Source organism: Elgaria multicarinata, chromosome 3 (assembly GCF_023053635.1).
Source record: "Elgaria multicarinata webbii isolate HBS135686 ecotype San Diego chromosome 3, rElgMul1.1.pri, whole genome shotgun sequence".
Classification (NCBI taxonomy): Eukaryota; Metazoa; Chordata; class Lepidosauria; order Squamata; family Anguidae; genus Elgaria; species Elgaria multicarinata.
Genome location: NC_086173.1, coordinates 40,705,663 through 40,777,751, shown reverse-complemented (window position 1 = coordinate 40,777,751; position 72,089 = coordinate 40,705,663). Strand labels below are relative to the sequence as shown.

The following is a 72,089-nucleotide window of genomic DNA, read 5'->3' as shown; positions in this document are numbered from 1 at the left end:
TCCACATTCCCCACACCATGCATAATTTTGTACACCTCTATCATGTCTCCCCTTAGCCTCCTTTTTTTCCAAGCTAAACAATCCCAGCTGTGGTAACCTTCCCTCATAGGGGAGATGCTCCAGTTACCGTTTTCTGCACTTTTTCAGCTCTACAATATCTTTTTTTGGGGTGTGGTGACCAGAACTATACACAATATTCTAAGTGTGGTTGCACTGTAGATTTGTATAACGGTAATATACTGGCAGTTTTATTCTCAGTTCCTTTTCTAATAATGCCTAGCACGAAGTTTGCCTTCTTTACAGCAGCTGCACGCTGGGTTGACACTGGGCCGGAGTGAGAAATGGGAGAACAAGCAGGTTCCAATAGTGAAGCGGGGGAGCAGTTGAGGAGATTCTCAGTGGGGCCCCAGTGACATGTGGGCACTCTGCATGTGTCTGACCATGTCAAGCCTCGACCCTGCCTCAGCCACAGATAAGCATAACATGTATTTTGGCTTTGAGAAACACCTCGTGCAAGTTTTAGGACAGACATATTAATAAGCAGAGTTTCTGCTGCTCCATGCTCAGAGGAGTGAAATTGCCATTATCAACGCCATCTGGTTGATTCTGTAAATATTTGGCATGACATACTGTGAACTGTGTGGCATCGGTTCACAGAGATAGAAGAGCTCACCCCAATATAAAGTGCTTCAAGGGGTACTTGTACTTTCTTTAAGATGAAGCCAGGAAGGAAGACACACACACCCCTTTAATCCTCATTAACCAAACTGTCTACAAAAACATGCAAAATGTGATCTGCCCTTACAGGGACAAATGTATTTTATTGCTGTTGTTTTTTAAGTGACTAACCATACCCTGCAATTCATTTTTTCTTGTAACCTAACCATGATAGTAATCAACTAGCACATAGACTGGTAAGTAACTACGGTTTTAGTTGGTTTTTTTCTGAATTGGGCTTGGTCACAATTGAGCGTTTCCACAGGGAAAGTCTCAGAAGTATGCTTGCTCCAGGCATCTGGTTTTATTATCCAAAGGGACCCTGTTGACATTGTCTTGAGGTCATGACAAGGTGGCACTGCATGTCCCCGTCTCACCCCAACCCTCCTCCACATTTCCCTGCATAGATCACCCAGAGGGTTTGGGAGCTGAGTTTGAAGGGGAAGTCTTTACATTCTTATTATTAAGCAGATCCAGTGTAGAATCCATTTCCAAAATCCTTATTTAAGCTGTCTACACAGAAATCAGCCTCCCAAACCAGAGAACATACCATCTCTCTAACTGAAAGAACAAAAGTTAGATATATATATATTTAAAAGAAGTAATTTGGACTGTGCACTGCTTCTATAAATCTTTCGATAATTTCAGATGTCTGTTAATTCATATGACAAAAAAACACAAGGGAGATATTTGCAAAGTATTTACAGCGGTTGATCCAGAAAATAGACAAATTTGACTTTAAAAAGTCCCGGTTGTGGACTGAACCAAACAGCATTGCTAAAGTTCCAAAAATAGATCCTACTATGAATGACAAGAGTTAGTTGAACAGGTTTGTCCCATGAACTCCGCAAAATTTGCTGTTTTCCCAGATATTGCCAGGAATATTGCTACTGATACAAACGAAGAGGATGGTTCTAATCCATATAAAATTGGTCAGGATTTACAACCAATCCTAATAATATTTGCTGAGAATCTACCGAGGGCCCAATAAACAACCCGTAACATGCATGAATGCATTTCATATATCTGATTTTCAAAATTTAAATAGCAACTACAGGCCCCCAATCCAGATTAGGACCACACTGCATGGGTTGGGAGGTTGTAAATCCCTTCCCCTGTGCCATGAGATGCTTCCAGATGGAGGATAACTAGCACTAACATTGTGGAACTATTCTGTCTTTTTTTTTTCCCTTAACCAGTGGGGGGAGGGGGGTGGGAGAGAGAGAAAAGCAGTGGGGAAAACATGAGAGGGTTACAAATGGAAGAGTGTGTTCCATAAAATCCCATGAATGAGGCATGTGATTGCACAGTAAAAGCCTCCTCTCAAAGCACCACCATCTCAGTGAAAATCCTACCCATTCTCACAAATGCTATGGGGCTCAATAGGGAAAAATCCATTAATTTTATTATGTTTCGATAGCTTTGTTAATTGTTGGTTTTAAACTGCAAAGACACTGTGATGTCTTTGAGGAAAAGCAGCAAATAACCATTTTTTTAAAAAAAAAAACTTCAACATGTATTTAGAATTTAAAATACATTTTAAAATGCCACCATCACTGCTGCTGGAAACTGATATATCCCTGTTGTGGCTCACTGTTGTTCTATCGGTCTGAACAATTCGTATTAATTCTAGGTAGATCCATTTTGAAGTCACTCTTGGTTTTTTGTTTTTGTTTTTAAAAATCGTCGTTTCTTCGCATTCACTCAAGTAGAGCTGGGCCCACTCCATCAAGCCTGGTGCTCTCGCCAAATTGAAATGTCTACCGCAAAAGTTATCACATTGGCCAGACCTCAGCTTTCCCGAAACAAGCTGCAAACACTTTCGAATGAAACTAACCTTCAAAGGGAAAGCAAAATGTAGCAGCACATCAGAACGGCTATTTATATGGAAAATAAGACTCCCTGTCCCTTTCCCAAGACACCTCCACTGGCCTGCCCGTGCCCGCTGCAAGCTTAATCAACCTGACTGCTACTTAATCAAAAAGTGGATTCTTGGTGGTACCTCTTGCAAAGAGCGAGGGCCTGCTGCCGAAAGAGTATTGATCCCGGTAGCGGCTGCCAGTCATCTTTTACTACCGAAATGATTATTGACTCAGAACCTTGCTAATTCACATCCACACCAGGCTGCGTAGTCATAATTGCTGCGAAATTGGTCTCCAGCTGCCAGCAGAGATTTGAAAAGAGATGTCGGACTTGGTTGCGGCATACGACAACAGGGTGCTTGTTTTCACAAAACATGCTGCTGCAATTGGAATGAAAGTGATCGGTTAAAACTGGTGGATACAGCCTCTGCTGCTCAGCTCGGCTCAAATCAGATCCAGAACGTGCCATACAAGGAGTATGGAATCAGAGTCGTTGTACTTTTAAAAGTTGGCACAGCACATTGGGATGGATCCAGGATCTTCCTTCCGAGGATGGAAGGGCTCCATTTGTAGAAGGTGCCTCTGCCCGATTTTGGTGATCTCCCCTTCCCCCTTTGCACCACAGCTCACTCCATTCAGCAGGGTCTTCTGGCCCTCTGTATAGCATTTCCAGGAGGTTGAAGGCACTGCTGTAGGAAGTAGAAGGCAGGGGACTCTGCTATCACTAGCCTAGCCTTGCTTAGTTTCAGAAGTGGAAAGGCATGCACTCACATTTACACAAGCAAACACACATTTCTTGTTCAAAAGGCACTGCTTACACTTTGGCTCAGCATGGAAGTGGAGAGGCCTCAGATAGTACTGGATCTTGCTCCACAGTTTTAAACAGCTCTCAGGGTCGCCCTTCTAGAACAGGGGAGGGGTAATTTCTGGAAGAATAGGAGAATTCCTACTTCTGAATACTGTCGTAAAAGCAGACTAGAAGCACCTGGCACATAATCCAAAGGAGCGGGCAACACATCTGTGCTAAATCTGATTCCTTCTTCAGTTGCCAAGCACCTTGGTTGGGTGCAGTTGTTTTCGCTTACTAACGTCACATCTGGAGCCTGAGCCAGAGGTTTTGTTTCCTGAATTCTAATTACAGACTCTTAAAAGGTCACCCAGAAGGAAGGATGGCAGAGGAGTGTGCCTGTCATGCCAGGGATGAATTAAGAGTGCCATGAAACCTGAAAGATCATCTCTCTGAGCCGAAAGAGGCGAGTTCTTCAAGGGTACAGGTTTTCATTTCAGCCAAACCCTGAAGGCATCTTGGTAATATGAAGGGAACATTAGGAAATATTAGGACGGTGTATCAAACCTTGGCTGCAAACTCATCTGAATGAGAAAAGCCATGAAAGGAGCAGCCAAAAACTCTGGATCCCAGACTCAAAAAAACAATTTAGTGATTTAAAACATTCAGCTGCATCTCAGGAATGCCTGTGAATACGTCTGCTGTTTCACAGTCAAACTTAACATGAGGGTTGCCACAAAACTGTCTGGAGAATTTCAATATGGTTTCCACTTCTTTGCAGAAGTAGGAGGAAATTACTATCAAAATATCAGTCTCATTAGTTCCACATACCAGGACATACAAAGCCACCATATTGCCTTTTGCACTGCCTCCTTGGGCAGCTGCCATGGCCTCAGTATTTATTTATTTATTACGTTTTTATTCCACTCAATAACTGAAACTCTCTGGGTGGTTCTCAACAATTAGTGATAGTAGTATCCATCACTAATGTCCTAGGGCTTCATTTTTAAAAAAATTCCCACAGTTCCCTGGAGCAACACTACCTTGGCACTGGGGGAAGATTAAAATGGCAGCTAGACCCAACTGCCCAGTGCAAATTTAAGTACTGTGGCTAAGTAAGCCAGCTAGGACTCCCTGACAACAACTCCCCAGACTGCTCTTCACTTGAATATGAGTCAGCCCAGCGTCCTGCACAGTGTCTGATTCCTGAGCAACATGCTTTAACCACCTGTGTGCACAAACATTAGGTACTTCAATACAGCAGGCTCTTTTCTCTTTCCCCATTAGAACATAAGAAGAGCCATACTGGATCAGACCATCTAGTCCAGCACTCTGTTTACACAGTGGCCAATGAGCTGTTGACCAGCAACCCACAAGCAGGGCATGAGGGCAACAGTACACCCTCACTCATGTTCCCCAGCAACTGGTGCACATGTGCATATTGCCTCTGATACTGCAGGTAGCATTTAGCCCTCAGGGCTAGCAGCCACCTTAAGAATGGGTGCCACGTTGTTACAAAATTATCTTCCTTTATTTCTCCTCTAGCCATACGGAAACCACTGGTTAATTTGTCCACTAGCATGACCAGCCATATTCTATCGTATCTCCAGAATGAAAGTCCTTGGGCATTTTTCCAAATTCTAGAAATCCCAGTTCTCGCAGCCCCTACAATCATCCCCAACAATTCTTTATAACAAGTCCCTCATTCCTTACAATAAACAATGAGGAGAATAAAGTTTCATTTAGATTACCCTTTGCCTGGCTACATTATTCAGCCACTCTATTACTTCTCAAGGTTTTTCTTGGGGGGGGGGGGACACTGAATACTGAAGATGGACCTCCAATTAATCGACTGCATTTTTTGGCCTAGTAAAAAAAGACCAATTAACAGCAATTAACAATAGATACAATATTTTAATTGTATTATTTACAGGTGTACTGATAATGTGTGTGTTTGACTATATTTGGCATATGTTATAATTACTTGCTGGTTTTTGGGATTGGGAGGGAGAGATTGATGTACTGCTGGAAAATGCCTTATCTATATAAATAATAATGTAAATGTTCATTTGAAACAGACGTTATATCTCTGAAAGTTCTTCACCGATTGCTTTCAAATTTTGACACAACGTTGCATTCGAATACGTGAGCGTTGTTATGTAACTATGTTCTATATGGGGACAAAAGTTTGTCTTAAAATCGAAGAAATAGGCCTCCTAAAAACCAGTCCTGCTGATCATTGTGACATCGCCAACCAGTAGGCCAATCCACTGCCTCTGCCTCCTCTCCTATTTGCATGTTCTCTCCTATTTGCTCTTATAGGTCATTGTGACATCGCCAACCAGTAGGCCAATCCACTGCCTCTGCCTTCTCTCCTATTTGCATGTTCTCTCCTATTTGCTCTTATAGGTCATTGTGACATCGCCAACCAGTAGGCCAATCCACTGCCTCTTCCTCCTCTCCTATTTGCATGTTCTCTCACAATTGGCTGAGTGAATATAGATGTCACACCTGTGACAGTTACATGTTCTGAAGAAAGGTAACTGCCAGGAGTTTCCACTAACCTCCTCACCGTAAAAACATCCTTTTTTTAAAACCAAAACAGTAGGCCAATCCACTGCCTCTGCCTCCTCTCCTTTTTGCATGTTCTCTCACAAAACTTTGCAACGGCACGCGGCTTGCAGTAAAAAAATACTGAGCAACATCATAGAAGGAACAATCTTGACAGGACCTTTCAAAGGTGAAGATGTCCTCATTCCTTGCATTCCTATGATTCCAACAGATATGCCATTTCAATTTAAGAGATTGCAATTCCCAATTCGATTGGCGTTTGCAATCACCATCAACAAAGCTCAGGGCCAATCTTTAGAATTGTGCGGTTTAGATCTAGACACAGATTGCTTCTCACATGGACAATTATATGTTGCGTGTTCTAGAGTCGGCAAACCAGACAACCTCTAAATCTACACAGACAATGGAACAACTAAAAATATTGTATATCCACAAGCATTGTGAAATTAAACATATTAGAAACATCCGCTTTGTCTTTTCTTTCTTTTCAATTTAACCAGACTGAGCCACAGCAACGCGTGGCAGGGTACAACTAGTAAACAATAAAAATAAAAAGTTCTAGTAGCCACTGATAGCCTTCTCCTCCAGGAATTTGTCTAGCTCCCTTTTAAAGCCATTGAAATTGGTGGCCATCACTATGTCTTGTGGTAGCATTAAATGCACAGACATAGCAGTCCCACTCCAGGTTTCTAGGAAAAAATAGAAATGTGCAGAGATCCCAAACTCTGGTGTCTGTGTCTTTATTCCATGCTTCCTTCTCCACTCACAAATACAAGACACCATAATGGAGAAGACTGATTAGTAACTGGTGTGCTTGCTCAGTCTCCTGCCCAGGTGCTAGGCTTTGATGGGTCACTTCAAGGTCCCTGCTCTCTCTCTCTCTCTCTTTACGGTTCTTTGACTTTAAACCAGACTTGGGGCTTCATCAGATGGGGTGAAAATCATGGTTCTCTACTGTCACTTCTCTCCCCACCACCCCCGCTTCTGTCACGCAATACTTCCTCTTTCTCACAAAGAAGAAAGAGGAAGTAAACAACTTGCACATGGCCCATTTAGCAGGTGGTTTTATCACGCTGCTTCTCCTGCACACAGCAGGAGTTTGCGGCAAGTTTTGTTTCTAAAACTCAGTCAGACATAACGAGGTCTTATTTTGCAACTGGAAAAAGGCTTGGCACCTACATTATATGCTTTTAGACGCCAGGTGAAGACCTTTTTATTCTCCCAGCATTTTAACAGTCTATAAAAAAATTTAACTTGGTGTTTTAAATTTGTAATTTTTCATTGCTGCTGTTTTTATCTGGTTGGGCTTTTATATTGTATTTTATATTATGGTTTTATACTGTTGTTTTATACTTTGAATGTTTTTAAATTTTGTGAACCGCCCAGAGAGCTCCAGCTATTGGGTGGTATAGAAATGTAATTAATAAAATAAATAAATAAATAAATAAATAAAAGAAGTGGGAGACTCATGAGATGTGGATGGCAGCATCAAAAGGACCCACAAAAAACCATGAGTAAGCAGTAATAAGTATGCGATAAAACGCTCATCTGATGACACTCTTAGACAGTTCATCAAATAGACAATACCTTTAATTAGAGGACTTCCCTCTGACAAATGTCCAAAAGAGTATAGTCTTCTATAAAGTAGGCCATCCTAGAAACCTACTAGCCATATATTCTTGTATGGCCTGCCAGTTGCTGTTTTTTAAAGCCCAGGGCAAGAAGCAAAAACAGGCAGCAGTTTATCCAGATTTCAGCATATTTGGAGTAGACCCATTTAAATCAATAGGATTTATGTAAGTCATGTCTAACACAAGTCCCATTGATTTCAGTGGTTCTGCTCCAAGCACGACAACATCTGGATTGAACCCAAGTTTAATAGAGTGCTTGGTTAGCCACTGTGTTTGGCTTGCTGGTTGCAAATTGTACAGATCAGATGCAGTGAATTGATTCCAATATGGTACTTGCAAGCTGAGAATGAAACAGCCCAGGCTCCCATTCATTGCTTGTGATTACTGAGCACTGAGACTGTATGAAAGAGTGTTTGTTTCCCTGTACTTTATTGATCATGAAATCCAAGCATTTCTCTCATAGATGCTTATAGTGAAGAAGCACAGCAGAGTTTTGCTCCTTGCATTCATTTAGCCTTTTCTCTTTTCTTCATAATGTCAGGAACAGCTAGAAGGCTGCTTGACAGCAAAAAGAAAATCCACAAAAAAACCTCCTGCCATTCCTCTCAATCTCACTAGTGCTGCTGCCATCCTCTTTCATCCTTTGTCAGTGCCCTCTGCCCCGTGCTCCCAAAAATCAAGAAGAGTGTCCCAAATGCATTTGAAACCTGTTTTGTTTGTTTTTTAGTTTTTCGGTCTTGCACAAGTACACACATTCAAAAGTCCACAGTTATGAAATGTACTTAATTTCCCCTCCACTTTACTGATCTGCATTGAAATTTGCATATCATTACCAATCCCCTTCACTCCCTGCTTTGCCTTGAAGTTTGCGTATCTTTACTGATCCCCATCACTAATGTAACCAAGGCATATTTCTGACAGCTAACAATGGAGGAAAACAAGAAGCATGAAATGCGGGGTGGTGGGGGGGGAAAACAGCTGGCGCCTTCAAGAGAAGGACCTTTTCAGGTGGGTGTAATTACTTCAGTAGTATGTGATGCAGGTGTTCACCTACCAGCGCCAAAGTAGAGAACGAAATTGACAAGGACATTGGCAAGAGGGGGGATATCCCTATGTTGACTAGTCTTGTGCTCCTGCACACTTACTTATTAAACATGTATGGGATTGCACTGTTAGAATGTGATGTGATTGCACTGTTAGAATGGAAGTAAAGCTTCCATTCATGTTAGATGTTGCAGATGTGCTTACAAAGATCCCTATGCAATAGTACAAAGAATAATATTTCACATTCCTGTTTTATTCAGGAAGGATCTAAGAGAAAAGGCAATGAGTACAATGCAGTTCTATCATTAAAATAAATGGAAAGGCTCTCAAACAGTGTCCCTTAATTTCAATCAGTCGTGCACAGGATAATTTCCCAGTGGACTGTGGGTAATGATTTTAAGAAAAATTATGGTGACTGTTTACAACAATTTATATCTGAAGATTTAAGCTAGATCCTCCCCAATTAACTTATCCAAACTAATCTCTAGTACTGAGGAATTATGAATAATATAAGAACTAGGGGTGTGCACAGACCCCCCGCTCCGCTTCACTTGCAGATCCGCCATTTTCTGGATCGGGCCGCTCCGCCCTGCCCCCGTTCCGCCCACTTCCGCTCCGCTCCGCCCGGAGCTCCGGATCCGGATCCGGAGCTCCGTTTCCCCCCCCCCATAGGCTTGCATTGAAAGCTAAAAAATTATACAACTTTTTTTCTGTTCAAGTTAGAAACCTCATGTTTGGCACCATGACACCTCATGGGGATATACACACGCATGCCAAGTTTCAAAGCAATCCCATCATCCCCTGATTTTTGGCGAATTTTTGAAAATCGGGCACCCCACACACAACATCCCTGCGAGGTGGGCAGGGGAGGAGGGAGGGAAGGCAGGCAGGCATGCAGCTGGCATTTCTGGGGGCATAAGGAAGTGAGCCAAGGATAAGCCAGTAATGCATATAAAATGGAATAAATCAATCAATAAACAAAGGAGGGGTGGAATTAAAAGCAGCAGTGTTGCTCAATAAACAACAAGAACTTTTTTTAAAAGGCTATATCTGTCTTTTACCAGCAATAGGGCGACGTGCCCGGGGGAGGGGGAAGTAGCTGCCAGTTCAAGACACTGACAGCCACAGCTCTGAGAAGAAGTAAAACACTCACTTCGACTCAGAACAGGCATTGCTCCACCACTGAAAAGTGACCATTCACTTCAACTCATGATAGGCATTGCTCCACCGTTTTACTCTCTTTGGAAGGCTCTAATGGCCTTCCAGTGCAGGAGAGAGTGGGGGCACGTCCACGATGAGATGCCCTAGGGGAGCTCATCCCCTTGCACCACATCGATTCAGTTGTTCCCCAAGGTTAGGGTGGGGAGCAGTGCTGTGTTTCTATCTCTTATTCTTGGCTTAGTATATGATTTCAGGTTGTGTTTGTGCATTTGGTGGGGCTACTGTGTTAAAAAACACGGGGAAAAGCCCGTTCAGATGAAGAAAGAGAAGTTTCCCAGAATCCCAAGTTACCTGTTTTGCCTATGCCCTCCTCCAACTTTGGGATCATCATGACCGGGAGCTGACTCTGCCCCTCAGCCCTTTGAAAAAGGTATTTTTCCCGCCGATTTTTTAAAAACGTCTAGCCCGCGACCCGTACGATGCAGAAAGTTGAGAGTGGTCTCAAAATGACCCCCATCCACGACTCTCTGTGCACAAGAATTTTCAGAACGATAGCTTAAACCCCCCCCCCAGTTATCCCCGATTCTTTCCCTCAATGCAATCCTATGGGCGAAAAGCCGAAAACGCAGTTTGAGCCGCGCGGTTGACCCGATTTTCACAAAAATATAGCCCGCGACCCAGACAACGCAGAAAGTTGAGAGTGGTCTCAAAATGACCCCCATCCACGACTCTCTGTGCACAAGAATTTTCAGAATGATAGCTTCAAAAACAACGTAGTTATGCGCGATTATTTGCCGCAATGCAATCCTATGGCGAAATGTTTTCAAGATGGCGACCGGAGCGCTCCGCCTGAACTCGGAGCTCCGAAAAATGGCCGCTTCTCTTCGCCTTGCTTCTAGGGGGTCCGCGGTCCGCTCCTACTTCGCCTCTGGGTAAGGCGGAGCAGGCCAATCCGCTACTGCTTCTACGCTCCTAATCGGAGCAGAGCACATCCCTAATAAGAACAGTCCTACATAAGAACATAGGAAGTGCCATGCTGGATCAGACCAAGGGTCCATCTAGTCAAGCACTCTGTATTGCCCCTTATGGGTGTGTGGGTGTGGGTGTGTTAAGGTTGGTGCTGTGCAAAGAAATGACTGAACAAGGACACAAGAGTATCGGACAGAATGATCATTTAATCCGGTGCTAACTTCACCTTTGGGTGGAAGACATTTCAAAAAAGCCCCTCGTTTGCTTCCAATGAAATAACAGATGCCTTAAATCCCAATGCTGTGGTTTACAGGTTTTGACTCATTTTACTTGGTTTCCATGATATCTTGCTAAATCCTGAGGGCTAATCCTTCTTTTGAAAAACATCACATTGTGTGAGTGCCTGTCTCTGAGGAAACCTGCAGCCAATTTTCCATTGCGAAATCTGTTTAAATATAACTGGATGGAGTCCAGTTTGGGTGACACCAAAAGGGCAAGTTCCAATGAAATGATTATGATGCTTGCACAGAAAACCCCGGATTAACCATTAAGCTGAGGAGAAAAGCTCCAGAGACTGAGTTATTTGCTGTTGTCTTACCAAAACATCCCCTGTGAAGAAACACAGTGATGCAGACTCCTTTAAAATTCCTTGCAGCTCACAATAAAGTAGATTTGGGGCAGTGGGCTCACATTTGCAGTATCTGGATGAATCTTGTAAATAAGTCCACAAAAGTTACTAGGGGGGAAAGATGGCGTTTTCCATGATGGTGTTCCATGAAGCCTGCGTTTTCCATGATGGTCACAGAGGGAAAGGCTTTCCTTTCTCCACAACTGGCATAGAAACTATGTTGGCTTACAGAGGAGGGATAGGGCAATCCATTCCTCCTCCATCAGCCTGCTCACTTGCCTGCATGGAATTTCTGGTCACCTATGGTGATCAGACAAGTAGTTACAAACAAGACTGGTATATAAGTGAAGCAGCATGGCCAGCATTAAAGCTGAAACCTGTGATAAGCAGCATTGAATGACACATCTGCAGGGCCAGGGCCAGACTATTTTGCACCCTAGGCAGGTGCGCGGCTTCCAGCCGGCGCGCCGTTCCGAACCCACCCCCCGCCCCAGCGTCCTGGCTTTGAAGCCAGTGCTAGGCCAGAAGCCACTCCTGGCTTCGAAGCCAGGATGCTGGGGTGGGGGGCAGCTTCGGAACAGCGCACCTGGAAGCTGCTCTCCCAGAGCGGCTTCCAGGCACACCGTTCCGAAGCCACCCCCCAACACCCAACCCCAGCGTCCTGGCTTTGAAGCCAGTGCCCAGCCGGAAGCTGCTCCTGGCTTCAAAGCCAGGACACTGGGGTTGGGGGGCGGGCGGGCGGCTTCAGAACAGCACGCCCGGAAGCTGCCCTCTCAGAGCTGCTGTGGGAGAGTGGCTTCCGGGCGCACCGTTCAGCGCCCCCCCCTTTGCTTGGCGCTCTAGGCTGCCGCCTGAGCTGCCTCTATGGCAGCGCCAGCCCTGCACATCTGTCACTGGATTGCTTCACTTAACCACAGGCAGCGGACAATGTTTGAAAGCTCCTTGCAAAAACAAAACTCTCTGCACATTCCAAAGTAGTATATCAGGGAGAAAGCTAGGTTACAGCCTTTTCCTTATCATGTTAGTTATCTCTTTGCATGGCAATTTTATATATGGGAACCCGCAAAAATGTAAATCCCCAGGCAGTCTGAAATGGTACAGTCCGGCATGATGTCCATCATATGAGTTGGCTGATGATGTAACTCAGCTCTCAAAACTACCAAAGTTCTTCTAATTATTAAGAATTTAAATTATTGGATCCCTTCTTTCATAGGTTAGAACTACACAGTAAAACAGTGCTATTAATGGTACCATGAACTACGCCTACAGACACATAAATGCTTCTCTTGCATTCTTGGTGGTGGTGTTGGTTTTTATTGCTTCAAACTCTCCCGGCCACAAAGAACCCCCCTAAATTAGACCCTTCTTCTCTTCCTGAAGTATTCCTTGATGCTCTTCTGTGCTGGTACTACACTGGTTCTCCAGTGCTTAACCCAAGTCTCACTAAAGAGAGTTTCCCTGTTTAATAAAGTCCATCCCATCAACTCAAAGTGCAGAATTCTTTGCCCATCAGTTATCCTATGGATTTAGTTTGGTTCATCCAGTTTTAGCAATAGAAGATCCATTTGGAATCTAGATGAAACCTCCAGCCCTGCCTTGATGGATTCCAAAGGTCAGCTTTTAGACAAGTTTGTTACAATGCCCTCAAGTCCCACCAAGTATGTAGGTATGCCTTCTTCTTGTGTCAGTTTTTTTCCAGAAGTTACCAAAGCTTCTATGCACAATTTTCTTATGTCCCATGGTGCAGCAAACTATCTAAATATTATTAAACAGTAATATTCACTTAATGTAGCAACTGTGAGAAAATGAAATCTTAATTCCAGATCTTATTCCAACATTCCTGTTCAATTAAATATCCCTGTCCTTTCTCCCCTTGTCTAAACTACATTAGTTCATAAGGTTTAATTTCACCAGTGAACGCTAACTACTTAAAGAGTAATGTAACTACTAACCACAAAGCAGTTTACTATTAGTTAACTACATTTTATTAAATTAATTGAAAAATGGGTATTTCCCCACCTCCAGTTGAAAATGCAAACCTGTTCTCATTGTTGTTGTTAAATAAATTAGATAAAACAGTTTATTGGAGTTAGGGACATTAAACATTTACTTTATTCCAATAACGTCTGCAAATTATTCTGTATGATTTGAGGCATTCGTGAAAGAAATAACTTCATTTACCTTCAGAAGGATCACTTATTAAAGCTATAATCCTAAACACACTTGCCCAAGATGTGCAGCACAATCCTATGAATGTTTACTTGGAAGAAAGTTACAATGTTTTCCATAGGGCTTACACCTTTGCAAGTGTGATTAGTTAGTTTAAAACTTCAGCCCTATGAAACTCAGTGAGACTTATTTTTGAGTAAACATGCTCTGATCCCTGTAAGTAGTCAAAGGAAACCCAAAATAAAAAATAAAGTCCACGCAGGCCTTCCCCTGCCTCTGGCCAGGCTGAACTGGTTATTCTGAGTACAGTTGGCTCCTTTGAAATGCTACTACACACTTGCAACTAGCAGTAGGAATGGAAATGGAGAGGTTTGCCAAAGCCTCTGCTGATAGTTGCAGGAACACTGATATTCTTCTTAGGGCCAAAACAAATATTGCTTAAATCCATGTTTAGCAACTATGCCTTTTTCTTTCTTTCTTTCTTTCTTTCTTTCTTTCTTTCTTTCTTTCTTTCTTTTTTACTCTAGACTAGGTGCAGTGGGCCCAATCCAGATCTTTAAAGCCCCACTATGCTAGGGTCCCAATCTGGATCAGGCCCATGCACCTATGTTAGAGTAAAAATGTAGAGAGAGAGAAGACTTAGATACAGATTTAAAGTAATGTCTGTTTTGGTCCTTAGTCTGCAATCCTATACAATGGAAGTAATTGCTATTTAATTAAATGGGGCCTATTTCTGATAAGACATGTATCAGATAAGACAAGTATCCCAGGGATCAAAGGTTTGTTTGGATTCCCCTTTCTGAGGTCAGAGACAGGGCTCTGACCTCGGAAGGGGGGTCTTGGATCAGGCCCTCCTGTCCCAACCTCTCACAGCTGGTGCAGAAAGAAGCATGACAGATGGGTTTGTGCCCTACGTGACTGATGTGGTATTTCTATAGGTATATTTTCTATAAAATTTTCAGTACAATAATAATGAATTGTCAAAATAGTTTTCCCAAATGGATTAAGTAATTAATATTGTTATATTGTAGCTAACTGCCAACAAATAGTTCAACTACATAGTTGGAGGTACTTTTCGTAAAGGAGTTGTAATGAAAATGTATGAAAGTTAGTTTAACAACTGCCCATTCACTGTTTAATTCCCACTATAGCATTGTAGAAGTTTGAGATGCTCTCTTTTAGTCCCAGGTTTCCCCAGGAGATGTTTTTTCCAATCATGTTCTGTTTCTCAACTGATTGTTTTGAAGTTTCATTAATATATCATGTTTCAGCTGAAGAAACCGAAAGAATAGTAATCTATTTCCATTACTATCTAATGGCATTTCATTACAATTACCTGGCCATTTTTGAAGGAAAATTATGCCTAATTACTAACAATCCAGAAACATCACCCATTACAGAGTTCAAATTAAAATCTTTTGCTGGGGATGGGAGAGACAATGCTGGAGATATAGGAGAGCTTACTGTGGATTGAAATATGTTCCAATTTTTAAAAATACCCCAAAGACTAGGATTGTGTTTAACATTATCTAATTTACATATTTCTGGAATCCAATAATGCATAGTGTAATGGAATTTTGAAATATCTCTGTTCAAACGGTGTCCATTGATCAACCCCCTCTAGAGACCCCACTGTGACAAACTTGACTGACAGGTATGCCAATACCTTGTGGCAGAAGCAGCAGCTATTACCCACCCCCTTGGATACATCTTTAAATGACATGGCTTGTAATTCTCTGAGGTTCGTTTGCCCAAATAAAGGTAATTGCCAAATCATCCCAACCTTACAGTTTAATTTATGATATGCCAAATAGACAAAGATTGAAGGACGAACATAAACCATACCAGGATATTCGTGTTAATCGAAGCTATTCCACCTAGCTGAGAAATCTTTTTAAATGACTGTCTTTCCAACCCATCTTTGACCTCTTTCTCCAGGGCCAAATAACTGATTGAACATAAATCTCTCCTATTAGTCTGAATATTAGTCATTCCCACCCCTTATCTTACTGCTAACACTTTAAAGGCAATCTTTCAATCAGTCCTTTATCCTCTTCTGTTCTGATCTGGATCTTTATAATCCTTTCTTTTCTTTTTAAGATTTATTTTATCACTAACGTCTCAGTTCTGAGATACTTAACTCTGAGTTAGGGAGAGGAAGGAAAGGGGACAACTTTATTTATAGGTAGTAACAGATAGATAGTAATATAGTTAGGAACTTAGAAAATTGTCTTATACTGAGTCAGACCACTGGTCCACTAGCCCAGCGGAGCAGAACCATTTAGGGTCGTGTGACATCACAGACTGCATGACATCAGGAGAAAGTCAGACAGAGCAAATCCTCCCTGGCCTGGGCACCTCCACCCAGTGCCTCGGTTTGGGAGTCCCCTGTGGCAGCAGAGGGGAATCCTTGCTGTACTGGGGAATCCAGTACAAAAGGGAATCTGCTGTTATCTCCAATCACAGATCAGAGATAACAGCACGGGTCATGGTCCCTGCTTCCAAGGCCAAGGCTTAGAGAGGGGAGAGGCTACTTGTGGAGGGCCCACAAAGGGATGCAGAGCCTCCACAGGCCGAATTAGGCCCACAGGACAGAGGTTCTGCATCCCTGTTCTAGGTCACAATGGCCAGCACTGACTGGCAGCAGCTTTCCAGGGTTTCAGGAAATATTTTTTTCCTAGGTCTATCCAAATATGTCAGGGGTTGAACCTGGACCTTGAAGTTGCACCCCTAAGCTATGGCCCCTGCCTGAAGATGAGACCCTCACAGAGTTCTCTTTAGCTTACTTAAGAAAACAAGAATGGAACCGAGAAGAGGTGTGTGTGAAATGACCTTCCTAAAGAATGTGAAGTAAGAGAACCAGCCAGAACTCTAAAGGAGCTGTCTGTGGTGTTGAACCTATTTCGGGGTTAGGGTTCAGCGCCTTGGATAACTTCTTTAGCCTTCCTGCTGGTTCCAACTGAAAACCCGAATGGATTCCCAGCCCCACCGAAATCGGAGCCATCAGCCTCCACTGCCTCTACCAGCGTGTTACACCCCTTCCCGAAATTTCCTTTCCTGTGGAACTGGCTTCTGGAAGTAGGTCATCATACTTATTCCACAAAATTGCTTAAACGTAAGGGGGCAATGTGCAAGGATAAATGCAGGTAAAAATAAACTATTCTTTCTTAATCCTGTTCATCTACCCAGCCCCGCTGCCCAGCCCCTTCCCAGGCAAATGACTTTATCCTGTGGCAAAACAGTCAGTGATTTGGATTCGAAAGATGACACTCTGGGGACACTTCCTTTAACGTTTCTGAAGTTGTAAAGCCACAGCCCAAAGATGACGTGAAAGTCATCAGTAAAAGCACACCGTTAATCCGTCCCATGCCAACAGAAAGGGTTACAAAGAGACACAGACAGCACAGCAGCTAATCCACCTTCGGAGCCTGTAAAAGCCTTTTGTACCATCCTGAGGACTAGAACCGTGCTTTTTAAAAAGTGAAATCTGGCATTCCTTTGTGGTTATCAAATGTGGGGGCAGGAGAGGGAAGGAAAGCGGAGAGAGCTACGCAGGCTGCCAGTCGTCCAAGCTGTCGTTTCCGACTACCTCACAGAACGCGGCTTTCTCTCGCCCACTCCAAAAGGTGGCTCGGCTCCGAGGCTCCCCAGAGCGAAGGAAGGAGCCCGTAACTTGGCGTTGCTCCTGGGGAGGAGAGCTCCGTCTTTCGCCTTCTCCCCCGCCTGCCTTGGACGGATGCTGCGCACACGCGCCCTCGTCTCCTCTCATCCTTGCCCAGGACGTTTCGGCAGCGCTCCGTGGCTGGCGAGCTAGGAAAAGGCACCCCCTCGCTGAGGACGGGAGGGCCAGATCGCGATCCGCCGGCCTCTGGGGCAGCAGCAGCTGCTGAACGCGGCTGGGAGGAGGAGGAGGAGGAGGAGGAGGAGAGGTAAGGTTAGTCGTGCCTCTTCCCCTCCCTCTTCTCCCCACCCCGCGCAGCTCCATCCTTCCAGAGCCTGCCCGCCTGGGAAAGGCGAGTTGGCAAAGGTGCTGCCAGCCGCCTCGCCGCTCCTGCCCTCCCTCTCACCTGTTCCTGCGGCTGCATCGGGGCAGAGACCCTACCTGGGCTTGGCCCGGCTGCGAGAATTCTGCCTGCCTGCCTCCCTCCCTCCCCAGAGGCCACGGTTCCCCAGTCTCCAGTCTCCGGGGATTCTAGCGCCTGGGGCGCGCGCGCACTCGCTCGTGCGCACGCGACGCGCCTCCGCCTCCCCGGCTCGCAGCGCTCGTCCGCCCGGCGCGTGGATCGTGCCCCCTCCCCCGAGCGCCGGGCTGGCCATGCCGGGGCTCCGCCGCGACCGGCTGCTCGTCCTGCTGCTTCTCGGGGCGCTGCTGAGCGCCGATCTCTACTTCCACCTCTGGCCCCAAGTGCGGCGGCGGCTGGCCCGGGCCGAGGCGGACACGCCGGGCTGCTCCTGCCCCGCCGCCGTCTCCTCCTCCTCCTCCGCCAGCCCCGAGCCCCGGACGCGGACGCCGGACCAGGACGAAAGCCACCAGGCCGTGGGACCGGGCTCCAAGCTGCGGCGGCTCTTCGCGCACCCGCTCTACAGCGCCCCCGAGGGGCCGACCGAGAAGCTGCTCAGCGGGCAGGAGGCGCTGCGCTACTACCGACGGAAAGTGGCTCGCTGGAACAGGTGCGTCGTCCCGGCGGGGGTGCGGGGGGGGGCACGCCGCTCGGACCCCTGCCCCAGACAGGGAAAGCCCGCCTCGGCCCACGAGTCGGCCTTCCCTGAATGCCGCTTCTTTCTTATAGCTCCCGTGATTCCTAAATTGAGAACGGGTGGGTGTATTTTCTTTCTCTCATGAGGGCTAGAAACGTGCTCCCCGACTTCCAAAATGAAACTGGACGGTCCCTCGGTTTTACTTTAGCAAGGATATCTGTATATTTTATTGCATTTTACGTGTATTTTAACTTGATTGTCCCCTGCCCTAAGAGCCTTTCTGGCTGACTAGGAGTAAGATGCCATTTGGATAAGAAGCAACTTCTGGCTGTGCAGAAGTAACTTTCTTTGGTACAGCCCAGAAGCTGGGATGGTTTACTAGAGCTCCATCAGACTGCACGCTCGTTGCTGGGCACTCATGGATTTTCGGGGGTTCCTCTCACAATGTCATCTGCCTCCTGCCCCTTCTAGCCTTCTTTGTGTGACACACACAAAAATACCCCAGTAAGTCCAACTTATTTTTTGAGACGGAATTTGCCGCTATTCCCTGCTGTGTGCAGGAGAAGCAGCGCGATCAAAGCAGCCCACTGAATGGGCCACCTGCACGTTTACTTCCTCTTTCGAAAGAGAAAGTAATGAGGGACAAACGTGATTTCCCTGATGGCAGCTCCCAAGGCTGCTGCAATCCCTACTGACCACTTGCTTGCCTTAGGGCAGGCTAGACTGACCTTTTCTTATCTGTTGGCCTTGTACTAAAAAGGCAGCCCTGCTTCATTTTGTCCTGCCTGGCTGCTGATGGGTTGGGTTCACTCTCATGACTTTAGAGCCGTTCTTGCCTCTTAGGCTTTGGTGGAATGAGAGTGATTCTCCTCAGTCAGCCGGGAGGAGACCGGTTTTAATTGCTGGCAGTTTTACAAAACAGTGCATAGCTCTGAGGCTGCGGTCTTGAGGATGAAATCCCAAAGCTGAGAATCCCTGACAGTGAGTCCCGTGGTTAAGAGGTCATGACTCTGGATGAGCCTAGCCTGGAAATTACATCACCTAAAGTCACCATGACCCAAGTGGATCGACATCAGGGACCTGACGGTATCACACATTTCTCTTTAAAGCAGTTGTGGGGAGGGGGGCTCCCATTTTAAGAACATATGAACATAAGAAGAGCCCTGCTGGATCAGACCAAGGGTCCATCTAGTCCAATATGTCACATTTGCCAGTGTGGTGTTGTGGCTAAGGGAGTCAGGAGATCCGGGTTCTAGTCCCCACTAGACCATGGAAACCCACTGGGTGACTTTGGGCCAGTCATAGACTCTCAGCCCAACCTACCTCACAGGGTTGTTGTTGTTGTGAGGATAACATGGAGAAGAGGAAGATTATGTACGCCGCCCTGGGTTCCTTGGAGGAAAAAAGCTGGGATATAAATGTAATAAATAAATAAATAAATAAAATTCTATTCACACAGTGGCCAACCAGGGACCCACAAGCAAAACATGGGTACAAGAGCACCCTCCACCCATGTTGATGTTTTACTGGCTTTTATCTAGCTCCCCCCCCCCCCATTTTAAAAGGAAAAAATGCCTCTCCTAAGTTACTGGCAGTATGAACTTTAAACTCAAATATGCTGGTATTTTAGGTTCTGCCCCACCATTGGGATGTGGCCCCCAGGAGCGTCTCCAAAATAGAATTCGGCCCTTTGGTGAAAGAGGTTCTGCACTCCCACTCTAAAGCATGGGTAGGAAATCCACCACCCCTGCCCTGCAGTGGGCTGTATTTCCTTGGGCAAAAGCTGTCAGGAGATGGACGAGGCTCCAACTCACACACACACACACACACACACACTTTCTTATAACCACACACACACACTTCCATCATCACCGTCTAAAGGGTCACATCAATGCTAAGTATGATAGTTAGGTCTGCGGCACCCAATTTAAGAAGACTTAGTTGATTAATAATGTGAGTTTTAGTGGCTTAATCGATTAATTGCATTTCCATATGAGTAAAGGCAATCGCTCTGAAGCAAGAAGCATCCTTTCTTTGTTTTTCAGTGCTTTACACATGTATTATGATGGGCATCATCTTGGGCGAGGCATTCTTCCCGAGAGAGCAAGAAAAGGAATGCTCTTTTAAGTTGGCACCTGCCACATGCAGTTTATCCGAAATTAGTTTAACTTAAGTCCCATTCATTTTAATGGGTCAACTCTAAGTAGGACTAGCATGGGATACAACACTATGTAAGTTCTTGTATTCAAAAGTGTGTGTTGTGGGGGGACTTTTTAAATTGATCTACCCAATCAATTAATTAAACATTGTAGCCCTAATTAAGATGTGTCTCTGTGTATATTTGAAACCGATAAACCATCAGGGACCTGGGTGAGACTTAACTTGTAGTTTGTTTTTTGTGAGTCCCTTATCACAGATTTCATGCATGACTTCACCAGCGGATCACAATGAATAGACTAAGAGGGAGAAATAGCTTTTCACACCTCCGTCTTATCCCCTTTTCCTCAGAAGTGAGTCCTCCTGATTGCTTTGGTATGTGCATCCAGGTCAGTGTGCATCTCAGACTGCAGCCTTTGGCTTTTAAAATGCACAGTGTACAAAAAAATTAATTGGGGGCAAGTAGACACTGTGTTGGAGAGCGGGTTGAACAATCTCTCTGTGCAGCAACTGGGCTTGTTTAGCGACTCACAGCAGTCTTTCAACTCAACAGGGTCACTTTTGTCCTGCAGGAAAAGTCAGGCTGAACGCTTTGGCACAGGAGCCCAAAATCTTTATCACAAACCTGCCACGGTGTCTGCTTTGTGCTATGTACCTAATCGGTACAGCTTACGTGTCACTAAAGAATGAAAAAAAAAAAGTAATCATGTAAGAACAGGAGTTGGTGTGAGTTCCAAGGAGCCGATCAATGGGAGCATATGACCTTGCTCTGGTTCAGTGGAATAACTGTACTTCTGTTTAAACCACTAAGACGTGACAATAAAGATTAATAAGCTCTGTCGCTTAGGGCCAAACTAGATGTGAAGGTGGAAATGAGAAAGGAGTTCTTTGGCCTCTTTAAACTTGGGGGGGTCTGGAGAAACATTATCTTTTTCCCCCAGCCCAGGACAAATAGTAGCTTCCGTGGGAGGGGGATTTTCATTGCGAAAATGATGGGGGAAGGAAGGGGTTAAACCCAACATTATTCCTTGGCATGGTCCAATCTGGATAAAGCCCCACCCCCACCCTACCCAGCTGCTGCTTGCAAGCATTTAAAGAGACAGAGAGCTACTCATGAATCTCCGTCGTCACGTTGTACTTGGCCCTTGTTCAATAGCAGGGCTGGGAAGCCTCTGAGGTTCAAGGGGCCACACATTGCCCTCTCAGGCCTGGTTTAGGGGCGGGGTCACAACCCTGCAACCCCTGCTAAATCTGCCATCAAAAAGTTTTGCCACCAAAATTTGTTGGTGGGACTCAGTGGGACCCACAAACAAGGCTAGGAGAGGGCTGCAGGTGGTACATGGGCCATGTGTTACCCACCCCTGCTCTATAGGACCAGTAGCTGAAATAATTGCACTGCTCACTGTAGGGAAGCCCCACTGCCTTCAGTGTAACGGCTTGACAAGTTTGCCCATTCTCCTGAGGCTTAGAGCCTGAGACGGGATGGGGTGGTTAACACAGGGGGTGGATGCCAGTCAGGGACAAAGTCAGACAGGATGTGAGGTGGGGCTTATATCAAAACCTCAAGCTTAGGTGCTTCATGGAACCCTTATTCTTTAGAAAATGGAACCTCAGAAGCTGCTTTATACCAAGTCTGACCATTAGTATCGTCAACACTGATTGGCAGCAGCTTCCAGGATTTCAGAGAGGATTCTTTCCCTGTCCTTCCTGGAAATGCTGTGGATCGAACCTGGGACCTTCTGGCTGCAAAGCTGGTGTTCTGCCACTAAGTTATGGTCCCTTCCCTAGACACTATAGCGGGGCTCCATTCTACACGTGCTCAGGAGCACTTCAATCCAGTCTTCCTTTATACGTTTCAGGGCTAAATGAAAGGTTTTGTGCTTTGCAGCCAAAACCAAAGGCTGCGGCCTTGCAATAATGCCTCTGGGCAGGTTTTTGAAAGCAACCATTTCATAAAGTGAAAAGGGAGCACACTGGCTAGTTGATGTCCGGATCAGCTCTGAAAGGTTTTGTAGGAGAAGAAAAGGGAAGAATGCAAGCTGGAAGAGGCGAGTCAAAAGTGAAATGAGAGCATGGGAAAGAAAAGAATGTAGGAGAGAGCATGTCCTGGAGATCTTTGAAATTGGCCAATTAGGTCACCTTTTTTGTTTTTGTTTTCTTACCAAAATCACCTCGCCAGCAAGGAGAGATTGTCTGTAGCTGATTGATGGATGGCCCCTGCGTCCAGAAGTTACTGACTTCTTGTTCTTTCCAAGCTACTGGCATTAACTGAAGCTTTTCAGAATTTGCTCTGTTTTGAGTTCACAGCAAAAGAAGTCTTGCAAGAAAAAGGAGTCATTGGCCGTCTTTAGCGAGTAACTGGTGGGCAGGCTTCCCTAATATGAAACCCAGCCCTGGCACACTGGAAGAGGTTTCTGTGCCAGGAACAGCCCATCCAAAACAGTGCTGTATCTTTAGACTAACTAATAGAAGTCTCCTGGCAGCTTACTGCAGGCCTGAATCTGACCCAAGATTATTTCTAGAATCTTGATTTTTTTTCCCCACCAGCCATTGAAATGTATTCATTGCTAGAGAGTTTGTTTTACACTTAGATATTATATAGTCAAAAGCCAAACATAGTCCTTGAGCAGCCGTTGGACTTAGTACACTTTATCATGCTAAATACTATCTGATGCCTTATGAAAAACCATCTGATGTAGGATTGACACCTTGCTCTTTATCCTAACACATGCGCTATGCCTTTAACAGCTGTGTGACAGGGAGATGTCCATCAGGTGCACTTCCCAGCATAGTAATTATGTAGAAACTACACCTATAGAATTTCTGCCTGCCACATATCAGTTAAAGCCATCTAAGTTCCACCAGGGGAAAAGATTGTAACCCAGTTCTGACTGGGCTAATGATCAGATGAACAAAGGCTTCAAAGGAGAGTGATTGTTGAGGAGTCATGTAAGAAGTTTCAACTTTTCCATGTTGGGGTGGAGAAAACATTGGTTGCAGAATGTCTTTGGGCAGATAGAAGCCCTGCCAGGAAAAAAAATGTTTGCAATCTTACCTGTGACCTAGATTAGCCAATAATGTACTTCAGGACTTCCAGGAGGGGGTGGGGGGAATCATCACTGAACAAATAACTAAATGAAGCAAAGGGGAGAAGTGCTGAAGTTACAGATAACAAAAGGCCCAATATTAAAGAGTATAACTGAATGTGGAAAAAGAATTGACTTCATGTCTGAAATATAAAAGTGCTGAGGCTCAAACTCTACATCTTCGCCACTTGCCCGGATATTTGATTTGCAAGGCTTTGTGATCTTTTCAGCTCCCACAGAAGTTCAGTTGTGAAAGGGAGCCCCAGAAATAGAGGGGATTGTGGCAGGTGGAGCTTATCCTGCAAGAGTCAGAAAAACTGCACTAGCTGAAATTCTCCCTTCTGTTCAATGATCAATGGTAACGAGAGCCTTCAATGGTAAAGAGAGCCTCCTTTGCAATCTGGCAATTGAAATACTGAAAATTCACCCTTAAGCACTGAAATGCTAACAAGAGGATTTCCCTGATGATGCGAAAGCAATTTCCAATGTTCCGATGGCCCTAAAATAAATGAGACAAATAGCCTTTAGCCGGGGAAGTGTTTTCATTTTCATATCATTCTGGAGTTTGCACACGGTTCATCAGGCCTAGTGCTTGAAGCACACATGATGCTGTACTTAATCACAATAAGAGCGAGTGAAATATCCAAGGCCAGCTACATAGCAAGTGTTTAAGCAGTATGAGGTTATGCTGGAGTTCTTGCAAATGGATATTGATTTAGAATTTGCAGAAGGACTAATCTAAGCCAAGTTGTTGTGCTATTAATGGGCATGCTGTAGATAGCTGCAGACAGCAAGGTTGATGGTGAGCACGATGGTAGCTATTATGGCAGACCTCTGAATGTCTAAGGGTCAGAATGAAGCGATATCTGTGTTTTGTACATTGCATAGGTCCTGAACTATCTGTGATTCATGTACAATGTGTATGTCCTAAACTATCTGTGTTAATGGTTTTGTTTGGTTATACACTTAAGCTTTCTAAATGTAGATGATATTTAATATAAATGTTACATAAGTAGAAGCTGCCTTCTACCAGTTCAGATTACAGACCAATATTACCTACTCTGGCTGGCAGCAGCTCACCAAGGGTTCATATTGGGGCATTTGCCATCACGTGCTACCAGATTTGTTTTAATTGCAATTGCTTGAACTCAAAACCTTGTGCATGCAAAGCAGGTGCTCTACCACTGAGTTATAGCCCCTCCACAAAAATATATATCGCCTTGCCCCACCAAGGGCCAGGGGAGACAGAAGGGAAAAGAGAAAGAAAGAGAATGTGGCTTTGCCTCTACCTTCCCTAATGATTGCATTTGAGCCGTGTAGGCTGGTGGCTTCGATTTCAGTAGAGCTGTGAATCCATTCTGGGCTTTAGCTAATAAGAGCCAGAACTCGGAAGGAGCTATCCAAGATGCTGAAGCCCAACCCGAAACTAAGTTCAGCACCTTGGATTCCTCCTTTAGATTTTGGGATGGTTCTGACTGAAACCCAGAATGGATTCACAGCCCCACTGAAAACGGAGCTAGCAGCCTCCACTGTACATGAGGTTCTTCACCCTGTATTATGTGATGAGCTCATGGAAACTGATTTGATGCTTATCACATTTGCATTCAAATATAACTACTAACATAAAATTTAAATTAGAACCCAATTAATAAAGTATTAACAAACAGGTAATCCTCTGAGCCGGATCCCAAGGCCTTAGGTATAGAGAGTTTATACGTAGAGAAGTATAAGAATGAACCTCTAGCTTGTACATACTCCTCACTGCCTGTAGAACTTGTTGCAGGATTCATCTTCAAGGCACTGCCTACAGGATCAATCTAGCCCTTTTTGGGGGTGGAAGGATGTTGTCACATAATTGATGCACCAATATGGAATTAAATCACATGGTGTGTTCTATGTGCAGTGGTGTTGGGGCACATAGGAGATCAAGGCTTGCAGCTGCATCTCACTCCAACTAGAAGTGACATACTGGGCCACTGTATGAGCAGTCCCTGTGTTAGTGTGGTGCCTGCGACTAAGATACCATTAGAGGACTTTGTGAATAAGGTGTTCCCAGAGAAGTGTGAATTCCAGGCATTTCATACCAGTAATGTTTTGCCTTTCCAATTTGGGCCACAGCTAGACCTAAGGTTTATCCTGGGATCATCCAAGGTTCGCCCCTGCCTGAGCACTGGATCCCCTGTGTGTCACCTAGATGAACAGGTTTGACCTCTGGACGATCCAGTGATAAACCTTAGGTCTAGCTATGGCCTCAGTTAAATAAAGTGCTTGGTAATCAGAGTTTACACTTTTAAAAATTGGACAACATATGTGGAGCACATTTGAATTCCAAAGCCAGGATTGAGGTTCCTTAAACAAGTTGTACTTGGAGTGCCTTAAAGGGGATCAGGCCACATATGATTGCATTTTACATCACGAGAGAGAGAGAGAGAGAGAGAGAGAGAGAGAGAGAGAGATTGTAATGATGCTAAATGTTGGGCATTTAATAGGAACATAGAATCCTAGAATTGAAAGGGACCTTGAGGATCGTCTGGTCTAGCCACCTGCTCAATATGAAATAAACACTTTGTGTTTATTCTGTATGTTTAGTCCATCCATCCTGGGAAACTGAACAGTGTGTATGTTTTCTAGCTCTTCTACTGTCTACTGCAGTTTATCTGCCCTTTGCTGCTTGCTTTTTTGTTAGTTTGCTTATTTACTACCAGGATTGTTTCTGGGCCGTCTGGGCAAGCCATTTGCCCTTGTCTTGACTTAGCATTGCATCTTATTCTTTTGGGGAGAGACAGTATTGATTATTCTTGAGCCACTTTGGAATGCAATATATGGCACTCATAAACACAGGGACCATTCTGAGCATTCTCACAGGCTGCCCTAACACTAAATTTGTCTGCTTTAGTGGCCAAATGCAAATGAAACCGAGGGGAGCAAGGCAATTTCCTGAAAACAGAATTCTTTGTATACTGAATCCAGTTTGCTTGATGATTCAGTGGTGTGAACAACTTGACATTTTGGGATGTTTTAAATTCATATCATAGGTAGGAAGTCAAGAGTAGAAGGATGTCCTCGAATTTAGGGTGTTGCCTAATGATTTAAATGGTCCAGGTCCCAATTCCATGCTGTACTATACTAATGGCTGAAAGAGAGAGAAAGAGAGAGATCAGGCCATACCAGTGGGTCACAGCAGATTTTAGGTAGATCTCCAGGATGATAGCTCCCTAGTGAAAATTGGGGAGAAGGTGCTAAATGAGAATGATGTCCAGACCAGTAGGAAGGGATAAAAGGTGGAGCAATGAAACATACATCCCAGTCAATGGCCCTGTTCAGACAACACGCGAAACCATGCTGCCTAACCAAAAAAGGGTTAAGGGAATGAATGCATTCCATTAACCATTTTGTGGTTAAGCAGCATGGTTTAGTGTGTTGTCTGAATGGAGCCAAAATAAGTTTTAATATCCATGTCAGTAGCTGATTTAAAACAAAGCTGATTTAAGCCTCGCATCTGAAAAGGGCCAAACATTATTTCTGCAGTTGCCCATGAGTAAACTTCAGCAATTTTGCTTCAAGCCATGAATAAGCCTTGTAAATTTCCCTTTCCCGCTTTTGATAGCAGAGGTGAAATTGACAAATTCATGCTTGAGAGAAGACCTTTGGGGAAAGAAATGAAAATGTCCTTCCCTGCTCCAGCACTGAAATGCACCTCTAGCCCTTTGAAGAAAAGGAAAGAGAGAGAGAAAGGGTTAGGAGGACAACCAAGGTTGTCCTCCTATGTGCTCCCTGCTCTCTGTCGCTACACCTATATCCCAGAGTGACTTGATGTAATACCATTGGCATGGAAGAACTGTGGTGGAAAGATCTCACAAAACAATAAATAAGAACTCGGATGCCCTTTGCATAATAGTACAAAAGTGTACAAGGCTAGGATGCCCATTGATCTTATGCCGTATAATTACGGTTGCCATATTAATTGATTTGATGCATATTTACTTCTCAAAGTAAACATGCGTAGGATTAAACTGTGGCACTTGCAGAGCAAAGTGGGTCACATTTACAATGCAGGCTTGTGTATGTCTACCGAGAAGTGAGTCTCCAATGGGGTTTTCCTGAAGAAATAGATGGTTAAGATTGCAGCCTACCTCAATTGGAAGTAATAGGGATGATTAAATTTGGGGGGCTGGTTAAACGGGCCTGGCACCACACCATCCTCTTCCATTTGTCAGCTATCATGGCTCCCTCGTCCTCCGCTGGAAGAAAACAGAGCCCAGACATGACAAGGACTGGACAAAGAGTCCATTGACCTTGTGGGTAGCGCAATATGTGAAGTTCCCATTTGCCACTCTGCCATCTTTGCCAGAGAAGGAAAAGGTGGGAACAGTAGCAGCTCAGAGGGTTGAGTGAAGTTTATTTATTTATTTATTTATTTATTTATTACATTTCTATACCACCCAATAGCCGGAGCTCTCTGGGCGGTTCACAAAAATTAAAACCATTCAAAATATAAAACAACAGTATAAAACCATAATATAAAATACAATATAAAAGCTCAACCATTCCCAGTCATTCCTTTCAGAAAGCCTTGCTTGTGTTGTATCTTTTGTTTCTTAAAGATGGGGGAACCGCCTATATTTCTGCTTGTCTGTGTGTAGGAGCATAGGAAGCTGCCTTATCCTCAGACCCTTGGTCCATCTAACCTAGTATAGCCAACATTGAGTGGCAGCAATGGCTCTCCATAATTTCCAACAGGATTCTTTCTTTGTCCTACCTAGAAATACTGGGGATTGAGCCTGCGACCTTCTGCATGCAAAGCATGTGCTGTAGCAGTGAGCTACGGCTCCTCCCCTAGAAAGCTGCCTTATACTGAGTCGGACTATTGGTTCATCTAGCCCAGTGTTGCCAACACTGACTGGCAGCAGCTCTTCAGGGTTTCAGGCAGGAATTTTTCCAGCCTTTCCTGTAGATGCCAAGGATTGAACTGGGGACTTTCTGCATGCAAAGCACATGTTCTGCCAGTGAGCTACAGCCCCCGTGTGTGTGTGTGTGTGTGTGTGTGTGTGTGTGTGTGTGTGTGTGTGTTTGCTCCTGACCCTGCCCATTTTTGACTCCAGCCCTGTCCGGTGCAGAAACACAGCCCCTGAGAGTTTGCCCATGGACAAATGCTGCAAAGGGCCCAAAAAAATTCAATGGAAAGGGAAGCAGCTGTATCTGATTGGCCAGTGTTTGGAACAGGATGCTATAGCTGGTGAAAAATTGATGCGATCCTACAAGGCTGTTCTTACATGCTTTTCAGACAGGACCAATATGTACAGAGGCATTGTTCCTCTCAATTGTGAGCAAAGGCGGACGCATGGAATGAAGACACAGACACCAGAGCTTGTGTAAACTAGGGCCTCTTTATTGATAACAATGTTAGTCCATCCCTCCCTGGATCTGCGCTTGAAAGTGCGGGAATAATCCTATCACTCAGGCCTGTTGCCTGTCTTAAAGGGCAAGCCACTCTCCAAAGCAAGAAGCCGGAACACCAGCTTCTTGCTTATGTGACACTCTGAAAGTGTGGGGAGACCACCCCACGACACCCCCGCCCACTGCCATAAGGGACAGTAAGTGAATGCAGACAGGATGGTCTCCAGAGGCACACCATATCCTGACACGTGAGCCGCATAGCACCCAAGGAACAGGTCCTCTGGATATGCCGATCACCGCAAGGTGTGCCAGAGTGCTCACCTTCCCTATCAAAACATTCCATTCCTGCACATTCCCTGCGGGAATTAACCTATTTACACACCCACACCGCCCTAACGCCACCAGTATGAAGTAGGCAAAAAACAATGGGGGGAAAATTCCTACTTCGCTCTCCTTCCAAAAGGAGCAAGTGGCTAATCCCATACTAGGAACGAGGCGGGAGGGTGGGAGCCGAAAACGAAAGAGGCCGAGCCTGTGAGCCGTCTTCTTCCTGCCCCACCCAGCGCACAATGGCCGCTTCCCGCCCAAACCGTTGGCTGGGCAGGGAAGTGGATTTTTGTTTATTTAAGCCTCGTATTGCTACAAATAAATAAATATAATGTAATTTTTCATTAGAAATACAGAATATATTTATATGCAAATTTAAACAATTAATCTACTACAATCCTGAGAATTAATCCACAAGATATATTTTTTCAATCAAGTGACAGCCCTACATATAATTGCGTACTAGCAATAGGTTTTGCATTTCCCATGTTTATAAGGCAAATAACCCTAAAGTGTGTATTTGATGTAAAGTGATCTGTCTGCTGAAGCCCATTTTCTAAGCTTCTGTATCACAATAACATCTACAAGTAAAACATCCCAGGCTATTAAGTGAAATTATTAATGGCAGTCGTGGAAATGCCCATATCTTCTAAAAAGATACGAAGTAATCCTCCATGTAAACAAAAATGACAGCTATGAATAGTTGTGATCTCACATAAGGTACCCTGAAAACTGAGCATAAGCCTAGTGGCGGTAAATGCTCCTGGACCTACCTACTTCTGTGAGTTCATCAACCCTTAAGGACTAAAGTGCATTAACTCCAGCTGGCTGATTCATATGTGGCATCTCTGCTGTCAGTATGTATTTGTTAAGGTTTATGTTCACCTTGCAAAACAGTTTCCCTCCCACACATACACACTCCATCATCTTCACTGCACTTCATCCATCTAATGAAGTAGGCTCTGGTTCTATGAAAGCCTATACCACAATAAATGTGTTCATCTAAGGTGATTTTGCAAGGAAGCAAGGCGCACAGCAAGCACACGCCTTGCTTGCTAGCAGAATCAGCTCCCAGGTAGTTTCTGGGAGTGTAATTCTGCTTGAAACAAGGCATACAAGCTCCCCACTCACCTTGCTTCCTGGCAAAATTGTTTCTTTTTTCCCACCAACGTGGGAGGGCCACCAGGAGGAAGGCCTTCTCTGCTGTGGCACCCCGGCTGTGGAATGAGCTCCCTAAGGAGGTTCGCTTGGCACCTACATCATATGCTTTTAGACACCAAGTGAAGACCTTTTTATTCTCCCAGCATTTTAACAGTCTATAAATAAATTTTAACTTGGTGTTTTAAATTTGTAATTTTGCATTGCTGCTGTTTTTATCTGGTTGATCTTTTATATTGTATTTTATATTATGGTTTTATACTGTTGTTTTATACTTTGAATTGTTTTAATTTTTGTGAACCGCCCAGAGAGCTCCGGCTATTGGGCGGTATAGAAATGTAATAAATAAATAAATAAATAAATAAATTTAGTGGCATGGAGGCCACTCAGATAGCCATGGGGGCAACAGGCCACAAGTTGCCCACCTCTATCTAAGGTGACTAGTTGTGGGGGGGTGTTAGTGAGCAGTTGGAGGGGAAATGTTCAGTTAGAAATCTGATAATGTGCAGGTGAAAAAAACAAGACAGATGTTATATGTCATGTGTATGTATTTATTAAGAACTTGACAATAGACAAAGTCAGGGATGGCATGTAACACAAAAATATAAGGATGCAGGTGAAAGAGCCCTTGATGGTGTGACTGATGTTGTTGGGTCCTATGACAGTGTTGCCTGAATAGATATGGGGGCAGATTTGGCACTTGGATCTATTGCATGGTCTGGTCCCTCTGTCTGTGTCTCTGTCCTGTGTACTATTGCTGGTTAACATCTGCTGCTTCAGGTTGGGAGGTTGTCTGTAAACCAGGACTGGTCTGCCTCCCAAGGTTTATGTGAGAGAAGTGTCTGTGCTGATGATGGGTTGGAGTTCACTGATGATCCATTGCAGTGGTTTCAATTGGGGGCTGTAGGTGACAACCAGTGGTGTACTTCTCTTGGTCTGTCATCCTTCCTGGGTATCCGAATGGCCCTGTCAATCTGTCTTTAAGTTTAAGGTGCTACTAGTGTTGGTGATAATCTGTCCAGTCCTGAAAATGACAGCTATGAATAGTTGTGATCTCACATAAGGTACCCTGAAAACTGAGCATAAGCCTAGTGGCGGTAAATGCTCCTGGACCTACCTACTTCTGTGAGTTCATCAACCCTTAAGGACTAAAGTGCATTAACTCCAGCTGGCTAATAATTTGTTTGGCTTGGGTGGGAGAGTGTGTTTGTGTGTGTGTGTGAGAGAGAGAGAGAGAGTGACAAGGCATTTGTGCAGTTGGAAAATTTGCTTTTTAAAAAACCCTGGTGTCTAGAGTGACCATATGAAAAGGAGGACAGGGCAATCTTTAATTGTTGTATGGAAAAGAGAATTTCACCTGGTATCATTTGTATGCATGCAGCACCTAGAGAAATTCCCTCTTCATCACAACTGTTAAAGCTGCAGGAGCCCTGCCCTCTTTTGTATCTGGTCACTCCAGTATAGCTCAACTGTTAAAGATACAGGATCCCTGTCCTCCTTTTCATATGGTCACCCTAGCAGTAATGGCAGACAAGCTCCCCTGGAAGATGACTCCTCTCAGCAGGCCTGACCAATTCCTTGCATGAATTGGGTATGCCCTAAAAAGTGTCCCACCCGGAATCCTTTGCAGCAGACCTGGGCTCCTCCATAGTGGAGATGCTCCAGGGTTCCTCAGCACACAAGTCAAGGCTGTAACATTTCTCAATGGAAGAAAGTTTAAAAACTACTGTGCTAATGGATAACAACAATGCTTTGATCAGGTGCTTCATTCAAAAGCACTTGTAGTGCTGAAGAGCATGGTGAGTGGGATTCTGAGTGGCACAGCTGCTCATTAAAGGAGTAAAATAAGTTCTGGAGTCTGTTTCTAAATTGTAGAGGAATATTATTATTATTATTATTAATAATAATAATAATAATAATAATAATAACCGCCACCCTCTTTGTCCCCTTTTTGTGTTTCTATTAATTTCTTCAACTGATTTCCACATCCTGCAATCAATGCAAATTAAAAAAAAACTATAAGTTTGGGATGAAATCAATTTAAGACAAGATAAATTCTCAAAATTTGAGATAAAACAAATTTAAGACTGGAGAAATGAGAAACCAAAATTGACAGATTCACCCATCACTCTGAGGTTGACATGCATACAAACCCTCCATGTGGTTCACTGCCAAGTGAAGTTGTACTCTTTTAGGATATCATCCTTCTGTTTCCTTTTTTTTCCCCCTGCATGAATTCCCTGAAAGCTGCCTGTTAGAACTCGAGCGAAGTTTCTTTCTTTTTTCTTTTTGTTTGGATGGTCTCATGTCTTGTGCTGTTTTGCCTGGCAAGACTCAGAAGACGGTAAATGAGGTTGACGTGAAAAATTGTCTGGTTGGTTTGACAGTTGAAGCAAACAAAAAGGCACCGTGTAATTTAGGCCATTTTAGTTTGTCAATACCATACTGCCAGTTTGGCAAGGAAGGCCGTGTGTTAGTGCTTTGTCAATATATGCCCATTATGCTTCTGACAACGAAAGAACCATCAGGCCAAATCCACAATATAAAAATAAACCAAGCATCACCATTGGATTGTTAACAATGTGTCACTGTGTGCATGTGTTGCTTAGAATGACAGGCATTATTAGATCAAATATATTGTCGAGAGCATAGGACGGATACCCCCAGTAAGGAAAGAGAAAGAAAGGCAATACATGCCCCCCTTTCCCCTGGGGCTTCAGTTGACCCACAGCTCAAAAGAACGTAGCCCCAGAACATACTTTCCATTCTTGGAATCAGTCCGGAAATAATGATATAGCTGAAAGCATTTATGTGCATGTGCAGAGTACCTTTCCTATACTTCTGAGTGACCACATAATCAGACCACACACACCTGAGATTAGGTAGTAGAGTTTCTAGGTAATCTGCTGGCTGAGTGTGAACCCTGTACCTCTCTCATTTTAACAGTTAGGCACCGGAGGGGGTTTGTAAATAACTTTTTGTGCCTGAGGCTTAGATACCAACAAAGCCCATTTGATTGCCAATAAAATGATACAATGATTTCTTTGACTAAACAAAGTCACTGATCATCTGCCATCAATAGGGAAAGAATTAACTAGTATCATAGTTAACTAGCATCATAGCAGCCTTTCCCAACCTGGTAGTGCCCTCTGAAATGTTGGGGTATACCTTGCATCATCTGTCACCAGCATGAGGGTGAAGATTGCAATATAGCATTAGAAGAACATAAGAAGAGCCCTGCTGGATTAGACGGAGGGTCCATCCAGTCTAGCACTCTATTCACACAGTGGCTAACCAGCTGTTGACCAAGGGCCCACAAGCAGGACATGGTGCAACAGCATTCCCCAGCAACTGGTGAGTATAGGCTTACTGCCTCTGATATTGGAGGTAACCCATAGCCATCAGAACTAGTAGCCATTGATACCCTTCTCCAGGAATTTATCCAATCTGCTTTTAAAGCCCTCCAATTTGGTGACCATCACTATATCTTGTAGTAGTGAATTCTAAAGTTTAACTATGTGCTCTGTGAAGAAGTACTTCCTTTTATTTGCCCTGAATCAGCTTCATAGGATGACCCTGGGTTCTAGTATTATGGAAGAAGAAAAATGTCAACCTATCCACATTTTATACACCTCTATCATATCTCTCCTTACTCTCCTTTTCTCCAAGCTAAACAATCTGAGCTCTTGCAACCTTCCCTCATAGGGGAGATGCTCTAGCCCCTTGATCATTTTAGTTGCCCTTTCCTGGAGCAATTCCCTTTTTGCTTCTGACTGTGGGGAAAGTGCCTCCAATGCCTCCATAATCTGCGGTTCCAAAATAGAAATAGAAATAATTTCACACGATTCTACAATTACTGCATTATTGAACAACCTTGAAGCAGGGATTCCTCATAACATGTCTGAGGAACAATACAATTCACATTGTGTTCTCAATATGATTTGTGCATCTACTAACATTGGTGGACACAAGTATGCAATTACTAGAAATATATCCCTATAAGAGGTTGACAGGTTATTATGGTTTGGAAAAATGATTGTTCAGTAGTCCCTGAAACCACAAAGTATCCTGTAGCATAGCACATGAAAAGGCTAAAGACCATTCTCAACCTCTGAACTTGAGAGACCTCAGTGTCTAATTACCACGCAAAGCAGTTTCAGACTTTTCCAGATGTAATTCTGCCCCAGCATTTGTTGATCTGGTGAATGCTGGCTTTCCTCATCTTGTTTGTTTTATGGCCTGACAAAATTTCTAGTAAAGATATAGAATGCGTATTTTCCCTGGAACAGCCCCTGGAACAGACCAGGAAGACGAAGTTATAGACCCAGTTTCTTTGGATACAGTACCAAATAAAGAAAAGAATATGGCTGAAGGGGGAAAAGCAATGGGCAGCAACTTTCCCTCCCTAGCAGAAATTAAGGCAGTTATTGTAGAGAATAATATTATCATTTTTAAAAAAATGGATCTGCAAATGAATGAATTTAGACAACAAATGCGTGTTCTTTCGGATAAGACCGCAGAAAACTCGGATAAGATCAAAGAGATAGAGGCAAAAGCGGAATTGGACCAGAAGAAGCAAGAGGCCTTTGAAAAATCAACAAATATTCAATTTAAGGAATGGGAATTACGTCTGATCGCCTTGGAAGACCAATCTCGTAGATCTTCGATTCGAATAAAGCAGCTGAAGCAGATACAAGGAGAAGATCTTAGAGAAATCATTCTGAACTGGTTCAAAGAGCTGATGCCTGACACACCAATAGATGGATCGGATCTGGACCGAGTCCACCGCGTGGGGGGGCAAAACTACAAAGGGACTAGAGATATTTTGGTGAAATTTGGTAACTATTATAAAAAAGAGCAAATCATGAAAGAATTGAGATCTTTGACCCAGTTACAATATAAAGGCAAAGCAGTGCAAATTTATAATGATCTTTCTCAACATACATTAAATTGGAGACGGAGTATTAAACCAATAACTGGAATGTTAATGCAGAACAAAATTCCATACGCATGGGGTTACCCGGTTTTCTTAAGATTTACATATGGGAGGAGGGAACACAGAGTAACCTCATTGGATCAAGGTAAAGAATTGCTGAAGAGGCTGGGTCTGGATGGGGAAGCAAATGGGGCTGGAGTGGGTGGGGGAGGGAATGAGGCTGGGACATCTGGAGAGTAAGAGAATTGTTAATTATGTTTGGAGATAATTGCAAATAGAAATGCTAATATAGAAACCTGCCGGCCAGGCGCAGCACTGCCTCCCCCCCCCTTTAAAGTAGATGGCTGGAGTACTAGACTCACGGGGATATGGGGGGGGATTAGAGTGGGGGGGTGGGGAGGGGGGGAAGGTAGGAGAGGAGGGATTGGGGTAGGAGGGTGGAGGTTTTATGTATGGAGTTTGTTTTTTTATGTAAGCAAGTTTGAACTGCTGAGCACAAGGGATCGGAAGAGATTTCAAAAGGGTGATTATGGATAAAAAGATAAAGGTATCAACACTCAATGTTAAAGGTTTGGGGGCAGTCGTGAAAAGGAAGAGAATAGAACAAATGCTTAATAAAGAGGGATCAGATATTATAATGATCCAAGAGAAACACCAAGGCTCCGAGAATTCGAATATGATAAAATTAAAGTGGTTAGCCTATTATGAAAAGTCATTAGGGACATCAAAAAAAAATGGAGTGGCCACTTTAATTTCAAAAAAAAGTGGGTTTATATTAGAAGAAGTAAAAAAGGATGATAAGGGCAGATATCTTATGTTAAAAGGTAAAATTGAGGGAAAGGTCTATACTTTGATTAATGTTTATGCCCCAAATGAGAGGCATAGAGAGTTTTTTTATAAAGTTGTTTAAAGAAATAGAAGAATTTAAGGAGGGGTATGTTATATTAGCTGGGGATTTTAATATGGTTATGGATAATAAACGGGACAGGTCAAATCCCACTAATGCTGAAAAGAGGAACAATATGACTATATTGAATAAATTAGTAAAAGAAAATGATTATTTAGATTCGTGGCGTTTACTTAACGGGAATAGGCCTGGATTTTCATACTTTTCCCCAGTTCATCATACATACTCCAGGATAGATTATATATTTGTTTCAAAAGATTTTGCAACGAGGATTTGTAAAATGGAAATGGGGGTAATAAAAGTAACTGATCATGCCTTGTTAAGTCTAGAATTTACAGTTAAGAAAGATTATAAAGAGGCATATAGATGGAAGCTGAATACAAAGATATTGAAATATAATAAAATAGTAGATAAAATTCGGAAGGAACTGTCGGAGTCATGGGAAATTAATGAAAAAGGAGGAACAGCTGGGTCAGTCATTTGGGACACCATGAAGGCTGTAGCAAGAGGAATCTGTATTAGAGAAACATGTAGTTTAAAAAGACAACAACGTGCAGAACAGGAAAAGTTAGAGATAGAAATTAAAAACTTGGAGGAAAGATATTGGCGAGTTAAAGATAAATATAAATTAGTGGAAATACAAGCTAAGAAGAAACAATTAGAAAATTTAAATATAGAAGAGATTCAAAAGAATTTAATGTATATGAAAAGGGAATATTTTGAAAACAGTGATAAGAACTCGAGGTTGCTTGCCAAGCTCACACAAAAAGAAAAAGGGAGGAATGGGATAGAAACGTTGAAAGATAGCCGAGGGAATTATTGTCATGCAATGAAAGCTAAAATAAAAAATTTTCAGGAATTCTATCAGGAATTGTATAAGGGTAAAGAAATTCAACAAGAAAAGGTGGAGGAGTATATTGGAAGGTTTATAAAGAAGGGAATAAAATTAGAATATAAGGAGTTAATGGAGTCAGTAATAACTCAAAGAGAAGTTGAAGAGGTTATTGATAAGTTAAAAGTTGGTAAATCACCGGGAGCAGATGGTTTGGGTCCAGAATATTATAAGGTCTTCAAAGACTGTTTAGTTCCAAAATTAATGGAACTTTATAATAGGATATTATCAGGAGAGAAGATACCTGAATCATGGGAACATTCAGTGATAATTCTGATCCCAAAACCAGATAAAGATTTGACTAATCCCGATTCTTATAGACCTATTTCTTTAATAAATCAGGATGCTAAAATTTTTACATCTATTATGGCCAAACGGCTAAATAAATTTTTGGCAGAATATATAGGAGCAGATCAATGTGGGTTTGTGGTAGGAAGGCATATGCATAATTTAGTGGGTAGAGTTTTAAATGTAATAAATGTAATAAAAAAAGCAAATATTAAGGCAGGTATTATGGCATTAGATATTTTTAAAGCTTTTGATTGTGTGAGCTGGCAGGCACTAAAGAGTATTATAGATAAATTGGGATTTGGAAATAAATTTAAAAATGTAATAGAACAGCTATATTCCCAAAATACGGCGGTAGTGGTGGTAAATGACGGACTTACTGAAAAGATACGACTAGCCAGAGGAACAAGACAAGGATGTCCGCTCTCGCCGGTCCTGTTTGTAATGGTTATGGAAGTTTTGGCGAAGGCACTAAGGGAGGATGAAGAGTTAGAAGGAATTGGAGAGGTAAGGGAAATAAAGTTAAACATGTTTGCGGATGACACTTTATTGACCATTAAGAATCCATTAAAAAAATTAGAAAGAATTAAATATCAGTTGAGGGAATTTGAGGAAATTACAGGGTTAAAAATAAATTGGTCTAAATCAGAGATGATGTTGTTTAACTATACCAAGAAGGAAGAAAAGGATTGGGAATTTAAGGGAATGGAATTGAAAGTTAAGAATGAGATTAAATATTTGGGAATTAAAATTACAAAAAATTTAGAGAATCTTGAAAAGGAAAATTTAACGAGGTTAAAGAAAGAGGTATTAGAGAAATTGGAGAAATATAAAAGATTAAATTTATCTTGGTTCGGAAGAATAGCCTTAATAAAAATGAAGATATTAGCTAAAATTAATTTTGTATTTAGAATGTTACCTATAAAAATATCAGAAACCGAGATAAAAAGTTGGCAAAATATTATTAATAAATATTGTAATGGAGAAAAGAGAGCAAGAGTGAATAAAAATAATTGGTACCTAAGCCAAAAAAAGGGGGGAATGGGTCTCCCAAACATAAAATTATACTACGTAGCAAATAGATTAAGACATGTTGTAGAAGCAATTATGGGAGTAGGAGATTTATATTGGATGGAAGAAAAAACCATAAATAAGGTAGAGATGAATTTGGAGAATGTCTTTTTTAAAGACGGAGGAAGAAAGTGGGTTGGAAGTATAGATAATCCACTCCTGAGGACTCAATGGGAAATTTGGAGTAAATTTAAAGGGAAGCTGCTTCCGAGCAACTCTCCCTTAGCACCGATAATAATGTTAAAGAATTTCCCAGAGGATCTAAAGGGTAGATTATGTAAAATATTAAAAGAGAAAAATAAAATAAGATTAAAGGATTGGGTAAGAGATATTAAAACAAGAGAGGATATGGAAAATTTGTTAAAGGAGAAGAAGCTATCTTGGCTAGAATATGGTCAATTAGAGCAATGGAATAAAAAGTGGATTAAAGATAATAGAATGTGCAGAAAGATGACGAGGTTTGAAGAATTAGTAGTAAGTAAGGAGGAAGGGAAAGGAGGGAGTATAGTTTCAAAAGGATTAATGAGTGAAATATATAAAATATTGTTAGAGAAGGAGTTTAGAGAGAATACAGAGAAAATGGTTTGGGAATCAGATTTGAAGATACAAATAGGGCGACAGAGCTGGGAGGGACTATGGAAACAAAGAGTGTTGAGAAGTTTATCAGTAAGAATAAAGGAGAATTATTTTAAAATCCTATGGAGGTGGTACCTAACCCCGGTTAGATTGAATAAGATAAGTGATCAACATTCAGCAAATTGTTGGAGAGGTTGTGGGGAAAAAGGAACGTATTTACATATGTGGTGGCAATGCAAATATGTACAAAGATTATGGAAGATGGTGTTCTCAGAAATTGAAGAAATAGTGGGAATGAAAATAGAACAAACACCAAAAATAGCATTGCTGTCACTATTTGAAGATATAAAGTGTGGAAAAGGAACTATAGAGCTGATATCGAATTTGTTGGTTGCAGCACGACTGATGGTAGCTAGGAACTGGAAGGTCCAAGGGGAATATTCTATTGAGGAATGGTACAAAGAAGTATGGGACATAGCCATTAATGATAAACTGACATGTAATATTAAGTGGAGAAAAGGCGTAACTAAAATAAATGAGTTCGAAGGAATTTGGAAACAGTTCCTAGTGTTTGTGTTTACTAAGGGAAGTGGGAAACCACCAGCAGAAGAAACGATTAGATTTTGGACTCAAGAATGATCCCGAGGTGGGGGGTGCACTTTTATGTTAAGAACGAAGATGTTGTAGTATGATAAGGTATATGTAATAGTTTTTGATATTTGTACTCAACAATCATTCAATATGTATGCAGCAGATATTTGATGTTTTTTTTTTCTTATTGTGTTTTGTTTCAGTTATATTTTGGTAATGTTTATCTATGTTTATATAGTGTTGAAAATGAATAAAAATTTAATAAAAAAAAAAAAGAATGCGTATTTTCCTAGAGGGGGTGGGCGGGGTGAAGTGGGGCGGAGGTTCAGAGATTGGCACAGCTCTGCTGTTGATCTTAAACTTGCTCACCTGACTCATACAGCAGTGCCAGCAATTAGCGATGGCAATTAAAATTTCCAAAGGAAGATAGAAGAGTGCAGCAAATCCTGGCAGCAAATATAAGAGCTACTTAGGTCAATGGAATCCAGTGTGCTCCAAACTGGACCTGAAAAAAGGCCCTGGCCGCTACGATACCTGCCTGCCTACCCAATAGCATCTAGGCCTGTAGTGGCAACAATGTAATTGCTGCGGGCACCACCATTGACCCTGCTGCCACACTGGTGAATTTGCCACCAAAATTTGGCAATGCAAATTTGGCTACCAAAAAGTGAAGTTTTTTCTTTAAACAAAAATGCACAAATTTGGGGGTGTGGTGGCAGCAATTTTGGTGGCACAAATTTGGGAGTGTGGTGGCAGCAATTTTGGTGGCACAGAAAGGGGTGCAGTTCCCAATTCCCATCAGCCATTGCCAGCATTGCCAATGGTGGAGGCTAATGGGAATTTTGGCCAAAACATTTGGAGGGCCACAAATCAGCCACCCCTGCTTTAAGTGAGCAGCTGGTGTCAGTGGGGATTGGGAGGACGCAGACACACCACATTTTTTTCTTGGGCGAGAGAAGGCCAGGCAGCCAATGGTGCTGCTTGTTGCAGTTGGTGGTGGCAGTCCAGCCTGTGCCAGCCCACTTGTCCTGCCAAGCCACAGCCTTGCATTGCTCCAGGACATGAGCTGCCCAGGCCCACCGTTCACATGACCGACCAAACCTGCATAGGTCAGGGGACCACCACCATGATCCTGCTCATCTCCTCTCCACCACCACCCCTGCACATTCATGTTATACTAGTGATCATGGGCAGCAGTATCCAATGCTGCTTGCGCACTAGCAGGATCCACCACTACTGCGTCCTAAAACAACCAGAAACAAGTTGAAATGCTGGTTCCCTGAAGGGAGCAGAAGGGAGTGCCATTGACCTATGCAATTCTGGAAATGAGCATTTCAACTCATTTCTGAGATTGCTTTGGGAAGCTCTAGTTTTTGGAGGACCATATGGAAAGCAGGACAGGGCTCCTGTATCCTTAACTGTTGTATAGAAAAGGGAATCTCAGCAGGTGTCATTTGTACGCATGCAGCACCTGGTGAAATTCCCTCTTCATCACCACAGTTAAAGCTGCAGGAGCCCTGCCCTCTTACTCTAGCTATACTCCTGCAGCTTTAGCTGTGGTGATGAAGAGGGAATTTCACCAGGTGCTGCATGCATACAAATGACATCTGCTGAAATTCCCTTTTCTATATAACAGTTAAAGATACAAGAGCCCTGTCCTCCTTTCCATATGGTCACCCTAGCTAGTTTTCTGTTGGACCAGCAATGGGTCCTGTTTATGGAACGCAACCAGTGGGGGAACTGGGGCAGTACTGGATTATACGCCATGTGAAAAGTAAGATCTCTGTCCTTCCTCATTTCAAGCATTGCTCCCAAATAGTGGGCTGATGCAGTAGTAACAAACATGGTAAATGATATCTGCTACTCAAACAGAATGTGTAAACTGGTCTATTTGAGGGGAGGGGATCCAGTGAATCTGCTTTTGAAGACCCTGGACCTCCTTTGCTGTGTGTATTTCAGGAGACACAAGATTTACAGAGAGGAGCGCAATCTAACTTTGGACTCCGTGATGCAGCTCAAGCAAGAGGCCAGCTGGCTCCAGTTCCACCTGGGCATCAGTCGCCATGCCTTGTACCCACGGTCCAGCCCTGCCATCGACCAACTCCTCCAGGACACACAAGACTTTAACACCATCAGTGCTGGTAAGTTTCCTTTCTGAACTGTTCTTGAACTGTAAGCACAGAACAAGGTTGACAGGGCTGTGCATGGAGATTAGTGATGAATAGTCTATTAATTGTGCCTTGAGACACCTCTCTTCATTACCACACTCATTGCCTGCTTGCTAGTGTGACCACTTATGCATTACCCAAAATAAGAGGAAATGCATTACCAAAACAGGACGACAAATGAGGACACCAATTTCCATAATATTTGCCTATGCAAATCTATATAGGGAGGTTCAAATTTAGAAATAATAACTCTAGTTTAAATAGAAATGTAGTGCATCTCCCCATAGTGGAAAAGATTGACTAGGTGGCCTGTGTGTACCTGCTCAGTCTGCTGTCCAGACGCTAACTGTGAACGGACAAGTTAAAGGCTCTGTTCTCCCTTCTTGTGGTTCTTTAACTTTAAACCACCCTTGGACAGGACAACCCTTCAAATAGAGGAGTGTCCTCTGCCAGCTCTCCAATATAGAGGACTGACACCTCTAAAGTAGGACGTTTGGCTGCCCTACTACTCGCTCTCATAGGAACTAATAAAATAGGCTAAGTGTACAAACAGGAAACGTTTAATTAAAGGCAAAAGAGCCCTTCAAACCTCTGATAGCTCTTTGCTTTTACACTTTAGAGACTGACACTACAATTCTGTTTTTGCCCAACTGTCATCACAAATCAGGTCTGAGAGGGAAAAAACACAGAAGGACACCACAGAAAACACTAGAATGTGATCGGGTGTCAATAACGTCATCTGGAGGCTCCATGAAAAGAAAGTGAACAAAGAATGGCTACTCCAGAGAAAAGGGCTAGTGTGGAAGCAACCTTAAAAAGACCCATTGATATCTCAGTTCCACATGCATTTGTTTGGACATCTGTCAATTTTTAATGCCATTTATTTACAGAGGAATGTACTTCAGATTGCTCCTTCTGCAGTGGTACTAGCTTTGCAGAGGACTATCTCATAAACCATATGTTCTCTCCTGATGACATTTACACATTGTGGCCTGTCCACACAAATAGCAGTCACAAACCCAAACAAAGCACACGTGCAAAAATCCTTCCACAATCCTGTCCTCAACCATCTGTCCTGTTCGTGAAGTCTGCTAAGCACACAGATTGTATTTTGTGTGTCACTTGCAGGCCAAGCTAGCAACAAGAATTTGACATTTTTCTACAGATGGGAGCATGGCTGCCATGTTTCCCTTTCTTGTGATGAGGGAGAAACTGCTGTTTGGGGCTGTAGGAAAATTGTAAAGAGCACAGACAGTGTAGCAGGATGGGCACAACATCATCTACAAAGGGAAACTCCCAGATGACTGCATTGCACAAGATCACCCCCACCTTTTTTTTAACTAGGCCATAACTCTGTTGCTTAATTAGCATAACAGTTAATCCAGCCCTTAATGCAGAGAACCTGAGGATGTTTTTTGAGTGAAGACTGCCCAATTAATCAAATCCAGTTCCCTGCAAAATAGCACTCCCCCTCCCTTGAAAGCCAATTATTTTAAAAACATAATGCATCAGGTGATCAATTACAAAGGAAAATGAGATTGAGAGGAAGAAATATTATGGGGAAATGACTGTGTTCTGCCCACACACGTTTCCAGCATCAGGAATAGTTTGAACTTTGCATTGAGCCAGATGCTCACCTAATCGTGTTCCATTTTGCCTCATTTGTCAGAAGACTGGCAAGTAATACTTGCAGATCCCTTTTGTAATAAAATGGAAGCCCAGTGCCACCATTGCTATTTGAAAAGCCACCACAGAATGCAGGCTCAGCATACACAAAGGGGCTGTTCACACAAACCTCTAACCCACATCCACTGGTCAGTGTGGGTTGTTGAACTGTGGGATGTTTGTTTAATCATGGGTTAACAGGTTGTCTGAACCCAGGCAGGATGGCTCGTTAACAATGCATGGTGGCTTGTTACCCACCCTGAACAATCCAACAACAAACCATGGTTCTCAAAGTGTTGTTTGAGAAAAATAAGCCATACTGCATGGTTAACAAGCCACCCTGAAGAAAGTGTCCTAGGTTCAGACAACATGCTTACAGTACACAGTTCAACAAACAACCCATGGTTCAATGACAACCCACACTGAACCACTGAATGTGAGTTAGTGTATTATAGGAACCCAGTCAGTATCACTGGTGAAATCCCCAGCATCTCCTATTAAAATAGGGTGGACAACTAGTGGCCCTCCAGATGCTGTTGGGCTGCAACTCCCATCATGCCTCACCATTGGCTGTCTTGGCTAGGGCTGGTGGGAGTTTCAGTCCATCAACATCTAGAGGGCCACACATTCCCCACCCTGCGTTAAAAAGATCTCGAATAGCAGGTTGAAAACCAAAATCTGTCTGAAATTCTGAAAAGTTGTTGCTAAGCAGATTTGGCAACATTGAGTTAAATTGGTCACAGGGTGGATTCAGTAAACGGCAGCATGGCCTGTTCATGTTATTAAATGGCCTGGGAATGAGGGCCTTGAATCAAGGGGCATCATGAGCAGTCTGCAGTGGGCAGAGGAGGGGGAGAGGAAGCAATTCCCCCTCCCCCACATGACTCAGACCACCTGTGATGATTTCTCAGGAGCACCGAGAGAGTAGCTTCCTACCGCTATGCTTAATTATGGCTCTCCACAATTCAGTGGGCCAGTCACCGGCATGCATGCCCAAGGCACAAATCCCATTGCTTTGATTAAAAACACCACCGCCTAATCCTGTTTACCTTGCATTGATAATAGTGGCTAGGATGGCCACTTACAAATTGCCAAATACGTGGAAATGCATCACTCCAAAAAACAGGATAAAAGAGGTTACTGATCTGCATGCAATTTGTGTATGCTAATGTATATGTATAGATGCAGATTGCAAAATAATTATAATAATCTCACCGTAGAGTGGGAGAGTGGGACCAGGTGACCTGTGTGCCTGTCTGTTCAGCCTGCTGTTGATGGCAAACAGTTCTTATGGTTCATTATCTTTACATTGTTGGACTGTTTCCCTTCAAAGAGAGGACTCCTTCAAATAGAGGACAGTCCTCTGGCAGCTCTTCAAACAGAGGACTGTCCTTTGTAAAAGAGGACACCTGGCTCCCCTAAGATGGAAAGCAATTATTCTGGTGCACTCAAGAGCTTGAATATATCTAGTGGGTTTTTTTATTCTCTCTCTCTCTCTCTCTCTCTCTCTCTCTCTCTCTCACACACACACACACACACACACACACACACTATCCCTTATCTGAAAAGGCTTATCGCAAAGTGCTTTTGCGTTGCAGTATGTTTTTCTCACATGACAAAGCAGACAGCTCCTGAAATTCACTGGAGCCTTTTTTGCTTTGTTTTTCTGTGCAATTCAGTCTTGAATATATCCTTTGAAACTTGCTATAAATTGTGATTTACAGTGATTTCCTGTCACTGAAATCTCTGGGCTGAAATCTCCAGGGGCTACTTTGTCATGAATAAAGGAGGACCCCTGTTATCAAATCCTCAGTCCCCCCCCCAAAAAAAATTGTCCTGATAGTCCTCATTCATCATGTGTGTCTGAAACTCTTAATGCCCCCTGCCAGGCCAGTAACATGAATTGTAACATACACTTCATTCCCAAACAAGCATCCCTGAATCCCATTGCTTTTCTTTTTCATTCCAGATTACAGCCAGGACGAGAAAGCATTGTTAGGTGCCTGTGACTGCAGCCAGAGTAGGTGAAACATATTTATCTCTGTTATCTTTCTTGATCAATGTGCCACAGGAGTACATTGTATTGAGGAGAGGGAAGGAATTTTAATAATAGTGTTAGCCATTTAACACAGCCATTATTATTACTCCTGGGGTATATTTCGGTTTGTGTTATAAGCAAGACTAAACTTTTAAGCACAGCTCCAGGGTGGTGGTGGTGTATTTTCCCTTCCTTGTTTCATGGACATCCAAATTTTTTATTTTTGCATTTCTATAATCCCTATATGTAAATTCCTTCATTGGGTTGGATCCACATTGGCCATTCCTTGAATCACATTCTATGTGATTGGCCATTCACCGAAGACATCAGGGTCCACTAGTAGCTTCCAGCTGGAGGAAGAGGGCAGGAAAACAATCTTCACCAATTCCTAGCAAGCTTAATGGCTGGATGTGGATCTGAATGTGGTTCTCCCTAGTCCTAGTCCAGTATTATAACCACTATACCACACTGCCTTTCAATAGGTTTCACCCTCCCACTGGATTTCTTGCTTTTCAACCAAATGTAAGAAAATATGGGATAAATCTGCCTCTCCTTGTCCCTGTGTGTGTGTGTTTTAATGTATATTTGTAACATGAACTTGTGTGTTGCGAGCCACTCCAGCTGGTTCACTAAAACACTGCTTCATCCCAGACTTGCTTTGGTGTTCACCCACAGGCCCCACAAGGGTACCAGAAATGTTTGGTACCAGTTTAGCCGAGTACTATTGGGTACCAACAAGGCCTCCCATATATCATCCCTAGCAATATGTCGACATTGTGCATGACATGACAGTGCTAGAGTAAAGACACCTGCTCTACCTCAATGAAGTGAGTCAGGGAGGTCCAAGACAATATTCAAAGTGATCAGGGAGAAGAGACTGGTTTGGGGACAAACGTTTAAGAAAATGAAAAATAAAAATCTATCCATATCAAATGTTGTGTAGGGTGACCATATGAAAAGGAGGATAGGGTTCCTGTATCTTTAACAGTTGCATAGAAAAGGGAATTTCAGCAGGTGTCATTTGTATATATGGAGAACCTGGTGAAATTCCTTCTTCATCAAAACAGTTAAAGCTGCAGGAGCTATACTAGAGTGACCAGATTTAAAAGAGGGCAGGGCACCTGCAACTTTAACTGTGGTGATGAAGAGGGAATTTCACCAGGTGCTGCATACATACAAATGACACCTGCTGAAATCCCCTTTTCAATACAACTGTCAAAGATACAGGAGCCCTTTCCTCCTTTTCATATGGTCATCCTAATGTTGTGAGAGTTTAGTGCATCCTCAATAATGAAATTAGGTGCTAGAGTCACCTTCCTCAACCTGGACCCCTCCAGATATTTTTGGCCTACAGCTCCCATCACCCCTGACCATTGGCCATGCTGGCAGGGATGATGAGAGCTGTAGTCCAAATCATACAGGGGGGCACAGGTTGGGGATGGAACAGTCATGAACACTATAGTCTCTCCTTCCATGATGTCAAGGTGACTTGCTCACAAACATAGGGTTGTATCCAATGTTAGTCCTACTTAGAGTAGACCCATTGAAATAAATGGGACTGAAGTAGGACTAACATTGAGTACACCCCATAGTGAGTAAATGGTTTCCAGCACAGTATAGATACCTTCATGTGCTGCTCCTAAAATAGTGTGAAAAGTAAAAGGAATAGAGGCAAAGGAATAGAATCAGGTGACTACTAAAAATAATTGTTTTGTTAAAAAACAAACACATTTGAACAATGTGTAAGCGTCTCTTTCATTTTGCAGTTGTCAAGCCCAGCGGAGTGCATTTGAAGCTTGTTCTGAGGTTCCAGGACTTTGGGAAAGCCATGTTCAAACCTATGAGGTAAGCTTACTTCACCTGAATATATTAAAGTTAATGGAGAACTCAGCTCTGAACAAGTACTCAAGAAATTAACAATAGCTTAACCTTGTAGCAAATCAACTAAATTAACCTTGTAACAGGTCAACAAAAAAACCAAATTAGACATTCACCATTCACTCAATTACCAATTAGGACAAGGTAGGCAACATGGTGCCTGCAGGCACTAATGCACCCCAAAAAACCTCTCAGGGTTCCCCCCAAGATGCCCTCCCCCTCCCACCTTAATAATAATGATAACAACAACAACAACAACAACAACAACAACAACAACAACAACAACTATACAGGGAACCTTCAGAAACTGGGCCTACCAAAATACATCCACACCAACATTCAGAAAGCAGACATTATTAAAACATATTCAATAGTCAGGAAATTTCTGAATCAGTAAAAGGCAGCATGACTTGGCAAAACCAATACATTTTCTTACTGGCAGCTGGATTCACTGTGAAATAGACTTCTGGTGGGGCTGAAAACGGTGGGTTCAAAGGAGTTGTTGAGTGTGCTGGGGCTCAGGCCCCACCTCTGCCTTGTACTCAGACTTTTGGGCTTTGCCATGCCTCCCACAGCAGCCATTTTGTGGTGGCACCCAGGACAGTTTCTCACATTAGCAAATGTGCCCGTGGACCAAAAGGGTTGTCTACACCTGAATTAGGTTATTTGTTTGTTAGTTTTAGAGTGAAGAACAGACACGGGAGGAGCTGGAACCAAATCAGAACCCTGGTTGGAGGGGATGGAGAGGGGGTTAACATTTTTCCTGTGCTGCAGTCCCAATCCAGATTGGACTGCCAGTCCTACTATTTGCATTGAAAGGAAACACCCATTGTTGTGAATAGGAGCTTCCCCCTGCCCCCATGCAAACAGCAGGTACTTGCCGGACAGGAGGCAAATCAAGATTCCAGCAGGGGCAAAGGGTTAACACAGGGTTGAGCAATCTGTGCCTCTCCAGATGTTTTGGCCTACCACTTTCATCTGCCCTAGTCAGCATAGCAAATGGTGAGGGCTGCTGAGATTTATCGGTCAAAACATGTTACCCACCCCTCACTTAAGGCCTGCTGCCCTCCCCACCACCAGCAAGGGCCCATTCTGGCTTCTCCCATCCCTCCACAGTTGCTATTTAATGGCATAAATGGTAACTGTATAAATGGCATCACGTCTAGTTTGGCCCTTACTCACAGCTAGAACAAGTTATTTCAGAATTATTTGTCCCAACCGTTGGAATGAATGGAAACAGGCCAAAGGAAGGAAATGGGCTGAGAATACAGCAACTTTTCTCAAACTCAAAATGATGTCAACTTGTAACTTAAAATCTCTTTTCCGTTGGTAACCCCTAGCTTTTTTTCAGACAGAAACGAGATGAGGAGACACCAGAAGACTTTTTCTATTTTGTCGACTTTCAAAGACACAATGCAGAAATAGCTGCCTTCCACCTGGACAGGTAATTCCACAGGACTTGATGATCTCCTCACCCCTTTCTTTGCAGCATGGCTGGAAATAAAACCTCAGGTAGGCAAAACAATGGCTGCAATGGCCAAAGCTCCATGAATAGTAGAGTTGCCAAAAGGAAAAAGAAAAAGACAAGAGATTGCTTGGGATCAGGGATTCAGGGAGCGGAATCCGGATTTCAATTGCTTCTTGATGAATGCTTGGAGCTGTCCACCGTATGTATTTCCTAGTACACTCTGGGGGCAGACTGTTTCCAGGATCATCCAGGTGAATACTGATGGAAAGTATTGGACAATGTAGGAAAGGGCTTGTAGCTCAGTGGTAGATCACCTGCTTTGCATTCAGAAGATCCCGGGTTCTGTCCTTGGCATTTCCAAGTAGGGTGGGGGAAACTCCTGTCTGAAAACCCAGGGAGCCACACAAGTAGGCAGCATGGAAAACCTGTGGCCCTCCAAATGTTGCCAGATTGCAACTCCCATCATCCCTCACCATTGGTTATGCTGGCTAGGAGTGAGGGGAGTTGCAGTCCAACAATGTCACTGAGAACCACTGGTCCATCTATCCCATCTACTGTGCTAGATGGACCAATAGGATAGTATAAGGCAGCTTCCTACATTTAGTAGTCAAGGGGTTGTTGCAGGGACAATACCTCTGGATTAATAGGGTTTGAGTTTCTTCCATTCCAACGGCCCAGGATCATCATGTTGAAGAACATGCTCTGTCTACAGTTAGTTCAGGAGGAGACTCGGGGGAGCTTGAATTGTATATCTTTCTATCACTAGCACCATTCCCAGGGAGAGGGATTGCGGGGGGCGGTATGTAACTTGCAAAATAATAATACAGCTATGTGCTGGTGACTGATTCTCAGTCCAACTATGGAAGAAAGAGTTAATTCACCTGGCTGAGGAAAGGAGGTGAGTGTACCACCAGATTAGAGAGAGCGAGAAGAGTATCTGTGCAGAATGAAGGCGCTGCTATAAGGCACCAGCATGGGTGGGGAAGCAATTCCCCATGGAAGCAGAAAACATTATAACAAAGATTTGATATGTGACTCTTGCTTCTAAGATACTAAGAGCTCCGTCAGCTTATATTATATCAGCTCAATATTAATAAATATTCATAATCATAATGAGTTCTCACAGCATTTTAGAAGCATGAACCAATTATTATTTATTATTGATGGTGGTGGTGCTGATGTGTTGATGGAGTTACAGCAGTTTAGAAGCAAGAATCACATTGTTGTTGTTGTTGTCCTTAGTATTAAAAATCCCACATCCCCTCCCCATCTCTAAGGCAATGTTCACCTGTTGTTGAAAACTCTTTTAGAGTTATCATATAAGGTACTCTAAGGGTGTCCTCAGACAAGTGTATTATCGCACGCTCGTTACTGCCCACTCACAGTCCACCTCCTGCACGTCTCCTGCTCCTTCTGGTCTTTTTTCCATGACAAAATAGACCCCGGTAAATCGGACTTATTTTTTTAAAGAAAACCTTGCCACCATTTCCTGCTGTGCGCATGAAAAACAGCTCGATGAAAACACCAACTGAATGAGCCACATTGTCATTGTTTACTTTCTCTTTCTCTCTCCGTGTAAAGACATTGTCTCTATTGTGAGACAGCAGCAGGAGGCCATAGCAATGGTAGGGGAACGTGATCCCCCCATCCCCGTCTGATGATGCTCTAATAGTACAGGTAGATGTTGATTATTTTAAAAGTTGGTTCCTTGCTCCAGATCATTTGGCCACTCTCAGAAGCAGATTGAGCCTGCACAACACCTTTCACACTGAGCCGAACACTGTGTGGCAACTTACCATGGGCTCAATCCATCATCTGTTTTTGCTGCAGGCCACAATACATGGCTGTGTTTGGTTTGGTGTGTCAGAAGTCCTGAACTACATCCAAGCCCATGTTTGTTCGTTTGTTTTTGTGTTCAGCCAGCAAAAGGCTAAAAAGCCAGTTCCTGCAGTCCTGGGGGCATTTTCAGAAGCTTTTGTTGCCAGTATTAGTCAGTCTGCCTGGTGGTTACTGACTCACTAACCAATAATGTTTTGTTTTGCTGACAAGTCACCACCAAGCCCCAAAGCACCATTTGCAGTTTTTGTGGTATGAATCAGCCTTGATGGTAGAAATATTGCCCACTGGGAAGGAGCCTCCAAGATTTGCAGGTTGGGCAGAAGAACACTTGCAGGCATGGCGTCTTCATAGATGAGAACAGCCTTCTTCACTTTGGTACCCTCCAGGTGTATTGGCCATTCCAATACATCTGGAGGGTACCAGGTTGGAGAAGGCTGGACTAGACTTCCTAAAACAGGGGTAGGCAACCAGATGCTCTCCAGGTGTGTTGGTCTATGACTCCCATGATCACTTACCATTGGCCATGTTGGCTGTGTTTGATGGGAGTTGCAGTTCAAACTATCTGGAGGACATCAGCAGGGCCAGCCCAAGACATTTTGCTGCTTGAAGGACAAGATGACGCCCCTTCCCATTCCATGTACAAAATCTGTCTGGACAGGCAGATGAACTTGTCTTCAACACTAATGATGAGCAATGTCCTCCACTGAACCTGAAGACAGCAGACTAACTTAAGGGATGTAGAGTAGGCTGCAAAGCATACCACTTTCTCTTTGAACACCTTGCTGCTGCCTCCCAGCATCTGTCACCTGAGGAAACTGCTTCACCTTGCCCAAAGGTAGGGCTGGCCCTGGGCACCATGTTGCCTTCTTCTGCACTAGAGCATCAATCTAACATATTTGTGAATGTCTGAGGACTATGATAGTAGAAACGTAAGACAATGTGGGGGGCTATAGGTGCTCTGCATATTTGTATTTATTACTCTGAACATGAACTTGTAGGGAAAGTGGTCCTGTTTAGGATGACCCAAAGCACATCTAAGTCAACAGAGGCTGAGTGGTTGAAGGCATTCTGGGAGTTGATTGAGCTGGTTATGTTGACAGGAAATCAAATGAAGGAACATTTTTTTCTATAACAGTGGCCTTAGACAAAGGAAGAGAGGGCTTCTCTGCTTTTAACAGGTGGGGGGGGCAGGGGCAAGATGTGAGAAGAGCCACAACCCTGGTGAAATCCCCTCATCTACTCAACTCTCTCAACAAGAGAGAGGAGCCCTTTCCACCTGTGTCTCTGCTCGTCTTAGTTTTAATGAACATGTTCTCTGGATACTTGGAGCAGAGGAATCTGCCTTGTTCTGAGTGAGGCTATTAGTCCATCTACCTCAGTATTCTCTACACCAGCTTTCCCTCCACCTCGTGCCCATGAAATATGCTGGACTAGAACTCCCATAGTATCTAGACAGCATGTTGTGCTGTGACTGGTAGTAGCTCTCCAGGATTTCAGACAATATTCTTTCCCAACCCTCCTGGAGATCTCTGGAATTGGAACTGGGTTCTTTTGCATGCAAAGCAGATGCTGCATCTCTGAACTACAGTGAAACCCACAAGTCACAAAGGAAATCACGTATTGGGAGATTTTTAACCACAAGTAACCTCCCTGTCCCCAACACCTATTGCAGATGTGTAATAGAATGAATGAAAGCCGAGGCCAAACTTAAGAATATGAGAGGCCCACAATTGACTCTGGAACCATGCATTCTCATCTGCCAGTGTCTGTATACAAAGAAGACTTTGGGATAGAATCCAATTAAAGTCCTACTTGAAGTTAGTCATGGATTCTACCCCCCTCCCCCCCCACACACACACACACTCCTTCTTTCCTGAAACCTTTGCAGTACAATGAGTATTTTGGCCTCACACCATCCATCATTTGTTAACATTACAATTATTTCTTCCAAATTTTCCTGGGACTGAGAAGTGCTCCCCTGTCTTGTAATAAGGAAGCCACTGCTCTTTTCCATGGCATTTTGGCAGGGACCAGAAACCTAGTACTGCAAGGAAAATGAGCACAATCTTCCCTTTGGTCAACGGCCAGGTCATTCTAACATTTCCTTTTTCTCAGGGGTCCTATTGTGTGGAGTACTTGGTGTAATGGTTAGACCTGCCCAGGCTTCACTGACAATGCCGTGTGAGCCTACAAATGCAAACCTGCCCATTCTGCTCCCTGTTTTTGGCTGGCAGTCAATATTTCAAATTATCTACAGCTGGGAAAACAGTCAGTGCCTCCCTCACTGTGATAAAGTAATCCAGACCGTGTTATGAAGGGCAGGCGACTTTCAAAGAATGCCTTGCAGGAAATGGAACAGGCACATTCTCCACATAGAGAACTACAGAAGATGACATCATAACAGGCAGCCCTATTTGGCTATAGGCCTATGCTGGAGCTTACTAAATATAATGGCTAAGCTGACCGGATCTGGTTCAGGAAGTGTATTAAGTTAACACAAGATGAACTCTCCTTCCTATGGATTAGTGAAAGGGCTCTGTTTCTCCCATTTATTCTGATGTTTTAAACCCCCTCCAGAATCCTGGATTTCCGGCGGGTCCCTCCTGTGGTTGGGAGAATGATTAACATCACAAAGGAAATTTGGGAGATCACCAAGAATGAAATCCTGCAAAGTGTCTTTTTTATTTCACCAGGTAAGTTGAACCTGTGCTGTCCGCGGAAGGAAATGCTGTGTCAGAGCCACATCAAACTTCTCTGTACAAAAAAAAGAAAAGGAAAAAAAGGTGCGCGAGCTACAAGAAGGAACATCACATGATGATTGTGCATGCATCTATTATGCCGAAAAGCTGTGGCTATTTATTTATTTGGAAAATCTATGAGAAAGTCACAGCTTCCCAGAGGGTGGGCCTGAAGCAAAAACAAGAAAAGTGTGATTTGCATGTATGACAATCCACACACCGTTTGTAAAGTTTTTTCCCCTACAATGCACATTTGAAGTGGCCTTCAATAGTCAATTATGAAGAAGAGCAAGAATGACATGTAAACACTGCCACTCCCAAACTCAAATATTTTTAAAAATATTTAGTCATTCACAAATAATTCTACTTTATAATGATTTAAACTAAGTTCTTACATAACATACAATTTTGTCACTCTGCAGTCCTAGGGACTAGCAATTTATCCTTTTTTTCTTTTTTTGAATCAATGATAACTGATCCCATGATTTTACCAAGGTTATATAAAAAACAATTTCCTTGCATTTTAGCAATTGTGTGCACCTGCATTATCCATGTCACTCATACATCTTACTCTCTCCATAGCCAGCAATGTATGTTTCTTTGCCAAGTGCCCTTATATGTGCAAGACAGAATATGCCGTATGTGGGAATCCTCACCTGTTGGAAGGATCCCTTTCTGTTTTCCTACCTTCTCTCAACTTGGCACCAAGAATCTCCATCCCAAACCCATGGATTCGATCCTACACCTTTGCTGGAAAAGAGGAGTAAGTGGGTAAATGGACCTCTCTCTTTGTCTACTACTTCCATTCACATGTATACAGCACTTCTAAATACAAGATTTGCAATATTTATTGCGCATAGCAGCTCTTCGAATGTCAGTGCTATTTCTGTATTAGAGATGTTCCTAAATAGTACATGAGCAACATCTCTTCCATAGAACGGGGGGGGGGGGGGAATTAACCATACTCAGAGCAAAGTACTTGATTTCAGCCAATTTTCATGGATACTTTCTAGTTACATCATCTGGAATCGATTTTAAAAAGTAATGATGGTTGACTGGAATAGAGAATAGAATAGGATATGCCTTTGTGAAAACTTTGTGACTAATGAAAGATTTGCTTCTGTTATTGTAGCACAGTTTTCCCCAACTCAAAGCCCTCCAGGCATGTCAGATTACAATTCCCATCATCCCCAGCCTGCAGGGTTCTTGACTGGGATGATGGGAATTGTAATCCCACACTTCTAGAGTGGCTTCATTTGGGGAAGGATGTAGCAGGTTAAATGTATACAAGGAGTTCATTATGTGACCTGCCAAGTGGTGACAGGCAATTTCAGAGAATCTCAAAGAATTCCACCTCTGAAAAGGTCAAGCAAACACAGATATAGAAAGGCAAGGAGTCAAGGTTCCTTGTGATCTCTTTGTTGACTGCCGGATCAAGGTGGTATTTGAAAAGCTTCTTTGATGCAGCCCAGGGGACTTTTTCCTCCTCCTCCCGCCCCCGCTTTTGGAAGTTCAACTGCTTTTGGAACCCTTTTGTGTTTCAGACATGTTTTCCTTCCTGTGCACCATCAGCTTAGGTTTGCAGGTCTTTAAAATGATGTTGTAAATGACCATTGGACTCGATGGACTTATAGGCCTATTCCAACTCTATTATTCTACGGTTCTATGATTCTATGACCAGGATGTCTCCCGCAGCATCCATAGAAAATCCCCTCATGAAAAGAACCATTTTTAACATGGTAATATCTGAAAAAAGCAGGATCTTCTGCCACTACATGGCACTGTCTCAGTTGAAGTGAACAGAACCTGCTTAGAGGGGGAGTATTCAATTCAAACCACGCAGTCGCCCCTCTCTGTCTGTGTAAGGCAGCCCATAACAATCGTGCCAAAAAGCAGGAACCACAAACACCCTGGGTAAGCAACGCAATTTCCCCTTAATGTAAAGACAGCCATACCCAGGAACGGCCCAAGATGTTTTGCTGCTTGAGGCAGAACAGCAAACGCCTTTCCCCACCCCACCCCCTGCATACGTCGAGGTGCATAGTCAAGGTCAAGCTATTTTGGACTTTGAGAGGCCTAATAGTTGCAAAGAGACTCATCCTTCAAAGCTGGAAGGATAAACATCGTTTCATGGTCTGGAGACCTTACTGCTCTTTCTGCATTTGAACAGTCATCACTTTCGTTTTCATTTAGATACATAGACTGCTTATACGTATGTCTATATTTGACATAGAAGTGTCCATTTTCCTTTTTTTCATTCAGCCATAACCTCTTTGATTTCTTGCAGGTGGGAAGTGAATCCACTTTACTGCAATACAGTGAAAGAGATTTATCCTTATAGCAGCGGCAGTCGGCTACTCAATATCATTGACATGGCCGTATTTGACTTCTTAATAGGTAAATGGAAACAGCTGAGTAATAATTAATCTCATTGATTTGACATGCTATCCTCAAGGTTGCCAGTGTCTCTTGCTGTGTGGAAAACAGCTGGATCGGGAATAACCTGGCAAATTTAGAAAGGATGGTGGTTTCTGTTTTCAGATTGCCTTGTTTCCAGACTTTACACAAAAGTTTAAAAACATACATACATACACACATATAGCAGAAATCTTCTGATGGACAGGGCTTCCACTTGGCACACATCGTCTTCCTGTCTCTACATCTTCCTCCCCATGACACCTGTTCTTTTCCTCTGACCCTTAGATGCTGGAATCAATTAGAACTTTCTATTCAGATATGAAGCAGGAGGGCTGATCCAGATTGGGACCATGGCAGGCAGTGGTGGTTCTGGTTTGGAGGGCCCTTGGGCAAGACACCTTTAATGTGTCCCCTCCCTCACTGAGTCCACCTTCTCACCCCTATTGTCACCCACTGTTATTGCTCCTCATACGTTTTCTCATAATTGCTGCCATTTGCTTGCATCTGCTGCTCCTCCTCCTCACCACCTCCATTGTCTGAGCCATAGTGAGACACAGGTGAACAAGCAGGTGCCAATGGTGAAAAGGAGAAGCAAGTCCAGGGGGCTCTTGCCAATGGGCCTCTCCTGGAGCGTGGGCCCTTGGCGGGTGCCCTACTATGCCTACCCTTGACAAAGGCCCTGACTGGGGCAAAGGAATACAGCCCTTTCCTCTCATCGTAAGGGCCCCAATCTGCTCTCTCTCTCTCTCTCTCTCTCTCTCTCTCACACACACACACACACACACACACACACACACACAGAGAGAGAGAGAGAGAGAGAGAGAGAGAGAGGCCTCTGTGATGTCTATTATCAAACCACTCCTTCACTGCCACCACCCTATTCTTTATTTTCTAAAAGAATGAGGGAATAATAAACGTCTGTGTGTACTGTCCACCTGAAGTAACGCATATGACTGAGCAGACATGGTTGCTAAACAAAAAACTACAGTTTATTCATATAGGAAAAAAAGATTTTAAAAGATACTTTAAGATTATTCTACTTTATCCACATACATCTACCTCCTTCAACCTCCCAGGGAATACCAATCACCTCCAAATCCTATAAACTCACTTTCTTAATACTATACTGAAATAAGCCTCTACTAAACCTCACTCACACCTATCCTCACTCACTCCTTAACCCTGACTGACTCTTCTAACTGACTGACTTTAACTGACTAAAAAACCCTTAACTGTCTCTCACTCCCCCTCCTCTCTCTCTCTCCATTCAAATCGACCAACCAACCAACCAAACACCATTCACATTGCTCACCATTACTAACGCCCCCTCACACTTACTATTTCCTGGGGGGGGGGGAGAATCAGCCACAGCAAATCCAAACCTGAACCAAACACTTAAACATACATATATAAACAACAACATAAATTATTATTTCATCACAGCCTGCTATATCCTTTTTAGAAAAATCATTCAGGAAACTAAGGCTGCCCCTACATAACAATTTATTACAATGTTGACACGTGTTGCCATTTCCTGTGCGTGTTAGATTTTGTCTCTGTGTTAGTCTAGCTATGTGAAGGCATACATAAGAATGTGCCTCCTCAAAAGTAACTCACTGCGGTTATTTTTCTGTCAGATCCAATCATGCTTCATTCCAGAATTTTGGGGCCAAAAGGGCTCGCTGTCTGTCTGTCTCTCTCTCTCTCTCTCACACACACACACACACTTTATAAGTCAGCTTTCCCCAACCTGATGTCCTCTAGCTTTGTTGAACTGCAACTTCCAGAATCCACCAGCCAGCTATGCTGTTATAAGTGTCATATTATATTATAAAAAGCATTCTATTCCAGCACCACTGGCAAAGAGGCACAGCATCAGCCTTCCACTATCAATAAAAATGATGGCCTCGTTCCGGAGACCACACTATATCTCACTTTCTACAAGCTTCAGCCAAAGGAAGAGGGGATTTGCCCTCATTAGCCACTTCAGAACCATTAAACAGTTGAGAATCCCAGAGTCCTAATAAAGAAGCCTGTGTTCATGATGGCATAATGATTAATAGTCTCTCCTGTACTGGTGGTTTCCTGCGGGATTCCAGAATAGCAACAGTGCCGCGGCTGCAAAGTGCAACACTAACAGGAGCGGAAAGAGCAAAATAGACTGCGATCATATACACACTCGCCCAGCAGTAAATGTGACTGGATTCGATGAGGCTTACTTCTGAGTAGATATTCTACCTCAGCCCTCCCTAACCCTGTCAGTGCCCCCAGATGTGCTGTACTAAAACATCTACCATCCCCAGCCAGCCTGTTCAGCTGTAATTCAACATGTGTGGAGGGCACCAGTGGTTGAGGAAGGGTTTTTCTAGCCCATAAAACAATGAATGCTCACTATCCCAGTTCTGTGGCTGCATCCTGAACGTCCCACTTCAGGAAGAATTCTGTGTGGCTCAAAGGCTTGCAATGAGCATTTTAGTGCAGATAAAACAAATGGTGTCTCTTGCTCGGAACTTACTGTTCTGCGGCAGGGATGCAGAGGCCTGCCCACCTGGAGGCTAAATCCAGTCCTCCAGGGTTGCCTCTTCCCCTGGCCATGCCTCCTTTCCCCCGAACCCCAATCGGTGGTTTCCTGGCATTTCCCTCCCGCTCCCTCCATTCTAAAAAGATGAAATGCCTCTCCTAATGCCTAGTTAAAGGCAATCAGAGCTTTGAGCTGGGATATGCTGGTATTTTGGCTCCACCCCTTTTTGCATTCAGCTCCGCCCACCATTGGAATGCAGCCCCCAAGAGCTTCTCTGAAATGGACTTTGGCCCTTGGGCTGAAAGCCAACGGAAGGAGGAAGAGGCAACTGACCATTCATTATTTTTCTGGTACTCCCCACCCCACACAACACGTTGCCCCTCCCCCATCGCACGGCTGAAAGTCCCAGCATCCTTCTGGGCTGCTGGTGCTCCTCCCTCCCTCCTCCCAGCCCTATCCCATCATGCATTGAAAGTTCTGCCAGCTGTACAGGAGCAACTGGGGTGCTTTTGGCAGCTCCTACCAGAGAACTCTATGACCTGCTAGAATAGTGCACTCAACAGGGGAGATTACATAATGGAGCTGTCCACATGACATGTTAATCAATGGGTACTGCGTGTTGTGTATCCAACCCACCCCATACATGACACAATAATCAACACAATGGATGGTTGCCTCCCCCACCCCTGCCCATTTTTTATGTGTAGTCCGAACCAGGCGACTGTATCCCAGTTCTATGGGATGAAAGCTGTGATTGAAACATTAATATACCTAGAATATTGTGCACCTGCATGGGAGCCCTCATGCTGTTGGTTGGATTAGAACTAAATGATCTCCTTTCTCTCTTTTGAAAGGCAACATGGACCGGCATCATTATGAGATGTTCACAAAGTTTGGGGACGATGGCTTTTTGCTCCACATGGACAATGCAAGAGGGTAAGGCATTTCCCAAACTACCTGCTGGCTCTGAGGATCTAAGGCAAAGGGCCTATAGGCTGTCCTGGATCTCATGGAGCCAGTGTGGTGCAGTGGTTAGAGTGTTGGACTGAGACTCAGGAGATCCAGGTTCTAGTCCCCACTCTTCCATGGAAGCTCACTGGTTGACTTTGGGCCAGTTACAGACTCTCACCTCACCTACCTCACAGGGTTGCTGCGACGATAAAATGGAGGACCGTGTAAGCTGCCTTGGGTTCCTTGCAGGAAAAAAGGCAGGATATAAAATAAAATAAAAAGTGACCCAGGAATGCCCCATGCAAGTAGGGTAATTGAGATACTTGCTGACTTGGGTTACAGGTCCTATTGAAATTCTAATGGAAATCTGTATGTCTTAGGTAAGCATCAGAGAGTGTTGGAGTAAAGTCTGTGTTGGACCTCAAGGGACTTAACTGTTCTCTCCAGGAAATGTGGTGCTAGTGGGCCAGTAAAAGCCTCTGTTGGGAAATTTTGGGTCAGCTCATTGAGCTACGGTTCACAGGATTTTGTGGTGAAGCCAGGGGAGCTTAACAGCTATAAAAACACTGTAAGTTTGTAGTGTACTGTAAATTCAACCTCAGACATATTGGGAAGAAAAAGCCCAGCCTGGCAACATATTGAATGCACAAAGGGAATCCTATGCCTCAAGAGAACTCATGCACAGATCTTGGCGAGATACAAATGTTCCTATTACTAGCATTTATTTACGCACTCCTTCATGACAATTCACTAGTTCCGAGTCCACAAGCTGCTACAAACTTTTATCTGTTTATTTTGCCCAGCAAACCAAGAAGCTAATTTGAACGCGAATGCTGTGTTGTTATATTCCGAAGTCTCTGATATATATATATATATATATATATATATATATATATATATATATCTTTGCCTTGGCTTAGGGCTGAATATGGCAGGCAATCTCTCAATTAGCAAGGTAAACTCTCAATTATGAGCTTTCCATAAATGAGGAGGATTCAGGTAATATAATAGCTGGCCTTATATTCTCCTGTGCTTTCCATTAAAAAACCTTGGGGCAGAATGGGAGGCGTTGGAGAGCCATGGCTGGATCTCCCATTTCTTTTCAATGTCTTTGGAAAACAAGCCCAGGGAGCTTCAAATTGGCTGGGGACTGCTGAACTCGGGGGGGGGGGTCTTTTCCCCATGACAATCTCCCTCCTCAATTGCTATTTGCCCTTTAGGGAAAACATCTGGGTCTCCTAACAGGGCAACTGTCTTCTTTATTGATACATTGTAAGCCGCTCTGAGAGCCTTTTGGCTGAGGTGCGGGATAAAAATACTCTAAATAAATAAATAAACAGCAGCTTAGGGAGGTGGGTCTATATCAGGAAAATGGGAGAGATGATAAGCCCCCTCTGCCAGGACCACTGACTGGATCCAGTTCAGGAAGGGGGGGTGTAGTTGCTTCTAAAAGAATTTTTAAAAGCTGCTTCTAAAAGAATTTTTAAAAGCTGCTTCTAAAAGAATTTAAAGGGACAGGACATCCAATCACAGATCTCAAATATCGAGGGTAATTTGGCCCATAGTTGCCCTCCACTGAGGTCAGGTCTGTCATATACACAGTCAGGTACAGGTTATCCCTTTCTTTTAAGGCAGCGTTCTCTAACCTGATGCCATCCAGATGTTTTGGACTTCAGCTCCTATCAGCCCCAGCCAGCACAATCAATGATCAGAAATGCTGGGAATTGTCATCCAAAACATCTAGATGCACCAGGTTGGGAAGGGCTGGCTTAGGGCATCTGGAACTTCTGAAGCTTATGACAATACCATAAACGTTGTGCTAGATGTCCTTGGGATGGCAGATTCACTAGGTAGATTTTGCTGACTTTCAAATCCAATTTCCTCCCACAGCAGGTGCTGATGGGAGTTGAAGTTCAAAATGTCTAGAGGGTGCCTAGTGGTAGGTGGAGGGCATTGTCACCTTGAGCTATGATTTGAAGCGCAAAGCATCTGTCTTCTACCTGTAACCTGGTATGGTCTGAAATCTGGATTGCATAGGGAGGGAGTGGGAAAGGAGGCAGGACTGGTTTGCTTTCAGTTTGGTGGTTCTCCTCTGCTTTGTGCCTGCCTTGTAAGGTACAAAGAACAAACCCAATGAATACCAAGCCATATAGGATGAATGTTACATCCCACTGACCGCCCTCTTGTGATAAGCACTCTATCTGAAACGCATCCTCTAAAACCAGTTTGGGCACAAATTTTCATTGGTACTTTTTGACATGTTTGTCTGTTGCACTTATAGCTTTGGGAAACATTCCCATGATGAGATCTCCATCCTGGCTCCACTTGAACAATGTTGCATGTAAGTACTTGTCATCCGGAGTTAATTTGATTCTATGGAAAGGCTAAATGAGAGCTCCCTGGGCCATAACAAGCAAGTGAGCGCTTGATTCCCCTGAGGGTGCTGGAGTGAGACATCTCTGCCATCCAAGATATCCAATCAGTTTCAGCCTGTGGCAGCTCCCCAAAGTCCTCCCTTTGGGGACCCTCCTCCTGGCCTCTTTGAGGTGTGGCTCCCAGCACAGTGATTCCTTTTCACTCTTGCGGCCCGGAGTAACAGCATGCTGTCAGGGGTGGCTGGAGCAGAGCAGCTGGAGGGCAGCCAGAGAACCATTCCCACTGCATCTGGATCCCCTTTGGGATCCCTACTCAATGGCCACCTCAATTCAGCACTTATTGCTTGACACATTAGGGTGTGCCTAGGCACACCCCTTGTGTACGCCTATGCCCATGAATGACCATGGTAGGACCTGAGAGTCTCCGATCACCCCACTCACACCCACTGCTCTATTTGAGAGTTCAGGTCATTTTTCAAATGCTTGGCAGACTTGACAGCATAATTCTGTTTTTCTGGATTGTTCCTAAAGCAGGCCAGAGCCAAAACCTCGTTGCATGCAAGCTTCAAGATTGAGAGGCGCTACTGCATGCACATCATTCCCCTTCGAACCTGCCATTTATCATCACTTAAGGAAATAGAGGCATTTCTTTTGATCCCTGTCAAGAACGTCCAGACTTTATTGGCTTCTAAAGGGAGTGAGAAACCTGAACATCATCCATTACAATGGTGTCCCCCACCCCGCAGCGTTTAGGGAGATGCTCATAAATCTTACTGCCTGCATCCTCTCCTGCTACTCCTTTATTAATTCATATAAATCAAGAGCTGGGCCTTTAAAAGAGCTGTAGCAAAGGGTTATTCATCCTCCAGGTTCCTCCATCCATCTAACCATTTTCATCGTGTCCCCTCTGTATTTCTGTGCTATCTGATGTCAAAAGCACGGTCTCCAGCCATACAGCTCCATTGAGCCTCGAGGTCAGATTTCAAAAGCCATCATTCACACCTTGCAAGACTTCTAGTTGATAATTATACAGTTGCCAATAAATCCCTTCAATGAACTCCAGTGCTCTGTGATTTAAATTGGCTGTTGCTCATACCTAACTTGAAATAACCACCTCTTAGCCCGCCAGAAACTTTTACTGAATCAGTATTTTAGATGTAGACAGGGTGTGGCCTGCAGCAACATCCTGCATTAATACAGCAAGCACCATGTGTTTTATCCCTAGCAAATAGGGAAAGTAACACAGACTCTCATGTATCTGGAATTTAGGCATAGGGTTCAGTTTCCATTTTTGCATTTCCAGAGAAAACCTCCGAGGGCGTTCACAGATGTCGATACCTTCTACAGTTATGTCTGTTGCAGGGTTAGTACTGCTTCCCTTTCTCTGGCTGCAAATCCAGAATGGGTCCCCACTCCCCTTCAGGAAAGTTTTTGGATTAAAAAAAAAAAACAGGCACCAGGCACGCTTTTCCAATTAAACAAGTAGCCAATCCATTAAACAAAAAACCCACACACATCTTGAAACATTGCTTTGGGTGAGGGAAGAGGTGGCTTAGTGTTGGCCCATAGGCAGGGTGACCATATGAAAAGGAGGACAGGGCTCCTGTATCTTTAACAGTTGCGTAGAAAAGGGAGTTTCATTAGGTGCCATTTGGTGAAATTCCCTCTTCATCACAACAGTTAAAGCTGCAGGAGCCCTGCTCTCGTTTGTATTTGGTCCCTCAAGTATAGCTAGAGTATAGCTAGAGTGACCAGACACAAAAGAGGGCAGGGCTCTTGCAGCTTTAACTGTTGTGATGAAGAGGGAATTTCACCAGGTGCTGCATACATACAAATGACACCTGCTGAAATTCCCTTTTCTATACAACTGTTAAAGAGACAGGAGCCCTGTCCTCCTTTTCGTATGGTCACCTTACCCATAGGGCAATCTGTACAACCACAACCTACTATAAATAGGAAGGACTGGTGGCTCCCAACTTTATTCTCTGGTGAAGGACCTACAGCTATGTAAATCCATTGGGATCACCACTCAGAGTATGCACATCTATAAACAGTCATGTTTCTAGATGGCTGTCTTTAAGGCACATGTGGCATGTGCAGAAACAGTGGTGAGGAACCGAAGGCTTCCCAGATGTTGCTGGATTACAGCTCCTGTCATCCCTGACCATTGACCACGATGGCTGTTGCTGATGGGACATGGAGTCCAACAACATCTGGAGGACCACAGATTCTCTCTGTGCTAAAGGCTCAGAAGTCAAAAGAACTTTGATTTGGTCAGGATTATTTATGTCATGAAATATAGTAATTTCAAACCACGTATCTCCCTGTCTAGTCTGATTACTTCCAGGCTCCGTCCAGATGATAGTTTTTCAGAGACCTAAATGTCATATTGCTAACTGGCATTGCCTACAGTCCCACGTGTTGGATTTGGTGACCTGTGACAGTCTCTGGTCAAATTGATTTTACAGCTTTGCAAGCCGTACCCTAGAATTGCTAAATTCAGATGTGTGGCCAATACTGCTGCAATACCATCCACACATATGCCTGGAGTATGTCTGGAATTTGTTTAAAAATGTATTATTTTTAGCATGTAAAAAATGGATGATTATCCATGTAGTACTTCAAAGAGAAAAAGGAAATGAGTGCAATAATATCTTTCTAACTCTGCCAGGTGCCTGATATGTAAGAACAGGGACTTCTAAAAAGTTTTCTATAGGAATAAAATTGACTAGACCAGAAACTTTGCAGTCTGGTCTAGTCAATTTCATAACTCGATAGCAAAGCTTAGCTACTCCTGAAAGCTGGATGGAGATACAAAGTGCTTCACTTTTAATAATAGAGCTGTTGGGACTTAAGCTTGCTGAGAAATTCCTCCTAATTCCAGATGTTAGGGATCTGGTTGTGTATAGGTTACAAATGAAGAGCATGTGGCTGGCAGACAGGGAGGGGTTGTAGCTCAGTCGTAACGTACACACACTGTATATGGAAGGTCTTGGTTTCAGTTCCCTTCATCCTCCACTTCGAAGGGTGTTGGGTTGCAGTAGTACTTGGAAAGGTCCCTGCCTCAGACCTTGGAAAGAGGCTGTCTGTCAGTGTCGACAATACTAAGCTAGATGAACCAGCAGTCTAACTATGTCAGAAATATCAATGCCTGGCCAATATTCCTATCAGCCAACCACATCCTCCTTCAGCTGTAAGGAGTTCAAGCAGGGCATGGCCACCACCACCACCTGGGCTTCATCTTATTGAGCACAGGAGGAAAGTGCATTGCTTTTATTCATGGCAGTCTGATGAAATTGGCTCTGCTCCATCAGTGTTATACGGCAGAGTTGGCTGTCCCTAAAACCCGGATTTTCAATGCCTGGAAAAACATACTTTGGGAGTGGGGGAGTAAAAGCTCCCACCCCTTCCCTCATTATACCCACTGATCTGAGAAGAAGCAAAAATCCAAAGTTGACCAGGGCAGGATCTGAAGGGAGGATCTTCACATTTGTGGAGGGAGCTTTTATCCTTTACTTTGCTGATGCACAGCTGTGGATCTCTGTTTTATTAAAACAGAGATCTGCTACATCCCCTGACTGCTGAAATGGGGGGGGGGAGGATGCTCTCCCTATGAGAGCACCCCCCCACCCCAATTCCACTCCATTAGAGCAAACTGCCAGGGAACGCAGCAGATCTCTGTTTTTATAAACTGGAGATACACAGCTGTACATCAGCAAAATAAAGGATAAAAGCTCCCTCCACAAATGTACAATTTCAGATATAAATTGTAGTGAATTAACGCAGCATCAGCGAATTTAATTGACACAACTCTGCCCTCTGCCTGGCTTCTGGCAACCAATCAGGGGTCACCATCCCCCCCCCCCCCTTCAGCAGAAGGGCTGTGGTGACATTGCTTTGAAGAAAAAAGTCAGGGTAAGTTCCATACTTTTTTACCACGCAGCTTTGACAAAAAGCCTCATGGTGGCTGTGAGTCAGTGGCTGCGTCTTATAACTGACCCAACACCACTGCGGAGCTTAGAAGACGTATAGGCAGCCCCCAGGTTGCCCTCTTAGATGCATGTTTAAACATTTTTTTTGTACTTCTGAAAACCTTTGTGTTCTTGTTTGGCCTCAATTTCTCTTGGCACTTACCATCTGAGTTTAGTATTAGAGGAAGTGACTAATGTAATTAGACTGCTATTTGGACAAATGAAAACACATATTATGTGATGCTGCAAGGGCAGCAACACACATTCTGCAAAGAATAGTTGAAAGAGGGTGCAGGAATAATGTGAGGTACATAGCTCTTCATTGGAATGTAGACTTCAAGAGCATGTAGGAAGTCACCCCAAATAAGTGGATTTTCCTTTGATTGAATCCCACTGGGGTTTACTATGTACCTCACAACTACATCTTCCCACCTACTTCCTCTGCTAGTCTATAATGCTAGCAAAGTATTTGGGCAACTTCATCATTTTATTTGTTCATGCAGTATTGTTGTATTTTAAACATGATCAGGAGCTAAGATCTGATCTGCCAATTCCTTATGCAAGCGGCAGCGTGGAGCCAACTCAATGGGATGGGGTTAATCTATGTGACACTGGCTTGCTTGCCTGCCTGCATAAAGAGCTTGACACAAATCTGTTTTCCCTCCCTCTTCCAGAATAAAGAAGACGACATTATTACGGCTACAGCTCTTAGCTCAGCCAGACTACAAGCTCAGCGACATCATGCGGGAGTCCTTGCTTCAGGACCGCCTCATCCCTGTGCTCACAGAATCCCACCTCTTGGCACTGGACAGGAGGTTACAGATCACCTTGAAGGCAGTGGAGAAATGCATAGAGGCCAACGGAGAAGATGCCGTTGTGGCTGACGCTGAGCCGCTGGAGACGGCAGCCTTTGACACAATGACCTGGTCAAGCTAGATGCCCGGGCAGAAACTGGACCTGAACTTTAATGGTTGATCATGTTCCCCTAACCTCGGACAGTTGGCATTGGCATGGGGGAAGATCTCTAGAAGGACACGTCTAAGCAAGGTGGTGGTTGTGGTGGTGGTAAAATTGGCACAATTGGTCTGTTTTTAATATATTCTTTTACTGGAACCTTGCCCCCAACCCAGTAATCTTCGTGCCTCCTTTCCAAGAGACCTGAAGAAACAATGTCCTCTGTAGTCGCGAAAACATTGTCTTTTGGGTGTCAGTACAATTTGTGGCATCTGTCTGAGCCCTCCTTGCCACAGGGGATCGGGCTTCAACCTTCTGAGTGGCGGGTTGAATAAAAGGGGGACACTAAAAGGGAAGCATGTCTTACACATGTGTTTGCATCTGCATCAGCCTCTGGGATAGTACTGGTAAGGTAGCTCTCAGGGATGTTCAACTTGTGGAGAACCCCAGCAGAAAGACTAGTTGGGCAAAAATGCCAGTATGCTGGAATATTGGGAGTTCAGGTCCTTCTCCTGATCAAGCGTGTATACAGAGGTGGTAGAAGCAACCACATTGCAGGAAATAATGGGAGAAAAGAATTATACTGTTTTAAAGAATAGTAGGTTAATTCCTCTGCAGCAATTCCTAAATGGTGGGTGTGCATTGTGTGCCTTCATATGATTCCTAAGAACATCAGCAGAGCCCTGCAGGATCAGACCAAGGGTCCATCTAGTCCAGCATTCTTTTCACACAGTGGCCAACCAGATGCCCCTGGGAAACCCACAAGCAGGACATGAGTGCACCCTCCCTCTTGTGTTCCCCAACAACTGGTGTAGCATATTGATACTGGAAGTAGCATATAACCATCAAAGAGAGAAGACGATGGCAGCACTGGTATGGAGGAGGTTGGGCAATCCATATGAAGGAGCCACTAGATGAAATCTTTGCAGCTTCTCACAGGGCATTCATACCGCAAGAACTAAACTACAAACAGGTGTGTCTCGCAACCAACCACCACCCCCTGTAGCAATGTTCCATCTGAATCAGAATGCAAGTAGAGCTAAATTTTCACAACAGAGTCCTCGAAGCAACCTCTAACGCAGTGGCTATAAAATGAGAAAACGTAGTCTGCAAAAGAACAAGCAGAAAAGAACCCTGAAATGGTACACAGTCTAGAAAACATTCTGAAATACAAGGGCCGAAGTGGGGACTGCAACAAAGTGTTGCAGCATGGAGTGCTCTTGTTCATAGGCCCAGCCAGCCACTCCCATCCCTCTGTTTTCCATTCCTAAACCCAAATATTCAGTGGTCTGTAGCTACCAAGCATGCTTATTGGACTGCTGCTGTTATTTTCATCATCATCATCAAGCGGTAGCTTGGGGTCTTTTTCCTAGAGGTTTTTTTTTTTTACTTCTGCAAACTTTGGGATTCCTCAAGCCTTCTGAGACCTCCCTTTCATTTCTCAGTGGCCCTGTTTTGGCTACAATCCTGTTGGCACTGACCAACACCTGAGTTTGCTATTAGAGGGAGTGAAAACTCCAGGAAGTAGAGCTGGTTGAGTGCGCTACTTGCCAACTATTTGGTTCAGATAGTCTTGTAAATGTAAATCTGAACATGCATATGTTCAGGAAATATTCATAGGAATGAAGCTGTAAAAATTTAATCTGAAGTAGCTCAGGGAAACTGGGATCATTGACAGACGACAATAGCTATTAGGACAGGATGGTTGGTAATATGGTTCTGTCTTAGCCAAACTTGTTTTAAAAATATTTTCCTCCAGCCAGTTTATTTCACTACTTCCCCAAGTGATGTCTGTGTGTTTATCTTTGGTTCCTGCAGATTCTCCAGAAGACCATCATGTGGTTGCTTACTGTTATGGAACATATGAGGGTTCTGAAGGAGACGGCATGGGTTCTCTTATGCTAGAGTTCATGGCAGGCCTCAAAACAGTGGTGAACACCTAAGAACAGAGGTGTCAGGGCTCCATAGAAACTGTTGTCACTGATCAAAACCATGCTGCCTCGTTCCAGATGTTTATTCCGTGATGTAAAAAAGCGATTCTGAATTTGAGGCCCAGCATCAGCACATAATCTAGTCAAGGCAAGTGCCATGGCCCCAGAAGGTGGCACTTAAAACTATTGGAAAGGCTTGTTGCCGAATGAAGAAGCACTTGTTTTCCATATTCTGACCCTTGTTTAGACAACTCACTAAGCCATGGTGGTTAAGCATTTGGAGCTAAACATTATGGCTTAGCATGTCGTGTGAATCATTCCTAACCATGTTGGCTACATAACTACAGTTTAAACTTGGTCACTAACCCTTTGCCGCAAAAGGGTTAGCAGCCTAACCATGACTTACGTGTTGTCTGAACAGGCCCAATGTGTCTAGGTGCCACCCCTAGAGAACAGGTGGGGAACCTTAGGCCCAAGGTCCCAATACAGCCTTCCTGGGATCCCATAGGTGGTCCCACCCACCTCCTCCTAACCACTGATTATTTGGTGATTTCCCAGCTTTATTACTGGAAATAAGAGCATTAAGCTAAAACAGGCTGGTATTATTATTATTATTGTATTTTAGCCCCGCCCCTTTTGCCTTCAGCCCCACCCACCACTGGAATGCAGTCCCGTCCCCCCCCCCCCCACCCGTCCCCGAGCTTCTCTGAAATTGAATTCAGCCCTCTGGCTGAAAGAGGATCTACCCTCCCCAGCCCTATAAGACAGGTCTGCCGAATATGCATTAACAAATAGGGGTTTGCACGGACCCCTCGCTCCGCTTCTCTTCCAGATCCACGATTTGTGGATCAGGCCGCTTTGCTCTGCCCCCGGTCTGCCTATGTCCGCTCCGCTCCGCTGCGGATCCGGATTGGAGCTCTGTTTTTTCCCCCCATAGGCTTGCATTGAAAGCTAAAAAAGTATACAACTTTTTTTCTGTTAAAGTTAGAAACCTCAAGTTTGGCACCATGACACCTCATGGAGGTATACACATGCACGCCAAGTTTCAAGCCAATCCCATCATCCCCTGATTTTGGGGGAATTTTTGAAAATCGGGCACCCCATTCACACCCCTTTCGATAGCTCCGTCAATTTGCACGTTAGAAACCTCAAACTCGGCACCATGATAGCTTATCCAGGGATACACATGCACACCAAGACTCAAGGCAATCCCATCATCCCCTGATTTTTGGCGGGGCTCTAACCTCTAATGCACCACCCATAACCCCAATTCACACCCCTTTCGATAGCTCCGTCAATTTTCACGGTAGAAACCTCAAAATCGCTACCATGATAGCTTATCCATGTGTCCACATGGACACCAAGTTTCAAGCCAATCCCATCATCTCCTGATGTTAGGGGAATTTTTGAAAATCGGGCACCCCATTCACACCCCTTTCAATACCTCCGTCAATTTGCATGTTAGAAACCTCAAACTCGGCACCATGATAGCTTATCCAGGGATACACATGCACGCCAAGACTCAAGGAAATCCCATCATCCCCTGATTTTTGGCGGGGCTCTAACCTTTTAACTCACCCCAAATCAAGTCCCATTTTACAACTACGTCAATTTGCATGTCAGAAACCTCACCTTTGGTCCCATGACAGCTTACCCATGTGTCCACATGGACGCCAAGTTTCAAGCCAATCCCATCATCCCCGGATTTTTGGGGAATTTATAAAAGTCGGACACCCCAGTATCTGCACATAGCTCAATGGGCCCATTTCAAAGGAAATCCCAACATGCCATGAATTGGGAATTAGAGATAAACCTAAATATGAATCTTCTTCCACACTTGAAAAATTGATTTGGAACTTGAGCACAGGAAGGACTTCTCCCCTGAGTCAAAGCAAGACACACAAAAACCATCCCTGCGAGGTGGGCAGGGGAGGAGGGAGGGAAGGCAGGCAGGCAGCAGACATTTCTGAGGGCACAAGGAAGTGAGCCAAGGATAGTTTCAAAGCCAGTAATGCATATAAAATGGAATAAATAAATAAATAAACAAAGGAGGGGTGGAATTAAAAGCAGTGTTGCTGAATAAACAACAAGATGATTTTTTTAAAAAAGGCTATATCTGTCTTTTACCAGTAAGAGGGGAGTGGACGTGCCCAAGGGGAGGGGGAATCATCTGCCAATTTGACTGGTCCTGTCTAGGTACCAGTCTTTAAGAAGCAAACGATCACTTCAACTCATGATAGGCATTCTCTCCAGTGATTTACCTTCGGAGGGCTCTGATGGCCCTCCAAGGACAGGAGAGTGCACAGGGCACGTCCACATGGCCTAGGGGAGCTCATCCCCTTGCACCACATCTATTCAGTTGTTCCCCAGAGTTAGGGTGGGTAGCAGTGCTGTGTTTTCTATCTCTTATTATTGGCTTAGTATATGATTTCAGGTTGTGTTTGTGCATTTGGTGGGGCTACTGTTTTAAAAAACACTGGGAAAAGTCCGTTCAGACTAAGAAAGAGAAGTTCCCAGAATCCCAAGTTACCCATTTTGCCTATCCCCTCCTCCAACTTTGGGATCATGTGATCATGACCGGGAGTTTACTCTGCCCCTCAGCCCTTCGAAAAAGGTACATTTCCCTGCTGTTTTACCCGATTTTTAAAAAATTCTAGCAAGCGAACCGCAGCACGCAGAGAGCTGAGAGTAGGCTCAAAATGACCCCCAGCCACGACTCTCCAAGCACAAGAAGTTTCAGAAAGATAGCTTAAAAAACAACACAGTTATCCCCTATTTTCTGCAATGCAATTCTATGGGCGAAATTTTTCAAAATGGCGAATGGATCAGTCCGCAAAAAGAGAAGCGCTCTGCGTATGGGCGCTTCTCTTCGCCGTGCTTCTACGGGTCCCCGGTCTGCTTCTACTCCGCCTCTGGGCAAGGCGGAGCAGGCCAATTCGCTTCTACTCCGCCTCTGGGCAAGGCGGAGCACATCCCTATTAACAAAGGCAGTATTACCTCCAGTGACCCAAAGCAATATAATAATAATAATAATAATAATAATAATAATAATAATAATAATAATAATAATAATAATAATAATAATAATAATATAATCAAGGGCTGAGACTTCCCTCAATTTTAAGTTATGCCTGGGAGCGTTGAGAATTGCCATGAATATTTGCTGTGTTCTTGGTTATCTGTTTGGCTGCAGCCTAACGACTCAAACATTAGCAGGCTACAAAGAAGGCTGTGCCGATTGTTGGAAAAGTCAGGCAATTTACTTTGACAGCCATCCCATATTGAAACACTTGCACTACAATTTATCCCACTTTTAAAAACAATTGTTCCATGCCACCTACTGCCTCCTCCCCTTCAGACCCATCAGTAATTTATTACAATCCATGGTAAATACATTAGCACACTTGAAAACTAAAGCTTCTGCATTTTGGTATTTTAAAAATTCAGCTGCTGACAAATTTCCAATGGTATGTATGCCAATACACCCAAATAAGCCATATTTGTGCATCCTAGGCATTACATATTTGTAATGCCTAGGATTGCATAGCAAC

The 72,089-nt window shown here is 43.7% G+C and overlaps 1 protein-coding gene across 1 annotated transcript; it reads left to right on the top strand.

The window, feature by feature from the left end:
• Nucleotides 1-17,811: 17,811 nt before the first annotated feature.
• FAM20A (FAM20A golgi associated secretory pathway pseudokinase) lies at nucleotides 17,812-67,308 on the top strand. Its single transcript, XM_063120056.1, has 11 exons — nucleotides 17,812-18,210; nucleotides 41,583-41,764; nucleotides 45,426-45,476; nucleotides 47,261-47,339; nucleotides 48,724-48,816; nucleotides 53,257-53,372; nucleotides 54,000-54,180; nucleotides 55,705-55,814; nucleotides 59,211-59,292; nucleotides 61,589-61,648; nucleotides 66,328-67,308. Exons 1-11 carry the CDS (start codon nucleotides 17,855-17,857, stop codon nucleotides 66,587-66,589), a joined length of 1,572 nt encoding a protein of 523 aa, XP_062976126.1. The 5' UTR covers nucleotides 17,812-17,854; the 3' UTR covers nucleotides 66,590-67,308.
• The last annotated feature ends 4,781 nt before the right edge of the window (nucleotides 67,309-72,089 follow it).

Bases quoted from the DNA above. Each gene is read 5' to 3' on its own strand.
- FAM20A (XM_063120056.1), top strand. From the start codon at position 17,855: ATGCCGGGGCTCCGCCGCGACCGGCTGCTCGTCCTGCTGCTTCTCGGG. The intron at 48,817-53,256 runs GTAATTCCACAG...AACCCCCTCCAG, and splicing joins GCTGCCTTCCACCTGGACAG to AATCCTGGATTTCCGGCGGG. The intron at 55,815-59,210 runs GTAAATGGAAAC...CTCTTTTGAAAG, and splicing joins CGTATTTGACTTCTTAATAG to GCAACATGGACCGGCATCAT.